Source organism: Palaemon carinicauda, chromosome 13, assembly GCF_036898095.1.
Source record: "Palaemon carinicauda isolate YSFRI2023 chromosome 13, ASM3689809v2, whole genome shotgun sequence".
NCBI lineage: Eukaryota > Metazoa > Arthropoda > Malacostraca > Decapoda > Palaemonidae > Palaemon > Palaemon carinicauda.
Window position 1 is genome coordinate 72,239,972 of NC_090737.1, and position 70,867 is coordinate 72,310,838.

At 42.7% G+C, this 70,867-nt stretch overlaps 4 protein-coding genes across 4 annotated transcripts; all 4 read right to left on the reverse strand.

Moving 5' to 3' along the window:
* Window positions 1-32,097: 32,097 nt before the first annotated feature.
* On the reverse strand, window positions 32,098-33,395 carry LOC137651653 (serine/threonine-protein kinase C-like). Its single transcript, XM_068384872.1, has 2 exons — window positions 32,961-33,395; window positions 32,098-32,295 (listed from the first exon to the last, which is right to left on the reverse strand). The coding sequence occupies exons 1-2, from the start codon at window positions 33,393-33,395 to the stop codon at window positions 32,098-32,100; spliced, it is 633 nt and encodes a 210-aa protein (XP_068240973.1).
* A 2,640-nt stretch (window positions 33,396-36,035) lies between these two features.
* LOC137651654 (uncharacterized) lies at window positions 36,036-37,871 on the reverse strand. Its single transcript, XM_068384873.1, has 4 exons — window positions 37,575-37,871; window positions 37,334-37,447; window positions 36,902-37,096; window positions 36,036-36,764 (listed from the first exon to the last, which is right to left on the reverse strand). Exons 1-4 carry the CDS (start codon window positions 37,869-37,871, stop codon window positions 36,036-36,038), a joined length of 1,335 nt encoding a protein of 444 aa, XP_068240974.1.
* A 114-nt stretch (window positions 37,872-37,985) lies between these two features.
* On the reverse strand, window positions 37,986-39,456 carry LOC137651655 (uncharacterized). Its single transcript, XM_068384874.1, has 4 exons — window positions 39,301-39,456; window positions 39,033-39,173; window positions 38,547-38,903; window positions 37,986-38,498 (listed from the first exon to the last, which is right to left on the reverse strand). The coding sequence occupies exons 1-4, from the start codon at window positions 39,454-39,456 to the stop codon at window positions 37,986-37,988; spliced, it is 1,167 nt and encodes a 388-aa protein (XP_068240975.1).
* On the reverse strand, window positions 39,456-41,827 carry LOC137651656 (uncharacterized). The gene is made up of 4 exons (XM_068384876.1): window positions 41,568-41,827; window positions 40,215-41,265; window positions 39,975-40,115; window positions 39,456-39,791 (listed from the first exon to the last, which is right to left on the reverse strand). Exons 1-4 carry the CDS (start codon window positions 41,825-41,827, stop codon window positions 39,456-39,458), a joined length of 1,788 nt encoding a protein of 595 aa, XP_068240977.1.
* Between the last annotated feature and the right edge of the window lie 29,040 nt (window positions 41,828-70,867).

Below are 70,867 nucleotides of genomic sequence, written 5' to 3' on the forward strand. Positions count from 1 at the left end.
CTGGTGCACGTGTTGTAGGTGGGAAGGGAGATCCTTGTCAGAAAGGAGGATATCATCTACAACTTTCACACAGTTGGGAACACCTTGTAGTGCCATATCTCCACGGAGGCAGTATGCATCACCTGTTGCTGAAAATCCCATTGGGCCACGACAGTGCTGGAATCTTCCGTACGGAGTTATAAATGTAGTCAGGTGGCGGTCCTCTTCTGCCAACTCCATTTGCCAATAGCCATGCAGGGCATCTGCTGTGGTGAAGTACTTCGCAGTAGGAGAGATATTGCGGACAGCATCATGGGGCGTTGGTGATGGGTGTGTAGGGCGGGCTACTTGAGAATTTAGATGGGTGTGATCCACAGTGATGCGCACACCATTGTCCTTGGGTACCAAGACCATGGGATGGCACCATTCAGAGGGTTCGTCGCCTGCTGGTCTGATGATTCCTTGTTGCACCAAGGAGTCAAGTTCTTCTTTCACTTGATCTCTGAGAGCAAACGGAATGGGCCTGGGCGTATGGACAGCGAAGGGTGTAGCGCCAGGTTTCAGGTGAATCCTCATTGGAGAGCCTGTCATTTTCTTTAGTGGCTGGGTTTGTAGATCCTTCTTGGATATGAGGACGTCGCTGAAGTGCCGAAGAAAATAGTCCTTAATAGCTGCAGGTGACGTCATAGCGGAGGCAGGAAACTGAGCGCACCTGTTGACATGTGTTACCTTGAGGATAGGCTTCGGGAAGTCCGGTGACACTATGGCAAGGGCTTGGCAATGTTCACGAGAGAGGAGGGGAGTCTGGATATCCTCATGAACATGTATGGTTGCTGAGCAAGACTTGTTGCAAAGACGAAGTTTTGCCTGGAAGTATCCTACAGCCGGTGTCATGGGGGATCCATCTGCTGTCACAACGTCTGTCATGGGTGGAGGTTCAAGGCTTGTCCGAGGTATGCCGAGTGCATCCAAATGTATGGTGCCAATCACTGTGATGTCTGCTCCTGTATCGGGGATGAGCTGGATATGTGATGATATATCGCCAAATGACAGAGAGACAGTGACTGGTGTGGGGGACTCACTACCTGAGTTATCACCCACGAAACGGCAGCTGGTGTTTGAATTAGTAGTAGGAGGTGAAGCTGTATATCCAGTCTGACTTTTCTTGGTAGACATGCACATCTTCTCAAAATGTCCCTGTTTCTTGCAGCTATTGCACTGAGCTTCCTTAGCAGGGCATTTCTGAGTGCGGGGCCAATGACCTGTTCGTCCACAGTTATTGCACGATGCACCAGTGGCTGGGCATTGTCCAGAATCGTGTTTGCGAGAGCAATATTGACAAGGGTCACTGTTATGAGACTGGTGAGAGCGTTGATCAGGAGATCGATGAGAAGTCCTCTTCTGTAGACGCTGGTTTTTCTTGTACGTAGATACTGCGTTGACTTGGCTAGGGGAAGATGCAATGGCTGATGCAGTTGCACGTGTAGATTCGTAGGAGCGGCAGCATGTCACAAACTCTGCGAGGGTAGATGAGGGTTGGAGGGGGATAAGGCGTTGTATTAACTCTTCGTCTCTCACACCCATCAAAATTACCATCTGCAATTGCCGTTCAGTGCAAGAGGTGGGGTTGCCAGTGCATAAGTCCACTTCATCAGCGAGATCCTTGAGGCGTGCGTAGTAGTCTGCAAATGATTCTCCGACAGCTTGTTTACAGGACAACAATTCCCTGCGTCGTAAGGCTTCATTTCTAAGGCTACGAAAGTGCTTCTGCAGTGTATCCAACACCTCTGTAAGGGAAAGTGATGTGTTGGGAGGGATGCCCAGTGTATGCGTAAGCAGGCGCTGGACGTCCAGGGAGATGCAGGTTCTCAGGTGAATCAGCTGGGAAGTTTGATGTAATCTATCAAGTCCAACTAATGCTGCATAATCCTCAAAACGCAGTCTCCATTGGCGAAACGCTTGATATGTTGCATCTTGTTGCAAGTGAGGTGGGGGATGGATCGTAGGCTTGCTAGACGTCGTAGGTGTATGCACTGAGAAGTCAGGGATTGGGGGAACAGCTGTAACAGGAGGTGCAATTATGGGGTTAGGTTGCTGGGGTTGCGATGCCGCAATCTGTCCTGATAGCAAGGAGAAAAGGGACATGAACCGCTGGTTGTCTTCCTGTCTTGATTGTTCCATCTGTAGTCTGAAGGTCTGCTCCTCTTGTCGTCGCCGGTCTTGTTCTTGCAGGCTGGAAGTCTGTAGAAAATGGATGAGATGAAGTATATCATTATTGTGGTCTCCTGACCAATTGGGAGTCAGGGGAGGAGGGAGAGTGCTGGTATCTTCATCAGCAGTGGGGAGGTGCAAAGGTACTTCGTCCGTCGTCAGACCCTCCGTTTGATCCTCTGCCTGATCCTCCGTCTGATCCTCTGTCTGATCCAATAAATCAATTAGCTGTTCCTCTTGCTCAGCCATATTGAGTTTGGTGTCGTAAGAAAGCTTGAAATCTGTAGAGATCCAGAAAAATATCCAAATCGCTGTATGTGAGCGAAAGAAATCCCTTCGGAGAGTTAAAAATTACAATGTTTGTCAGTGAGCTTGTGAAATAAGCAGCAGTTGGGTGCGATGAGCGAGTGTGTGTTGCGATCCGAGGGGAGGCAGGTGGGGTGAGTGAGCGTGCCTCTGGGCGAGAGCCTCGGGCCTCAGTCACCATCGATGCATGAAAGAGGGAGGACGTGTGGTGGGGCTGCTGAGAAAATGGTGCCAGAATTCAAATGTCCTAAAAAAATATTGGCAAGGACACTAACATAATGCAACACAGCACTGTAACACACTGACACTCTAACCCTGCACTGCACAAACACTGTATCGTTCATAAGAGACACTGTAGTGAAAATCTTGAGTCACTGTAAGGGATCCAATGTGCGAGACGAGAAGTAAACAGCAATGGCGGTCGTCTACTTGGAATCCATAACGTCCGGTTACTCACTGCGCCATGTGTGTGGTACTGCCACATACATCCATGTGATAAATGTAATGGAGGGTGACAATTTAAACCAGTAGGTTCTTTAAAATCCCGTATAATAGAGACAAACGGACATAAATGTGACAAGCAGCGGAGAACAGGCCCATGCTTGTCGATACAGTGACCACTGAACAATGACTGACTACTATATGCACATGGCAGAAAGAAAAGCAGTGTTGACACATCTAATTACATTGTTGCCACGATGCATAATGAAAAAGTGGTCTTACAGTATATGTAATGGGAAAAGATAAATGGAAATAAATATCATTCTTCTACGAAATAATAATAAAGCAAATGTAATGTTCATAACTGTACGTAATGTAAATAATATATGGCATAATATTAGATATCTATACAGGAATGAGGTTTCACGGCGTGCGCACCTTGAACTCCTCATGGAAGAAACTGTGGCCAGCTGTTGTAGCAGAACGAGACTTTGAAGGTTTCGATCCCTCAACCGAAGACGAGACCGTTGATGATCCTGCCCCTGAGGGTGATGTTGAGGAAATAATTTCAATCGTGAGGTCCATGGGGCTTGTTGTCGATGAGGCTGACGTCCATAACCTTATCAAGGAGCACAGGGACGAGCTTACGACTGAAGACTTAAAGGAGTTGGAGGAAATGCAGTTGACCATCATTCAAGAAGAGCACAGCTCTAGTGGTGGCGAGGACGGGGGTGAGACTGAAGAAACGACATCGTCAGAAATAAGGGAAGCTATCGGTTGGTATGAAAACCTTACGAGTTTCATTGAAAAGAAACACCCAGAAAAACTTCACACAAGTCGTCTTATGCAGATTGTTAATGATAGGCTAAGTGTATGAGTCATTTTAGTAATATGTTGAGGAATCGTCAGAAACAGGCTTCTTTGGATGGATATTTCTCCAAAAGAGAAGTGTAAGAAAGCAAAGACGATAATAGTGATTCTATCAAAAAAGCTAAAAAAGAGTACTGTAATTTTTTAAGTTCTAAAAAAAAATCATAAAAAAAAATTTCAAAAGACAAAAATAATAAAAAAAAAACATTTTTAATTTTAAGTGTTTAATAGTAAGAATAAATTTATTATTAAGTGTACATAACATAATTAGCATTGATACGTTTTTATATCTACCGTCTCCTCCCCCTCTGCCTCCACCTACTACCAGCTCAAGTCACGTCACTCCAAAGGTAAATAAGATTTAATTTTTCCTTTACAGTACTGTACAGTATATAATTTTTATTTATCCTGTACATGTTATTTAATTATATACTGTACAGTACATGTATATTATATATAAGTATACTGTAGTACAGTGCTTACTATGCTACTGTATTGTATTTTGTTACATACTAATTTTCAATGTTTTTACCAGGGGTTTTTCACGCATTAGCTATTCCATTACCAGCCATACGACATTTTCACCATACGATACCAACTCCGGAACGGATTAATGTCGTATGGCGGGGGCCTACTATATATATATATATATATATATATATATATATATATATATATATATATATATATATATATATATATATATATATTGAAGAAGACCACTTTTACAGAGGGCATTGAACATATTCTCAAAATTCTACATCACCAGTTGCTGTAAGTTATTATCATTGAAATAAATAAATACTCTTAATCAGAATAGTTGGAATAGATATCACTGTGATAAAAAAATACTTGCTCTTATACTATATCCTACATTCATAATTTCCCAAAGAGATTTCCTGTAGAAAGGGTTTCACCACGAGAAAACCATTTATCTTGTCCTGTATTGTGATTAAGCAAAAATCCCCAGTCCATCACATTACTAACCTACTTGTATTATAGGGGTTATTGCAATATTCTGTCGGGTTAATTCTGCTGAAACGATGGGGGAATTCATGAAAACATTCCATAATAATGTACAGTACACCAGAAAGGTGGGTTAATAGATATTCCAGCATAGATTGAAACCTCTAGAGATGCTTATCGTTCTCAAAGATAACTTACAGAAAACGAGGCTCAGAGGAATCTGTCATTATTATTATTATTATTATTATTAATTGCAAAGCTACAACCCTAGTTGGAAAAGCAGGATGCTATAAGCCCACGGGCTCCAACAGGGAAAATAGCCCAGTGAGGAAAGGAAACAAGGGAAAATAAAATATTTCAAAAGCAGTAACAACATTCAAATAAATATTTCCTAAATAAACTATAAATACTTTAACAAAACAAGAGGAAGAGAAATTAGATAGAATAGTGTGCTCGAGTGTACCCTCAAGCCACAGAACTCTAACCCAAGACAGTGGAAGACCATGGTACAGAGGCTGTGACACTAACCAAGACTAGAGAACAATGGTTTGATTTTGGAGTGGCCTTCTTCTAGAAGAGCTGCTTACCATAGCTAAAGAGTCTCTTCTACCCTTACCAAGAGGAGAGTAGCCACTGAACAATTACAGTGCAGTAGTTAACCTCTTGGGTGAAGAAGAATTGTTTGATAATCACTGTGTTGTCAGTTATATCAGGACAGAGGAGAATATGTAAAGAATAGGCAAGACTATTCGGTGTATGTGTAGGCAAAGGGAAAGAATCGTAACCAGAGAGAAGGATTCAATGTAGTACTGTCTGGCCAGTCAAAGGACCCTATAACTCTCGCGCGGTAGTATCTCAACGGGCGGCTGGTGCCCTGGCCAACCTACTACCTAGGATGGCATGCCCATGATGTAGGAGGATGGAGTCAAATGGTCAGGAGGATAAGGGGTGCGTAGAATATTATGAGGACAAAAATTAAATTGGAAATGAAAAAAAGATAACCACGTAGCTTTAAGAATAGACAGGAAACATCGTCAGATTGCCTTTTAAGCCCTCCAAATGCAGGAGCAGGTGCACAATGTTCTCAAATGAATGGTTTAAAAAAGAAATTCAGACTCGAGAAGTATGTTCAAGCATAACTTTGATTGATTTATAGTTCTCTACCGTTGTTACATCAAACATCATTGCCACACACGAGAGAGAGAGAGAGAGAGAGAGAGAGAGAGAGAGAGAGAGAGAGAGAGAGAGAGAGAGAGAGAGAGAGAGAGAGATAAGTGAACTGATTTTGCTACAGCAATGCATATATACAGTAGATATTCGATATGAAGTCATGGTCATATGTTTTCTTTAGACTTTATACTTCCTCATTTGTGATACGTTTGGAGAGGCAATAAGTAAGGGAAAATATATTTTTCTTATAAGATATCTCTATTCCAACGAAATCATTGTATTCAAAACATTTCATAGAAGTTTAGGATAATGCTACAATTTTTAGATAATTTTTATTTTATCAGTAGACCTCTCCCATGCCCCTTAAAAATTAATGCCTTCAAGTCAAAAAAGTAGAGAATGTGCATATTGTAATAAATAAATTGAAGTAAGACTTAAAGGTTCAAGGATCTTCTTCATAAACTAAGTCATAGGCCACACCTTCTAGGGATTATTTTGTTCTAAGAGCATTAGTTACGAAATTTTTGTAGTAAGTATAAAAACTGCCGTAAGTAGAGTCTAATTTTATGTATAAAATGAACTCGTTTGGTTTGTAATTCCTTAAATTTATATATATTTTTAGACTGAACGAAAGTAACTCGCCCATTCATTTTTCCAACCAATATTTAAAAAAAAGATTGCATATAATTATGATGATCTTTTGAATCACAGTCTAAAGTAAATACGACAAAATGATTGCGTACTTAAAGACCTGTCAAACAACTGGAATCATAGTTTAGAAAGTGTTGTAATATCTTTTGCACTAATACAAAACCTATGTAATTTATTTTTAAAAAGTGATTTCTGTGTAGACTGCTTTTGTTACCTTCAGGATATTTCTTTTTCTCTCTAGTCCTTTATTATTGTTGATAGTAAGGATATACTCTAAGTCATGATTAAAAAAAAAAAAAAAAATGAGATTATCAATCAGGTCTCTCCTTGAATTGTTTTACTCCTTAAACACACACGCGTAGCCTACACACACGCGCACAAACACCTATACAGGCACATGTCCGCTCTTACGCACACAGTATATATATATATATATATATATATATATATATATATATATATATATATATATATATATATATATATATATATATATATATGTGTGTGTAACTGGTAAGATTCTCAAGGAAAAAGGGGGCCGTAAGAAGACTTCGGATATAAACATATATATATATATATATATATATATATATATATATATATATATATATATATATATATATATATATATAGAGGTAGAACAAATGACTCTACCTAACCATTTTTGCATGAAATTTTTTTCTTATTTTATTGTGTTCTGGCGTTGCTATCTTCCACAAAATTATCGTTTTCCGATTACCACCACCCTACATGCTCCAACAGTACTGGAAGTTCCCCAGGTAAGAATCAGGGTTTTGGGTGTGATAAACTGAAAACTAACGCTGTATGAAGATAACAGCAGAACACACACACACACACACACACACACACACACACAAATTATGCAATAATAACAGTGACTTTGGCAGATACACCTCTCTAGAATACCATTTTCTCAAAAACACGGTTTTTTAAATATTTGACACGCTCTGATCATAAGCATCATGATTTGCCGTCCCTCTAATTGTTTTGCCCCGCAGTGGCTCGCTTTGCTTACAAATCAACATTATATCACTGCTCCTATGTTCTGGCAAGCAGAACATGGATTTGATATGTGCATGCCAGCTCCGTGGGACACCATTAAAGTGTCATAATTACCTATGATTTATATTGAGGTCGATAATGCTCACGGTGTAAAAGAAAGTCTGTTTAGGGAAACTACAAATTACTTGAATTTTTATTGTTATTGGGACGTGCCGAGAGAAGGTTGTGACTCAAAGACAGGATGAAAGCAACTGAGTAACTTTATTATAGAACACCCGCCTTTATATACAAAAACTCAATGCAACATGAAATTTCCTGTTCAACCGGTTAACAGTTAACGGTGAGAAAAACAGGCATGTTTATTCAGGTTCTTTTTAGTGCGAGGGGAGAGCGAAGATTCAAACATAATATGTACACAAAATGAAATGTCGTTACTATGTACGATCGTGTGACACACGGTTGGTACATAATGATCGATCTAAACCTTGGTTACAGTACTGCAAATAATTGATTTTTATGATGACTTGTGAGAGTTAGGAACTTTTGAGTGACCTGATCGTTCGACCCCTATACATGAGTCCCGAACTTCAGGCATATTGAAAGCTATCCAGCAGAACTCAAAATTGGGAGGTGGATGGTTAAATGCACTATTTGATAAAAAAATGAACCAGCCGTAGAATCTAGAGATCATTACAATTTTTGAGATAACTATGGAAATTTTGCGTATTTTGAAATATGCATCCCTAGAAATAAGGGACCACAAAGTGACAGATGTAATTTGCAATAGCCCAACTTGGAGTGATGTCAATGTCCAAACTTGCTGTCTGAGTATCTAGATCATGGTCTATACTGTTGCGGGATTCTCCTTAGCTTGAAGCTTCCTTATGCCTACCTTTACCGAAGTAGCTCTGTCGTGATGTTAAGGTTTATAGAATAGTTTTTGTATCTGGAACACAATGGGATGGAAATTTGAAGAAGGATTTATTTTTTATTTTTTATATATATATATATTTTTTTTCATGTGTGGCTTACAGAGTAACCTGTACCTAATGATTTGTATTCATATGGGCGTCCAACATGTGAGTGGCATATTTTTCTCAAATCCTTTTTTAGTCCAGTTAGTGTAGGACTGAAGTGTAAAGCGACACTAGTTTTCTTTCCTTTACATTACAGATTTTGATTTAAAATTGTACTTTAAAATATTCATGTATTGGTCAACCTACTTTTTTCATTTTGGAAATAAATTCCTTTATAATTTTTTTTCTTGCTTCAATATATTTCCTTCCACACTGTGTCCTGTCCCCATCCTAGAGTTAATTTGAATTTTTTTTCCTCCTAATGTTCTTAAAGTTTACTTAATCTTGAAAAGAGCATATCTAAAGAAGAAGAGCTATTTATTATAGATTGAAGATTTTCCCCAGAATTAAATCAACGGTCATACTGCCTGTTTATTCAGCAAGCTCAAGGCAAGAAAATATAATGGAAAGTTCAGCAGTTCTAGCTGGGTCCCCTTGCCCAGCATAAAATCAAGGGGTGGTACCCAATGGTCAGTTCGTTCTTGATTGTTTACTTTTTGCCCAGATCTCTGGGTATTCCACCATATTTCATTGTGTAGTGAAAAGCTGGGGTATGGTCGGCATTCAGACACTGGGCAGACTGGGTGCTACCAAAGTCTAGAGATATATATGTAGATCTTGGGTGCTACATCTGGCCGCAGTCCACAAACCACTACAATGGAACAAACCACTTCCTTGAGAACTAGCATTGGTCTACAGATCGGGTAACAATTTTTACTCCATGATCAAAAGGAAATCACTAAATACACGGGCCCTGTGACCACCTTGTAAGGTCTCTCATAACATCCCATGGTCCTCTAACTTCGAGAGCACAGTAGATTACGACTAAATGCAAGGGTTTAAAAGGACCAGTCTCTAAATAAACCTTAGAGATGCTGGTATTTTCAGGAGGGAGGGGGTGATAATCACTTGGTTTTTCTTATTCAAAGTTTCATGTGTGCATATCAACTATATTTCATTTTAAGATAGGGTATATAAAACACTTGTTAATAGATATGTCTCACTATAATTTACCGTTGAAATAATTACAAACAGCATAATAAAGGACACACACGGGAAAAGTAATTAAGTTACACTTTAGCTAAGTTCTACGTTCTGCGAAGGGTCGGTTATTTCTGGGTCTCCTGTCTTTGTGGGTTGGCGGGTTCCCTTCACGCTGAATTTTTTGGGAGGTCTGTCTAGGTAGAAACAGCGCGGGTTCCTCTACAGCTTGATTGGGCAAACAGTTGCCAGGATGATGATCTTCTATTTTGAATTCGGCAGAGTGAGGTTGCGAGACCTGTCCAGGTATCTTCTTATTGGCTATGACAAACAAGATGGCATCGTGAATGAGTGAACGCAATTTGGTAGAAATGCCAGGACAATGCTGTCCTAAGATTCAAGCTACATGATTAGTGGGTAAGAGAGATAAAGGGTGTAGAAATGCAAGTATTGATAGAATGTTAATTTGTTTACCATAAGACAGAAACGGTTAGGCAGATGGCTAATCTACTCGAGGGCAGGTTACTGGGTTAATGGGCTTGGTTTTATTGTTTGGAGGAGATTCATATCTCGAAGAGGGTAGGACTTTCATTTATGTGTCAGTAAGAGACATTAATATTGGACCATTTAACGATGAACGTTGGGTTTTAGAGGGAAGCTGATTAATCTCAATGGATACGATTCAATGGTTTATAAAAATGTCAGCTGAATGATAAGTAGGGATATGCCAGGGGCTAAACTCCTGGTCGAACTAGGTAAAATTTACGTTAAGATTAGTAAAAGGTAAATTTACGGAACAATGGGCACCGCAAGTTCTAAGCTGTAGTAATCTCTCTCAGAATTTTAAGGGTTGGGAATGGATCACGAAAGCAATCTATATGACCACAAGGGTTGGATTAATCAGTCAATTAACAATACAGACATTGATATCAAAGAGTAAAATTAATAAAAAGAGAAAGATTGAAAAATTATGCATTTTCATACTAGACATGGATGAGTGGTACTAAAGGTTACAGAGTTGTAAGGATCTTACATACAATACAGGTAAGACAACGAATTGTAAGTAGCAAGAATGGTTAGTTCATCTCAAGGCAAAATTCATGATATGCAATTCGGCACAAAACAGGTAATATTTATAATGAGTAAAAATATTTGTTAGTAGAACACTTAACGTAAGATTAGTAAGCATGCCTATATTTATGGACAGTTTTGAGCATTCAAGATTAATTAATTCAATACTTATCAGATGAGAAAGCATAGCCACATATTATGTCTAGATTTCTTTGGAACCCCCGTAGGATTTCAAACATAAATCACGGCCCTCTAATGGAAAAATTTTGAAAAGTGCCCAGAGAACCTAAATATACCCACCTAACCTAACATATGAGGGTGGTAAAACTCGTTTCTAGACTAGCTTTACCTACTACCTACCTTCCTTACCTGCATACCTATCTCCTTCCCTCCCATACTTACCTACCTACCACCATTACTTACCTAATAATGAAAAGTTAAAAGACACAACACACTAAAAACCCACCCCATATTTTATTACCTTAGCCTCGATAGGTACGACGGGTTGTATACGACCTCGAGAATATGTCAGAAAGTAAATTTTTTTACCATTAAACATCACCTCTACTAGCTGCTGGTGTATCAACCTACAAGATGCATTTTCTTCCAGCTTTCTCCCTTGTGTTACTTCTGAGCTTCCTCGGGGTCGAGCTTGATCCGATGATTCCTAAATAAGGTAAGTTGTCAAAAAGCAGTTATTACATTTTGTTTTATTGTGCAATAGTGTGTAAAATTGTATGAATCAGGCTTGTTTGAGAGTGTGTGAGAATGGTATGTAAAGTGTATGGGTGTGGTTGATGCTGCTAAAGATGCATACTATATTGCCATGTCTATTTCTTCGAATGCTAATTCTGATTTTTTTACATTTTTCAGATCTTTTGCATTTTATTTCCATTTCAAATAATGTTTAGACTTGTGCAAAGTCAGGTTGTTGAAGAGTGTGTGAGAATAGTGTGCAGAGCATATGAGAGAGGTTGATGCTAGCAAAGATTCCTTATATTGCCATGTGGTTAATTTTTGTTCAAATCCTAATTATGTATTTTTTTTTTTTTATTTGCTTCAGATCAAGGTCAAGTGTTAGTATTCTCTTGAATGTGATGAAATCAGCTTAACCCTAATGGAGTTATAGAGTAATGTTGATGATAATCTAAAGGTTGCTGACATCTCTGATGACAAAGAGTTGGCTCTAGCAGCACTGGAGACGAGGAGAGAGATGTACTTGAGTTTGGAGTTGTTCTCTTTATTAACGTGAGGGTGAGGGGGAAGAAATGGGAAGATGGAGTTTGTGCATCTATATCTGGTGTTGTTGATGCACCCACATCGGCCTTGCCATCCAATTCACATGACCCACTTCCAGCTGAGGAGCGTCTTATCCCAGTGAAGAGGTACAGGGAGAGGAGTGGGAAACTCCATCCAGCTCGAGGAACCCCAATAAGACATATAGAGCAGGAAATGGTTCAAAGGCATGATAGTACACACTGGCAAAGATCCTAATCTCCCTTTCTCCCTAACGTTTATGTCCCACGTTGAACCCGGGTCTCCTGGATCTGACACACTGGGTGTGAGGAAAGTGTTTGACATTTTCTCTTTCTTCCTGGGTGATGGAATCCTCGGCGAGATTGCTGAACATTCCAACGTTTGTCTTCCCCTTCTGAGGGAGAAATGCCACAAGAAGAGCAATGTTGCCCTCAAGGACACAGACTTGAGGGAATTGAAGGGATTCATTGGAATTTAGATAACGTCCTCTGTCAGGAGTGGCACTCCGGATCGCACTTGGTTGTTGACAAAAAGCTTGTACTGTTTAGAGGTCAGTGGCCCTTCAAGATGTATATCCCCATCAAGCCTGCTAAGTAAGTACTCATATCTTTATTCTATTTTTGTTCATATTATTGTTCCTTTGTAAAATATATTTGTTCTTAATTAAATTATAATTGTTACTTTGTATTTATATATTTTTTATATAGCCAAAAGGAATATGAAATTATAATTTTTCCTTTGTATTTATATGTTTGTTCTTATGTAGAATGAAATAAATTGAAATAGAATATGCATATCAATTATAGATTTACGTGTAAATTACAGACACACACACACATATATATATATATATATATGTGTGTAATTTATATATGTATATATATATATATATATATATATATATATATATATATATATATATATATATATATATATATATATATATATGCAGAAGAACCGCAGGGAAAATGAAAATACAAAATATACGTTTAAGTCCTGACTAGTTTCGTGATACATCTTCAGAGGACTGATTTATTGAGAGAGGTTTCTTTACATTTTATAGGGAAAGTAAACATACGAACATACATGTAGAGATTTAGAGAACAATGACACTCCCTTACCAGCTACCTGGGCTTGGGTCAGGTGTTAAGTGGGCGGAGACCCAAGCTCATTAGACACCTGCCAAAAAGGGTCATTTCTGGTGGCGGGTAAATTCTTGTTTTTTGACTTTCAGTACAGTTTATTTATATGAAAACACGGTAGCCTTATCTATATAAATACATAAGCAAAACATACACATACATACATATATACATACATACATATACACACATACATATATATACACATACATATATATACACATACATATATATACACATACACACATATACATACATATATATGTATATATACATTTACATACATACAACATTAATATTATAAACATATAATCATGTATATATCAATACTTATATCTAGCATAACACTATATAGTGCCAATGTACTTATGCATACTATATAAAATAATTTTACCCTTTAATGAATGGTAGCTTAGGTCTAAATATTAATTTAGCAGCGACGTTAATTATTCACAATACATTCAATTCTACATTAAGTGGTTAATGTTTTATATATATAGCTTACAAATCTCTTTATATTTTTACGAATATATATATATATATATATATATATATGTATATATATATATATATATATATATATATATATATATATATATATATATATATATGTGTGTGTGTGTGTGTGTGTGTGTATGACAGAAAATGAATATGGGTAAAACTAAGTTAATGTTTAATGAAAATATAGAGAGACAAAGAATAAGGGTTATGGACGAACCTCTTGAGATTGTTAATAAATATGTGTACTTAGGATAGACAGTAAGTGGTTCACCAAGAACTTAAGGTTGGAATTAAAAGAAGGATAAGTATGGGAAGGAGAAAGTGCCACTCTCTATAAAAGTATTTAATCAAATGGTCTTACCAGAAACTTGTAGCCTTAGAACATAAGGTAGTTAAAACTCAAAGAGCTATAGAAAGAATAATGATGGAAATAATACTAACAGACAGAGAAAGAGCAACATGGATACGAGAGCAAACCAAAGTAGAGGATTTCTAACAACATGTAAGAAAAAGAAATGGAGATGGTCAGGACATACGGTGAGAATGACAGATAATAGATGGACATTAACTATAACAGAAGTTTGCATAAGAAGAAGGGGATGGAGGGAAGACGATGGATTGACGAACTAAGAAAATTTGGGAATATAGACTGGCATAGGAAGACCATAAATAGACACGAGTAGTCGGACATGTCTGAGGACTTTGTTCTGCAGTGGACTAGTTGTGGTTGATGTTGATGACGATGATGATGATGATGATGATATATATATATATATATATATATATATATATATATATATGTATATATATATATATATATATATATATATATATATATATATATATATATATGTATGTATGTATATATATATTTATGTTGTATATAATATTTGTTTGTCTGTGTATAATTTGGTTATATTTCCCTTTCACTGTTACTAATTCTATTTTTCCTTCCCGTAGGTATAGCATCAAGCTTGCGTTGGCGTATGATGCAGATTCTCATTGGATGTGCAACAATATTGCTTACTTGGGGAAGGACACAGTGAAGGTGGCAAGAGGATTGATTCTGGGAGAAGTTTTCACCACGGAATTTATGGCACCTTTTCACAGTGATGACTGACAACTTTTCCACGAGTCTTCCACTCGTATTGTCCGTCGAGGATGAAAGCATGTACTTATGTGACCTCTTTTGACAGAAGTCTCATAATCCTAAAGATGTTTCTGAGAAGGTTCTTCTTATGAAGGAATCAGTGGCCATGTTCAATTACCAACACAGTTTGACTCTTCAGTGTCATCTCTCAAGGAGGAGGAATGTGATGCTGTAGAATTCCCTACACTCCTATCCGTCCAAGTTAGAGAAGAGGAAGACGGACATCCAGATGTTCTATAACTGAATGAAAGGGGTTTTAGACAAATTTGATCACATGTGTGTTACATCCAATTGTGCTCGTAAGACGCAACACTGGCCACCGTGTCTCATTGATGGGATACTGAATATAATAATGGTCAAGTCATGTATTCTTTTCACGTCCATGCCTTTCGCATAGAGTATGCTATGCCTTTGATTTGTTTCTTCCCCAAGTGAAGTATTGGCATGACACACATGCAACCAGGTTGTGGAAGGGACTACGGCAACTCATGCAGGACACTTTCAAGACCAGTGACAGTTAATCTGGCCCTCCAAATACCTGTGGCCACATCAAGCTTCCAAAGAGGATACGGTGCTAAAGCTATCCAACCAAGGACGACCATAAGACAAGCACACTGTGTTTGAGATGTCGCACACCTATGTCTGCAGAATCAAACTGACTTATGCCAAAAGTGCATGTACACTTGAGGTTATAGTTGATAAGAAACTATCTTTTTCTTACTTAATTGTTTGCATAAACACTATTATCTTATCTTTAATCACAAAATATTTTCAAATTTCACCATTTTCTTATGTTAATACCGTTTAGAATAATTAATCTTTTTTATTAATTTCAATGTTATCGTTGATATAAACTTTCATACCATCCAGGCATTGAGCAAAGATTTTTTATGCAAATCCAGGAATACTTATATAAGTAAATAACTCGTTGAAATTGAAATGCCCTTCCTTCATTCCAGGTAGCAGATTTGGCTGTATGTTTGGGGCCATTTTGTAGTCATATCAGACAAGTAAGAAGGCATATCTCTAAGTATTCCTATTCATTATAGAATTTGTGAAATTTTGTATGTGTTCATGTATAAATATATTATGCATGAATAGATACAACAATTTTTCAATGAGATTATAATGAAACTCGGCCGTAAAAAAGAAAAATTATATTTGGCCCCTCTTAGTGCATATTTTGTAATTCATTTCCGTTATCTGATAACATGGCTTTATTCAATAAATTAGCTACTGACTATTTCATTTAGTGACCAAAAATTTAGAAATTTTGGATAAAAAGTTTTAAAACAATCTATTCTATTTCCGTTCAGAAAATTCGATGTAATGGCCTAGCAACCTGCCCTCCTCCCACTATGGATCTCAGGAAATGTTGTCCAAGCTTCCAAGAATATTTTTATAATTTTTTTTTATTTATCTTTAGATTTAGACTTTTTATTATTAATGGAAGAAAAGATTTTTATTTGTTTTTTTTTTGGTAAAACTTTTTTGATTTGCAGATAGGTTTTGTTACTTGCTCAGTAGTACTAGATTAGTTAAGTATGAATTTTTTCTAGAAATAAAAACTATATACATTATGACAAACCATACACAAGGACACGATGATACCTTTAAAAGGTGGCAAAATAGCAATACTTATCGGAGTCTTATGTTTCCGAATAACTGGTAAAAAAGGAACAGCGGTTGGGGATGCCCAACTAGGTCCTGATTGGGTGTTTTGTCATTGGGCACTGGTTGGGTGTTATGGCCACTGGGTCCTGGTTCGGTATTATGTCATTGGCCCCTGGTTAGGTGGTATGGGCACTGGATCCTGGTTGGGTGTTATGTCATTGGGCCCTGGTTGAGTGTTATGGCCACTGGGTCCTGGTTGGGTATTATGTCATTCGACCCTGGTTGGGCGGTATGGCCATTGGGTCCTGGTGGGGTGTTATGACATTGGGCACTGGTTGGATGGTATGGCCACTGGGTCCTGGTGGGGTGTTATGTCATTGGGCACTGGTTGGGTGGTATGGCCACTGGGTCCTGGTTGGGTATTATGTCATTGGGCCCTGGTTAGGTGGTATGGCCACTGGGTTCTGGTTGGGTGCCATGTCATTGGGCCTTGGTTTAGTGTTATGGCCACTGGGTCCTGGTTGGGTATTATGTCATTCAGCCCTGGTTGGGTGGTATGGCCATTGGGTCCTGGTGGGGTGTTATGTCATTATGTTATGTCATTGGGTGGTATGGCCACTGGGTCCTGGTTGGGTATTATTTCATTCGGCCCTGGTTGGGTGGTATGGCTGCTGAGTCCTAGTGGGGTGTTATGGCCACTGGGCCCCGGTTGGGTACTATGTCATTCAGCCCTGGTTGGGTGGTATGGCCGTTGGGTCCTGGTCGGGTGTTATGTCATTGGGCACTGGTTGGGTGTTATAACCACTGGGTCCTGGTTAGGTATTATGTCATTCGGCCCTGTTTGGGTGGTATGACCACTAGGTCCTGGTGGGGTGTTATGACATTGGGCACTGGTTGGGTGGTATGGCCACTGGGTCCTGGTTGGGTGTTATGTCATTTGGCCCTGTTTGGGTGGTATGGCCACTGGGTCTTGGTGGGGTGTTATGTCATTGGGCACTGGTTGGCTGGTATGGCCACTGGGTCCTGGTTGGGTGGTATGGCCACTGGGTCTTGGTTGGGTGTTATGTAATTGGGCACTGGTTGGGTGGTATGGCCACTGGGTCCTGGTTTGGTATTATGTCGTTCGGCCCTGGTTGGGTGGTATAACCATTGGGTCCTGGTTGGGTGGTATGACCACTGGGTCTTGGTTGGGTGTTATGTCATTGGGCACTGGGTGGGTGGTATGGCCACTGGGTTCTGGCGGAGTTATGTCATTGCGCACTGGTTGGGTGGTATGGCCACTGGGTCCTGGTTGGGTATTATGTCATTTGGCCCTGTTTGGGTGGTATGGCCACTGGGTTCTGGTGGGTCGTTATGTCATTAGGCACTGGTTGGGTGGTATGGCCACTGGGTCCTGGTTGGTTATTATGTCATTGTCCCTGTTTGGGTGGTATGGCCACTGGGTCCCGGTTGGATATTATGTCATTCAGCCCTGTTTGGGTGGTATGGCCACTGGGTTCTGGTGGGTCGTTATGTCATTGAGCACTGGTTGGGTGGTATGGCCACTGGGTCCTGGTTGGGTATTATGTCATTTGGCACTATTTGGGTGATATGGCCACTGGGTCCTGGTGGGGTGTTGTCATTGGGTGCTGGTTGTGTGGTATGGCCACTGGGTCCTGGTGGGATATTATGTCATTAGGCTCTGGTTGGGTGTTATGTCATTGGGTGGCATGGCCACTGGGTCCTGGTTGGGTGGTATGACCACTAGGTCCTGGTTAGGTACTATGTCATTGGGCCCTGGTTGGGTGGTATGGCCACTGGGTTCTGGTGGGGTGTTATGTCATTGGGCTCTGGGGTGGTGGTATGACTACTGGGTTCTGGTTGGGTGGTATGGCCACTGGGTCTTAGGTGGTTGTTATATCATTCGGCCCTGGTTGGGTAGTATGGCGACAGGGTCCTGGTTGGGTGTTATGTTATTGGGCACTGGTTGGGTGGTATGGCCACTGGGTCCTGGTTGGGTATTATGTCATTCAGCCCTGGTTGGGTTGTATGACCACTGGGACCTGGTGGAGTGTTATGGCATTGGGCTCTGATTGGGTGGTATGACCACTGGGTCCTGGTTGGGTGGTATGACCACTGGGTCCTGGTTAGGTATTATATCATTGGGCCCTTGTTGGGGGGTATGGCCACTAGGTCCTGGTGGGGTGTTATGTCATTGGGCCCTGGATGGGTGGTATGACCACTGGGTCCTGGTTGGATATTATGTCATTCAGCCCTGTTTGGGTGGTATGGCCACTGGGTTCTGGTGGGTCGTTATGTCATTGGGCAATCTCCAATGCTGTACAGAAATCCCTTGATTGTGGTCGGGAAGTTCGTATGATTGGCCTTGATTTTAGTGCTGCCTTTGACCGTGTTAATCATGAGGCCCTTGTTTTCAAACTGAAACAGTTGGGAGTGGGTGGGTCGTTTCTTAGCATTATTACTAATTTTTTAAGTAATAGATCTCAAAGAGTTGTTGTTGATGGGCACCATAGTGATTATAGGAATGTGATATCTGGTGTTCCACAGGGTAGTGTTCTTGGCCCATTACTTTTCATACTATATACACATGACATGTGGTTTGGCCTAGAAAACAAGCATATTGCATATGCAGATGATGCTACTCTCTTTGCATCAATTCCATCCCCTGAATGTAGATCTAGGGTTGGTGAATCCCTTAATAGAGATTTAGCTAGAATTAGTGCATGGTGCAAATTATGGGGTATGAAGTTGAATCCTAACAAAACTCAAAGTATGATTGTAAGTAGGTCAAGGACGGTGGTTCCTCAACATCCGGATCTCAGTATTGATAATGTTTCTTTAAATATGTATGACTCTTTCAAAATTTTAGGTGTGATTCTCGACAGTAAATTTACTTTTGAGAAACATATAAGGTCTGTGTCTTCTTCAATTTCACAAAAAATAGGCTTATTGAGAAAGTCTTTCAAGATTTTCGGTGATCAATCTATTCTGAAGAAGTGTTTTAATTCTTTCATTCTACCTTGTTTTGAGTATTGTTCTCCTGTCTGGTCTTCAGCTGCTGATTCTCATCTTAATTTGTTGGACAGAAACTTACGGTCTATTAAATTTCTTATTCCTGATCTAGATATTAATCTCTGGCACCGTCGTTCAATTAGTTCATTATGTATGTTGCATAAGATTTTTCACAACTCTGACCATCCTTTACATTCACATCTCCCCGGACAATTCTATCCTGTTCGTAATACTAGGCAGGCAGTTAATTCTAATAGCCAGGCCTTCTCCATCACGAGGCTCAATACTACGCAGTACTCTAGAAGTTTTATTCCAGCTGTGACCAAGTTGTGGAATGATCTTCCTAATCGGGTGGTTGAATCAGTAGAACTTCAAAAGTTCAAAGTTGGAGCAAATGCTTTTTTGTTGACCAGGCGGACGTAGTCTTTTTATAGTTTATTTATGACATATTTGTTTTTGATGTTGTTGATAGTTTATTATATGACATGTCTGTTTTGACGTTGTTTCTTATTTTAGAATGATTTATTGTTAATTTGTTCTCTTCATTTATTTATTTCCTTATTTCCTTTCCTCACTGGGCTATTTTTCCCTGTTGGAGCCCCTGGGCTTATAGCATCTTGCTTTTCCAACTAGGGTTGTAGCTTGGATAGTAATAATAATAATAATAATATGGCCACTGGGTCCTGGTTGGGTATTATGTCATTCGGCACTAATTGGGTGATATGGCCACTGGGTCCTGGTGGGGTGTTGTCATTGGGTGCTGGTTGTGTGGTATGGCCACTGGGTCCTGGTGGGATGTTATGTCATTAGGCTCTGGTTGGGTGTTATGTCATTGGGTGGCATGGCCACTGGGTCCAGGTTGGGTGGTATGATCACTAGGTCCTGGTTAGGTACTATGTCATTGGGCCCTGGTTGGGTGGTATGGCCACTGGGTCCTGGTTGGGTATTATGTCATTGGGCCCTGGATGGGTGGTATGGCCACTGGGTCCCGGTTGGATATTATGTCATTCAGCCCTTTTTGGGTGGTATGGCCACTGGGTTCTGGGGGGTCGTTATGTCATTGGGCACTGGTTGGGTGGTATAGCCACTGGGTCCTGGTTGGGTATTATGTCATTGGGCCCTGGATGGGTGGTAGGGCCACTGGGTCCCGGTTGGATATTATGTCATTCAGCCCTGTTTGGGTGGTATGGCCACTGGGTTCTGGTGGGTCGTTATGTCATTGGGCACTGGTTGGGTGGTATGGCCACTGGGTCCTGGTTGGGTATTATGTCATTCGGCACTATTTGGGTGATATGGCCACTGGGTCCTGGTGGGGTGTTGTCATTGGGTGCTGGTTGTGTGGTATGGCCACTGGGTCCTGGTGGGATGTTTTGTCATTAGGCTCTGGTTGGGTGTTATGTCATTGGGTGGCATGGCCACTGGGTCCTGGTTGGGTGGTATGACCACTAGGTCCTGGTTAGGTACTATGTCATTGGGCCCTGGTTGGGTGGTATGGCCACTGGGTTCTGGTGGGGTGTTATGTCATTGGGCTCTGGGGTGGTGGTATGACTACTGGGTTCTAGTTGGGTGGTATGGCCACTGGGTCTTAGGTGGTTGTTATATCATTCGGCCCTGGTTGGGTAGTATGGCGACAGGGTCCTTATTGGGTGTTATGTTATTAGGCACTGGTTGGGTGGTATGGCCACTGGGTCCTGGTTGGGTATTATGTCATTCGGCCCTGGTTGGGTGGTATGACCACTGGGACCTGGTGGAGTGTTATGGCATTGGGCTCTGATTGGGTGGTATGACCACTGGGTCCTGGTTGGGTGGTATGACCACTGGGTCCTGGTTAGGTATAATATCATTGGGCCCTTGTTGGGGGGTATTTGCCACTAGGTCTTGGTGGGGTGTTATGTCATTGGGCCCTGGATGGGTGGTATGACCACTGGGTACTGGTTGGGTGGTATGGCGACTGGGTCCTGGTTGGGTATTATGTCATTGGGCCCTGGTTGGGTGGTATGGCCACTGGGTTCTGATGAGGTGTTATGTCATTAGGCTCTGGTTGGGTGGTATGGCCACTGGGTCTTGGTTGGGTGGTATGACCACTGGGTCTTGGTTGGGTGTTATGTCATTGGGCCCTGGTTGGGTGGTATGGTCACTAAGTACTAGGTGGGTGTTATGTCACTGGGCCCTGGTTGGGTGGTATGGCCACTGGGTCCTGGTTGGGTGTTATGTCATTTGGCCCTGTTTGGGTGGTATGGCCACTGGGTTCTGGTGGGTCGTTATGTCATTAGGCACTGGTTGGGTGGTATGGCCACTGGGTCCTGGTTGGGTATTATGTCATTGGCCCTGTTTAGGTGGTATGGCCACTGGGTCCCGGTTGGATATTATGTCATTCAGCCCTGTTTGGGTGGTATGGCCACTGGGTTCTGGTGGGTCGTTATGTCATTGGGCACTGGTTGGGTGGTATGGCCACTGGGTCCTGGTTGGGTATTATGTCATTCGGCACTATTTGGCTTATATGGCCACTGGGTCCTGGTGGGGTGTTGTCATTGGGTGCTGGTTGTGTGGTATGGCCACTGGGTCCTGGTGGGATATTATGTCATTAGGCTCTGGTTGGGTGTTAAGTCATTGGGTGGCATGGCCACTGGGTCCTGGTTGGGTGGTATGACCACTAGGTCCTGGTTAGGTACTATGTCATTGGGCCCTGGTTGGGTGGTATGGCCACTGGGTTCTGGTGGGGTGTTATGTCATGGGGCTCTGGGGTGGTGGTATGACTACTGGGTTCTGGTTGGGTGGTATGGCCACTGGGTCTTAGGTGGTTGTTATATCATTCGGCCCTGGTTGGGTAGTATGGCGACAGGGTCCTGGTTGGGTGTTATGTTATTGGGCACTGGTTGGGTGGTATGGCCACTGGGTCCTGGTTGGGTATTATGTCATTCGGCCCTGGTTGGGTGGTATGACTACTGGGACCTGGTGAAGTGTTATGGTATTGGGCTCTGAGTGGGTGGTATGACCACTGGGTCCTGGCTGGGTGGTATGACCACTGGGTCCTGATTAGGTATTATATCATTGGGCCCTTGTTGGGGGTATGGCCAATAGGTCCTGGTGGGGTGTTATGTCATTGGGCCCTGGATGGGTGGTATGACCACTGGGTCCCGGTTGGATATTGTGTCATTCAGCCCTGTTTGGGTGGTATGGCCACCGGGTTCTGGTGGGTCCTTTTGTCATTGGGCACTTGTTGGGTGGTATGGCCACTGGGTCCTGGTTGGGTATTATGTCATTGGGCCCTGGATGGATGGTATGGCCACTGGGTCCTGGTTGTATATTATGTCATTCAGCCCTGTTTGGGTGGTATGGCCACTGTGTTCTGGTGGGTCGTTGTGTCATTGGGCACTGGTTGGGTGGTATGGCCACTGGGTCTTGGTTGGGTATTATGTCATTCGGCACTATTTGGGTGATATGGCCACTGGGTCCTGGTGGGGTGTTGTCATTGGGTGCTGGTTGTGTGGTATGGCCACTGGGTCCTGGTGTGATGTTATGTCATTAGGCTCTGTTTGGGTGTTATGTCATTGGGTGGCATGTCCACTGGGTCCTGGTTGGGTGGTATGACCACTAGGTCCTGGTTAGGTACTATGTCATTGGGCCCTGGTTGGGATGTATGGCCACTGGGTCCTGGTTGGGTGTTATGTTATTGGGCACTGGTTGGGTGGTATGGCCACTGGGTCCTGGTTGGGTATTATGTCATTCGGCACTATTTGGGTGATATGGCCACTGGGTCCTGGTGGGGTGTTGTCATTGGGTGCTGGTTGTGTGGTATGGCCACTGGATCCTGGTGGGATGTTATGTCATTAGGCTCTGGTTGGGTGTTATGTCATTGGGTGGCATGGCCACTGGGTCCTGGTTGGGTGGTATGACCACTAGGTCCTGGTTAGGTACTATGTCATTGGGCCCTGGTTGGGTGGTATGGCCACTGGGTTCTGGTGGGGTGTTATGTCATTGGGCTCTGGGGTGGTGGTATGACTACTGGGTTCTGGTTGGGTGGTATGGCCACTGGGTCTTAGGTGGTTGCTATATCATTCGGCCCTGGTTGGGTAGTATGGCGACAGGGTCCTGGTTGGGTGTTATGTTATTGGGCACTGGTTGGGTGGTATGGCCACTGGGTCCTGGTTGGGTACTATGTCATTCGGCCCTGGTTGGGTGGTATGACCACTGTGACCTGATGGAGTGTTATGGCATTGGGCTCTGATTGGGTGGTATGACCACTGGGTCCTGGTTGGGTGGTATGACCACTGGGTCCTGGTTAGGTATTATATCATTGGGCCCTTGTTGGGGGGTATGGCCACCAGGTCCTGGTGGGGTGTTATGTCATTGGGCCCTGGATGGGTGGTATGACCACTGGGTCCTGGTTGGGTGGTATGGCCACTGGGTCCGGGTTGGGTATTATGTCATTGGGCCCTGGTTGGGTGGTATGGCCACTGGGTTCTGATGAGGTGTTATGTCATTAGGCTCTGGTTGGGTGGTATGGCCACTGGGTCTTGGTTGGGTGGTATGACCACTGGGTCTTGGTTAGGTGTTACGTCATTGGGCCCTGGTTGGGTGGTATGGTCACTAAGTCCTAGTTGGGTGTTATGTCACTGGGCCCTGGTTGGTTGGTATGGTCACTGGGTCCTGGTTGGGTGTTATGTCATTGGGCCCTGGTTGGGTGGTATGGCCACTGTGTCCTGGTGGGGTGTTATGTCATTGGTCTCTGATTGGGTGGTGTTATGATCCTTGTCGGGCCATGGTGCAAGTTTTTATTGCATGATAAGGAGGTCAGTGTTAAAAAAAATACCCAGTGGTAAATTGGTTAGCAGAAACGAAAACACTTGGGAAAATGTAACAATATTTAATAACAACAAAATTTAAACAGTCACCCTTTTGACTCCCTAACAATCAGAATTGATAATTAACGACTACCAATTAACAACTAACAACTAACAATTAACAATTAAAAATTAACAATTAACAAAATTCCCCAACGGGAAACACTACTGTGACTCAAAGACAGGATTAAAACAACTGAGTAATTTTATTCCAGACACTCGCCTTTATATACAAAAACTCAATGCAACAGGAAATTTCTTGTTCAACCGACACCGTACCGGTTAAACAGTTAACGTTGAGAAAAACGAACACATTATTTCAGGTTCAATGCAACAGGAAATTTCCTGTTCAACTGATACCACACTGGTTAACAGTTAACGGTGAGAAAAACATACATATTATTTCAGGTTATTTCTAGTGCGAGGGGAGAGCGAAGATACAAGCATAATATATACACAAAATGAAATGTCGTTACTATGTACGATCGTGTGATACACGGTTGGTACTTGGCTTCCTCCCCTAAAAATGACATACTGTACATGTTAAATAGGGAGCCCTGATCTAGAGAGGCGATTTGTAGGCTGGTTATCTGGCAGGAGATAAGCAGGTTTTAGACAATCTTTCTTTGCCACAAATGTTTAGTAGGAATGCTTTCGGACTGCGTCGGATCACAAGGAAAGGGCCCGTGTAAGGGGGCGTTAGCGGTGGCTTGCTAGTGTCGTTGCGCAGGAAGACATGCGTTGGAGAGTGCAAGTCTGTCGGTATGTGATGCTTCGTTGGTGGGCTTGTAAGTCTGGCAGCATGGAGTAAATTTTCCCACGACGTGACGTATGTGCTGGAGATTAGGTTGTAGAAGGAAAAAATTTGGCAGGGACGACCAACGGGTCGCCATACACCATTTCAGCTGCCGAGATGTCGAGGGTGTCTTTAGCAGTGGTCCTTATTCCCAGGAGGATCCAGGGAAGCTGAGTAAACCAGTTGGAATCCTTGCAGCGGGACATCAAAGCTGCTTTGAGGGTCGGATGAAAACGTTCAACCATTCCATTGGCAGCGGGGTTGTAGGCTGTTGTCTGATGTAGGGTGATGCCCAGGAGATTCGCTAATGACGTCCACAATTGAGAGGTCAAAGTGGTACTCCTGTCAGAAGTAATATGCTCAGGGATACCAAATCTTGCAATCCATCCTGAGAGTAAGGCAGATGTACATGGTGCGGACGTTGCAGTTTCCATGGGAATGGCTTCAGGCCAACGATTAGAGCGGTCGATGATGGTAAACAGGTAATGATGTCTTTGTGATGTGGGTAGGGGGCCTACAACGTCGACGTGAATGTGTGCGAAACGACGCTGAGGTTGAGGCAAGATTCCTACTCCTGAATCCGTGTGTCGATGTACTTTGGAAGTTTGGCAGGAAGTACAGGCATGGACCCAATCCTTGGCATCCTTAGAAATGCCGTGCCAAATGAACTTCATCTTCAGCAGCTGTGCAGTAGAACGGCACGAGGGATGTGAAAGGCAGTGAATGAAATTGAACACCTGCCGGCGCATGGGAGCAGGAATCCAAGGTCGCGGTGTACCAGCACTGACGTCACAGAGGAGGGTGGTGTTGGAGTCTTCGAGGGGGAAGTCTTCCCAACGGAGGGACATGCAGGCTGACCTAAATGCTTGATACTCTGGATCCTGTCGTTGGGCTTCAGCCAAGGCGTTGTAATCGCATCCCAATTGAACGGCAGCCAACGTGTTTCTTGACAGGGCATCGGCAACGGGATTCATTTTCCAAGGGACATATTGAAGGGTGCAATTGTATTCAGCCACAGCGGAGAGATGTTGGTGTTGACGGGCGGACCAGGCCTCAGACTGTCAAGTGAAGGCGTGCACCAGAGGCATGTGGTCTGTGCGAATGACAAAGGGTGTACCTTCTAAGAAATGGCGAAAGTGACGGACAGCCAAGTGCACCGCCAGCAATTCGCGATCGAAGGTAGAATAACCCGATCCTAACTTGGACAGTTTTCTGCTGAAGAATGCCACTGGCCGGGGCGAGCTGTTGACCACCTGCTCGAGTACTGCACCAATAGCGACGTCGCTGGCATCGGTGGAGAGAAAGAGAGAGGGGCATGTGGGAAGGGAAAAGTGAGAGCAGCAGCCGTTGATAGGGCCTTCTTTGCATTGCAGAAGGCCACTTCTTGAAGAAGACCCCACTTCAGGTCCTTTGGCTTGCTCTTGAGGGAGGCGTAGAGGGGAGCAAGAGTGGCGGCAATGGCTGGCAGAAAACGGTGATAATAGTTGATCATGCCCAAGAATTCCTGCAGAGCTTTGACGGTCGAGGGTGCGGGGAAATCCTGCATGGCTGCTACCTTCTCAGGGAGGGGACGGACTCCTTCAGGAGTGATGCGGTGCCTTAAGAACGACACTTCGTTGGCGCCAAAGGTACACTTGTCGTACTGGACTACAAGGCCATTTTGTTGCAGGTGGTCGAGCACAATGCGCAGGTGACAGAGGTGTTCCTCTTTTGAGGAGGAGAACACATGTATGTCGGCCACATAACATACACAGAAGGGGAGGTCCCCTAAGATGCCATTCATGCGATGTTGAAACTTGGCCCCAGCATTACGAAGGCCAAAACAGGAGTAATTGAAGGTGTATGTACCAAACGGAGTGGTGATGGCGGTCTTGGGGATGTCTTTTGGGTTCATAGGAATCGGATAATACCCTTTCAGGAGGTCGAGCGTAGAGAAAACCTTCGCTTTGTGCAGGTAGGAGGTCACGTCAGCAATGTTTGGGAGGGGGTAGTGATCCGGTTCTGTTTGCATGTTCAGGCGCCTGTAATCCCCGCATGGACGGAGGGAGCCGTCTTTCTTCAGAACGATGTGTAAGGGTGACGACCATGAGCTGGAGGCCTTTTGGCTAAGGCCCATTTCCTCCGATTCGGCGAACGTCTGTTGGGCGGCTGCCAATCGTTCCGGTGTCAGACGTCTGAATTTTGCGAAGACTTGGGTCCCGTCCTCTTGATATGGTGATAAATACCGTGCTTGGCAGGAGCCGTGGACGTTTGGCGAAGTTTTGGACAGAAAACGTCCGGGTACGACGTGAGGAGGTGGGCGTAGGCATCCGTGGGTGCGCTGATGTGGAGAGCGAGGTTAGAGGGGGTGGGTTGAAGAGGTGTCAACAAGTACGAGTCTGCGTTGACCAATCGTCGGTGGGCGACATCGACCAGAAGGAGGAAATGAGAGAGGAAATCCGCATCGAGGATTGGCAATGTGACGTCAGCAACGAGAAACTTCCAATTAAATTTACCGTTTCCAAACGATAATGTGAGGTTCTCGTAACCATAGGTGGGTATCGCAGATCCGTTGGCAGCTACCAAGCGGACGTTGGCAGACTTAGATAAGCTACGTCGTGTCCTGAAGAGTTCCCTTGGCAAAAGAGAACGAAAAGCACCCGTGTATCCAAAAATCGCACGCCCGTTCCTACATCATGTAAAACGAAAAGTTTAGAAACACGGGAGGCCACCGCCACGAGCGATGGCCTACTTACACGTTTTTTGGCCACTGACAATCCTTGGCACATTTCTTCTCGGTTGCCCCGAATCTGGTGTGGTAGTAACAAAACTGCGGGGGATGTGAGGCAGTAAGTGGCTGTAGAAGTCGTTGGTTGGGGCGTGAGCGAGTGGTGGTTGGTGGGTGGCTTTGTCGCCGTTTCGGCACATCACGGGGTAGGCGTGTATGTCCTACGGCATTCACGTTAGCCTCGGTTGACGTTGAATAGGCATCCTCTTCGTCAGGAGTGGAGGCGTTGTTGGAGGTCTTGAAGTGGCTCTCCATAAGGGCGTCGGCTTTTGTCATCAAGTCTTTTATGAGTAACCTATTGACATCGGGTATGGCAGCGCGTACAGGTTCGAGTAAACGGCGTATCCAAAGGGCACGAAGTAGGTTCACCTGACGAGGAGAGCCATCTGTGGCAGGTTGCAGGCGAGCGATACTGGTCATTTCCCTGAGGGCAAGCGGAGCCCTTTGGTCCCCCAATGGTTGTTGAGAGAGCTGAAAAAGCTTTGCTATATGGGCGGCTGGCGACGGGGAGTACTGCTGCAGAAGGTATGTTTTGAGGTCGTCATACGCTATTGGGGTGTCTCCTTGTTCACAAAGCCAGTCGGATATTTCCGGGAAGGTGTCCTCGGGTTTTGCCGCGAGAACATAATCCGCTTTGGAGGTTGAGCGAGTCACGCCCTTGATGCAAAACTGGACTTCTGCGTGCTGAAACCAAGCAAACGCCTCTTCGCTGGCGAATGACGAAAGTTTCAATGGGGCAGCCGCAGTGCCATCTTCCGTAGAGTCCGCCATAGTATCAATGACGGAGGGGCGAGGGGGGTGGGGGGTGGAAGGCGGGAGGAGCAAGTTGACATCCGGGGTCACTAATGTGACGAGCCGAGAGAAGGTTGTGACTCAAAGACAGGATGAAAGCAACTGAGTAACTTTATTACAGACACTCGCCTTTACATACAAAAACTCAATGCAATAGGAAATTTCTTGTTCAACCGACACCATACCGGTTAACAGTTAACGGTGAGAAAAACAGACACATTATTTCAGGTTCAATGCAACAGGAAATTTCCTGTTCAACTGATACCACACTGGTTAACAGTTAACGGTGAGAAAAACATACATGTAATTTCAGGTTCTTTTTAGTACGAGGGGAGAGCAAAGATACAAGCATAATATATACACAAAATGAAATGTCGTTACTATGTACGATCGTGTGACAGACGGTTGGTACACCAGAATCTCAACAAGAGAGAGTCGAACATTTAAATAATTAACCACACACACAAGAAAAAAAAATATGCATTCTCACACTCTTTGGGGCTGGATGAAATCACCCCTTGCTCCCACTAAGGTAGCGGCTTCACTAACACTCGGCTATCGTAGGGAGTTCAGCTCAGCAGGACTCCTCATCAAAGGGAGGGAAATGGAGTCCCAACCCCAAAAAAAGGTAAACAATATTTCCTACTTGGCAACTGCCTCCGTACATGTCACTACGAGCTCCAAAGCTCCCGCAACTGCCTATGTTGAGGATGCGTTGACATCGGTGTCTGTCCCGCGTCCACCTTGAAGCCGGGATTCCTACGTTGGCGCTGCAAACCGCAGAAGAGAACACACAGGAATTGCAAATCACCGCAGGTGGCAGAAATGCACCTGCTAAAAGCCGTCGAACATTGGCGTCGCAATCCTCCGAAAAGCTCACAAAAGCCAGCTGCTGCAGTAGGTCCGGGGAGCGTCGAGCTCGAACTGTGTCTTTAAGCAATCTAGTTCCTTGCATGTAAACAGAGGTGTCTCTTCTCACCAAGGCTCGAAAAACACAGAAGAGAAATGAGCGTTAAACTAGACACTTATAAATCTTTAAGCGAGAGGGGAGAAGGTTGAAACAGCACTTAAAAAAAAAAAAAAAAAAAAAAAAAATTGAATTTACAATTGATGCCTTATTAACTAAATTTTATGCTAATTTTATATAAAACAAAAATGCAGTAACAAGGCTGACGTAAACAAAAGCAAAATTACGTTAATACTTAATAGGTGGTATGACCACTGGGTCTTGGTTGGGTGTTATGTCATTGGGCCCTGGTTGGGTAGCATGGCCACTGGGTCCTGGTGGAATGTTATGTCATTGGGCTCTGATTGGGTGGTATAACCATTGGGTCCTGGTTGGGTGGTATGACCATTGGGTCCTGGTTAGGTATTATGTCATTAGGCCCTGGTTGGGTTGTATGGCCACTAGGTCCTTGTGGGGTGTTATGTCATTGAGCCCTGGTTAGGTGGTATGACTACTGGGTCCTGGTTGGGTGGTATGGCCACTAGGTCTTGGTGGGGTGTTATGTCATTGGCACTGGTTGGGTGGTATGGGCACTGGGTCCTGGTTGGGTATTATGTCATTGCGCTCTGGTTGGGTGGTATGGCCACTTGGTCCTGGTTGGGTGGTATGATTACTGGGTCTTGGTTGGGTGTTATGTCATTGAGCCCTGGTTGGGTGGTATGGTCACTGAGTCCTAGTTGGGTGTTTTGTCATTGGGCCCTGGTTGGGTGGTATGGCCACTGGGTCCTAGTGTGGTGTTAATTCATTGGACTCTGATTGGGTGGTATGACCACTGGGTCCTGGTTGGGTGGTATAACCACTGGGTCCTGGTTAGGTATTATGTCATTGGGCACTGGTTGGGTGGCATGGCCACTGGGTCCTGGTGGGTTGTTATGTCAATGGTCCCTGTTGGATGGTATGACCACTGGGTCCTGGTTGGGTGATATTACCACTGGGTCCTGGTTGGGTATTATGTCATTGGGCCCTGGTTGGGTGGTTTGGCCACTGGGTCTTAGTTGAGTTTTATGTCATTAGGCTCTGGTTGGGTGGTATGACGTAAACAAAAGCTACATAATAGGTGGTATGACCACTGGGTCCTTGTTGGGTGGTATGACCACTGGGTCTTGGTTGGGTGTTATGTCATTGGGCACTGGTTGGGTGGTATGGTCACTGGGTCCTGGTGGGGTGTTATGTTATTAGGCTCTGATTGGGTGGTATGACCACTGGGTCCTGGTTGGGTGATATTACCACTGGGTCCTGGTTGGGTGGTATGGCCACTGGGTCTTAGTTGAGTTTTATGTCATTAGGCTCTGGTTGGGTGGTATGACGTAAACAAAAGCTACATAATAGGTGGTATGACCACTGGGTCCTTGTTGGGTGGTATGACCACTGGGTCTTGGTTGGGTGTTATGTCATTGGGCCCTGGTTGGGTGGCATGTCCACTGGGTCCTGGTTGGGTGGTATAACCACTGGGTCCTGGTTGGGTATTATGTCATTGGGCACTGGTTGGGGGATATGGCCACTAGGTCCTGGTGGGGTGTTATGTCATTGGGCCCTGGTTGGGTGGTAAGACTACTGGGTCCTGGTTGGGTGGTATGGCCACTAGGTCTTGGTGGGGTGCTATGTCATTGGGCACTGGTTGGGTGGTATGGGCACTGTGTCCTGGTTGGATATTATGTCATTGGGCCCTGGTTGGGTGGTATGGCCACTGGGTCCTGGTGGGGTGTTATATCATTAGGCTCTGGTTGGGTGGTATGACGTAAACAAAAGCTATATAATAGGTGGTATGACCACTGGGTCCTTGTTGGGTGGTATGACCACTGGGTCTTGGTTGGGTGTTATGTCATTGGGCACTGGTTGGGTGGTATGGTCACTGGGTCCTGGTGGGGTGTTATGTTATTAGGCTCTGATTGGGTGGTATGACCACTGGGTCCTGGTTGGGTGGTATAACCACGGGTCCTGGTTGGGTATTATGTCATTGGGCACTGGTTGGGGGGTATGGCCACTAGGTCCTGGTGGAGTGCTATGTCATTGGGCCCTAGATGGGTGGTATGATCACTGGCTCCTAGATTGGTGGTATGGCCACTGGGTCTTTGTTAGGAGGTAATACCACAAGGTCCCGGTTGGGTGGAATGGCCACTGAGTCTTGGTTGGGTGGTATTGCCTCTGGTTCCTGGTTAGGTGGTATGACCATAGTTTCCTGGTTTAGTGGTATTACATCTTAGTCCTGGTTGGGCGATATGGCCTCTAGGTCCTGGTTGGATGGTATGATCACTAGGTCGTGGTTGGGTGGTATGGCCACTATAGTCCATTTCTTTTAGCGAGGCATATTTGCACCGACTCACAACGGGGCCCTTGTAGCTCGGAAAAGTTTCCTAATCGTTGATTGGTTAGAATTATCTTGTCCAACCAATCAGCGATCAGGAAGCTTTTCTGAGCTAAAAGGGCACCGCTACGAGTCGGTGCAAATATGCCTCGCTAAAAGAAATGGACTATAGGTCCTGGTTGAGTGGTATGGCCACTGAGTACTGGTTACTTGGTATGACCACTGGGTTCTGGTTGGGTGGTAGGGCCACTTGGTCCTTGTTTGGGAGTATGGCCACAAGGTCCTGGTTGGGTGATATGACCACTTGATCCTGGTTGGGTGGTATGACTACTGGAACCTGGTTGGGTGGTATGACCACTGGGTCCTAGTGGAGTTTTATGTCATTAGGCTCTGGTTGGGTGGTAAGACCACTGGGTCCTGGTTGGGTGTTATGTCATTGGGCAGTGGTTGGGTGGTATGGTCACTGGGTCCTGGTTGGCTATTATGGGTCTAAGGCCTGGTTGGGTGGTATGACCACTGGGTCCTGATTGGGTGTTATATCATTGGGCCTGGTTGGGTGGTATGGCCAATGGGTCCTGGTGGGGTGTTAAGTCATTGGGCCCTTGTTGGGCGGTAATGCCACTGGGTCCTGGTTAGGTGTTATATCATTGGGTCCTGGTTGGGTGGTATGACCGCTGGGTCCTGGTGGGGTGTTAAGTCATTGGCCTGGTTGGGTGGTAATGCCACTGGGTCCTGGTTGGGTATTATGTCATTGGGCCTTGGTTGGGTGGTATGACCATTGGGTGCTGGGGGATGTTATGTTATTGGGCTTTGGTTGGGTGGTATGACCACTAGGTCCTAGTTCGTGGGTCCTGGTTGGGTGTTATGTCCTTGGTCCCTGGTTGGTTGGTATGGCCACTGGGTCCTGGTTGGGTGTTATGTCATTGAGTTCTGGTTGGGTGGTATGATCACTAGCTCCTAGATTGGTGGTATGGCCACTGAGTCCTGGTTCAGTGGTATGGCCACTGGGTCTTTGTTAGGAGGTATTACCACAAGGTCCCGGTTGGGTGGTATGGCCACTGAGTCTTGGTTGGATGGTATGATCACTAGGTTGTGGTTGGGTGGTATGGCCACTAGGTCCTGGTTGGGTGGTATGGCCACTGAGTACTGGTTACTTGGTATAACCACTGGGTCCTGGTTGGGTGGTAGGGCCACTTGGTTCTTGTTTGGTGGTATGGCCACTAGGTCCTGGTTGGGTGGTATGACCACTTGATCCTGGTTGGGTGGTATGACTACTGGATCCTGGTTGGGTGGTATGACCAGTGGGTCTTGGTTGGGTGGTATGAACACTGGGTCCTTCTTGGGTGGTATGGACACTGGTTCCTGGTTGGGTGGTATGACCACTGGTTCCTGGTTGGGTGGTGTGGGCACTCGGTCCTGGTTGAGTGATATGGCCACTAGGTCCTGGTTGGGTGGTATGACCATTGGGTCTTGGTTATATGGTGTGGCCACTAGGTCCTAGTTGATTGGTATGTCCACTGGGTCCTGGTTGGGTGGTATGACCACTGGGTCCTGGTTGGGCAGTATGGTCACTGGGTCCTGGTTGGGTGGTGGGACCATTGAGTCCTGGTTAGGTGGTATGGCAACTGGGTTTTGGTTAGGTAATATGACATTAGGGCCTGGTTGGGTGGTATGGCCATAGGGTCCTGCTTGGGTTGTATGGCCACAGGGTCCTGCTTGGGTAGTATGGCCACTGGGTCCTGGTTGGGTGGTATTACATCTTAGTCGTAGTTGGGTGGTATGGGTACTGGGTCCTGGTTGGGTGGTATAGCCACTAGGTCCTGGTTGGGTGGAAAGGGCACTCTGTCCTGGTAGGGTGGTATGGCCACTTGGTCCTGGTTGGGAGGTATAACCACTGGGTCTTGGTTGGGTGGTATGACCACTGGACCTGGGTTGGGTTGTATGGTCATTGTGTCCTGGTTGGGTGGTATGATCACTGGGTCTTTGTTGGGTGGTATGGCCACTTGGTGCTGTTTGGTGGTATGACCACTGGGTCCTAATTTGGTGACATGGTCAGTAGGTCCTGGTTAGGTGGTATGACTAATTGGTCCTGGTTGGGTGGTATAACCACTTACTCCTGGTTTGGTGGTATGGCCACTGGGTCCTGGTTGGGTGTTATGATCACTGGGTTCTGGTTTGGTGGTATAACCAATTGGTCCTGTTTGGGTGGCATGGCAAGTGGGTCTTGGTGGAGTGGTATGATCAATGGGTCCTCGATGGCTGGTATGGCCACTGGGTCCTGGTTCGGTGGTATGACCACTCAGTCCTGGTTGGGTGGTGTGGCCACTGGGTCCTGGTTGGGTGGTATGACCTCTAGGTCTCGGGTATGTCTTATGGCCACTGGGTCCTTGTTACGATCTTAAAATTGTTACAGGTTCTTTTAATAAGCAGAAGAAATGTCAACAACAACCAACATTGAAACATAGTAAATAATTATAATAAGAAACTCACGGAAAAACACAATACGCTTATTCACAAACTTGCAAAGAGAATTAACATTACTTCTTTGGTTACTTTAACTGACAAATCAAATCAATCAAAACATCAACAGAAAAGGGGAATGGTCAGTAAGGTAGGAATATTTAAGACATAGTTTTTTGCAGCTGCTGAGAAGATACTGGTACGGAGACTTCAGGCTTGACAACGTTGTAGAAGGGTGGCTGAAGTTCAAATGAAACTGGTAAAACTGGTAGAATGACCGGATTCGAAGACGTCACAAATTTTGTGTGGCATCAAGAAGTGACATCAGAGGTCTTCTTCCAAGAACTCTATGATACTGTTGAAGTAAGGCTTGAGAACATAGTAGAAGGGCAGCAGAAGTTCAGATGAAACTGGCATGATGACCGGATTCGAAGACGTCACAAAAGGGGTGGCATCAAGAAGGGACATCAGAGGTCTTTTCCCAGGAATTCGATGATACTGTTGAACTAAGGAAGGCTGTTGGCAGTGTTGGCTACTTATTGTCACAAGCAGGAAGGGCTGGCTGCTTCAATTTGTTTCTTCTTTTCGGCCATAACAGGAATTTTTAGAGATAGGCTTTTGTTGTCTGAAGGGAAGGGTAGACTCTGGCTCTATCAGACATCTGTTCTTCTATGTTTCTTATCTCGTTAGGACTTGGATGTTATCTGCTTCAGACATAGTTCCTCTCTTGTCTTATGTCCTGTCCTATCTCTCTTAAACAATCTCTTCTTGAAGTTTTTATACCCATGTATGGGCGGAGTTAATTACAGTAGGCAGTGGTCATCTCCACAGAAGGCGTTCTTTTTAACAATTCTGCATCTCTATTGGCTTCCTCAAAAATGCCTACTTCGATCACACCATGGAAGCTTCTAGAAGAAATTTCTGATGCAATCTGGATCATGTGTTAAGTCATAACAAAAAGGCAGCATGTGTCCTTCCATGATGACATATATCCTAAACAAGGATTTCCCTCAGGCTTGCTTTGTCAAAATATGCTGACTCCACTAATTAAGACGATGACATCTTGGTCAAAACAGGACAAGACCCCTTATCACGGCAGTCGCTCTCGGCGAGGCTTGGTTTACTTCCAAAAGGCTGATGACCATGAAGTGATTACCCAAACAGGCCCATAGTCAAATCTTGTCTCGCCTCGCTGCTCACACGGGTAATAAATATTTTTGTCTTTTATAATAGCCTTTTAAAAGTATTATATCTCCTCATGACAGTTCTGGTTGGGTGGTATGATCACTGGGTCCTAGTTGGGTGGTGAGACCACTGGCTCCTGGTTGGGTTGTATGGCCACTGTGTTCTGGTTGGGTGGTATGGCCCCTGGGTCCTTGTTAGGTAGTATAACCAATGGGTCATGGTGCGGTGGTATGTCTACTGATCCCTGTTGGGTGGTATGGCAACTGGGTTCTTGTTGGGTAGTATGGCCCCTGGGTCCTGGTTGGGTGGTAAGACCACTGGGTCCTGGTTGGGTTGTATGGCTATTGGGTCCTGGTTTGGTGGTATGAACAATGGGTCTTGGTTGGGTGGTATGACTAAAGCGTCTTGGTTAGGTGGTATGGCTACTAGGTTCTGGTTGGGTGGTATAACCTCTAGGTCCTAGTTGGGTGGTATGGCCACCAGGTTCTGGTTGGGTGGTATGATCACTGGGGTCTTGTTGGGTGGTAAGACCACTGGGTCCTGGTATGGTGGTATAGCCACTGTGTTCTGGGTGGTTGGTATGGCCACTTGTTCCTGGTTGGGTGGTATGACCACCGGGTCGTGGTGCGGTGGTATGGATACTGGGCCCTGGTTGCGTGGTATGACCATTGGATCCTGGTTGGGTGGCATGACCACTGAGACCTTTTTGGGTGGTATGGCTACTGGGTTCTTGATGGGTGGTATGACCACTGGCTCCTGGTTTGGTGGTATGGATACTGAGTCCTGGTAGGGTGGTTTGACCACTGGGTCCTTGTTGGGTGGTGAGACCACTGGCTCCTGGTTGGGTGGTATGGCCACTGTGTCCTGGTTGGGTGGTATGGCCCCTGGGTCTTTGTTAGGTAGTATAACCACCGGGTCATGGTGCGGTGGTATGTCTACTGATCCCTGTTGGGTGGTATGGCAACTGGGTTCTTGTTGGGTAGTATGGCCCCTGGGTCCTGGTTGGGTGGTAAGACCACTGGGTCCTGGTTGGGTTGTATGGCTATTGGGTCCTGGTTTGGTGGTATGAACAATGGGTCTTGGTTGGGTGGTATGACAACTGGGTCCGGGTTTGGTGGCATGGCAACTGGTTCGTGGTTTGATGGTATGACCACTGGGTCCTTGATGGGTGGTATGGCTAAAGTGTCTCTGTTAGGTGGTATGGCAACTGGGTCCTGGTTGGGTGGTATAACCTCTAGGTCCAATGGGTTCTGGTTGGGTGGAATGATCACTGAGGTCTTGTTGGGTGGTAAGACTACTGGGTCCTAGTATGGTGATATGACCACTATGTTCTGGGTGGATGGTATGGCCATTTGTTCCTGGTTGGGTGGTATGACCACCAGGTCGTGGAGCGGTGGTATGACCACTGGGACCTTTTTGGGTGGTATGGCCACTGGGTTCTTGATGGGTGGTATGACCACTGGCTCCTGGTTTGGTGGTATGGTTACTGGGTCCTGGTTGTGTGATTTGACCACTGGGTCCTAGTTGGGTGGTTTGGCCACTTGGTCCTGGTTAGGTGGTATGATCACTGGGTCCTGGTTGGGTTTTATGGCTATTGGGTCCTAGTTTGGTGGTGTGACCAATGGGTCTTGGTTGTGTGGTATGGCCACTTGGTCCGAGTTTCGTGGTATGACAACTGGGTCCTTGATGGGTGGTATAGCCAAAGGGTCTTGGTTGGGTGGTATGGCCACTGGGTCCTGGTTTTATGGTATGACCACTGGGTCCTTGATGGGTGGTATGGCCAAAGGGTCTTGGTTGGGTGGTATGGCCACTGGGCCCTGGTTAGGTGGTATAACCTCTAGGTCCTGGTTGGGTGGTATGGCCACTGGGTTCTGGTTGGGAGGTATGATCACTGGGGCCTTGTTGGTGGTAAGATCACTGGGTCTTGTACGGTAGTATGGCCACTGTGTTCTGGGTGGGTGGCATGGCCACTTGGTTCCAGTTGGGTGGTATGACCACCGGGTCGTGGTGCGGTGGTATGGCCACTGGGACCTGGTTGGTTGGTATGACCACTAGATCCTTGTTGGGTGGCATGACCACTGGCTCCTGGTTAAGTGGCATTACCACTGGGTCTTGGTTGGGTGGTTTGACCACTGGGTTCTGATTGGGTGGTATGACCACTGGGTCATGGTTGGGTGGTGTGGCCACTGGATCCTGGTTTGGTGGTCTGACCGCTGGGTCCTGGTTGTGTGGTATGGCCACTGGGTCCGGGTTGGGTGGTATAACCACTGGGTCCTGGTTGGTTGGTATAACCATTTGGTCCTGGTTGTGTGGTATGGCCACTGGGCCCTGGTTTGGTGGTATGACTACTCGGTCCTGGTTGGTTGTTAGGGCCACTTGGTCCTTGTTGGTTGGTATGGCAACAGGATCCTAGTTGGATGGTATGACCATTGGGTCCCTGTTGTGTAGTATGGCCACTGGGTCCTGGTTTGGTGGTATGACCACTGGATCCTGGTTGGGTGGTATGACTAAAGTGTCTTGGTTAGGTGGTATGGCTACTAGGTTCTGGTTGGGTGGTATAACCTCTAGGTCCTTGTTGGGTGGTATGGCCACCAGGTTCTGGTTGGGTGGTATGATCACTGGGACCTTGTTGGGTGGTAAGACCACTGGGTCCTGGTATGGTGGTATAGCTACTGTGTTCTGGGTGGTTGGTATGGCCACTTGTTCCTGGTTGGGTGGTATGACCACCGGGTCGTGGTGCGGTGGTATGGACACTGGGCCCTGGTTGCGCGGTATGACCATTGGATCCTGGTTGGGTGGCATGACCACTGGGACCTTTTTGGGTGGTATGGCCACTGGGTTCTTGATGGGTGGTATGACCACTGGCTCCTGGTTTGGTGGTATGGATACTGAGTCCTGGTAGGGTGGTTTGACCACTGGGTCCTAGTTGGGTGGAAGGGCCACTTGGTCGTGGTTAGGTGGTATGATCACTGTGTCCTTGTTGGGTTTTATGGCTATTGGGCCCTGGTTTGGTGGTATGACCAATGGGTCTTGGTTGTGTGGTATGGCCACTAGGTCCGAGTTTGGTGGTATGACCACTGGGTCCTTGATGGGTGGTATGGCCAATGATTCTTGATTGGGTGGTATGGCCACTGGGTCCTGGTTTGATGGTATGACCACTGGGTCCTTGATGGGTGGTATGGCCAAAGGGTCTTGGTTGGGTAGTATAGCCACTGGGTCCTGGTTTGATGGTATGACCACTGGGTCCTTGATGGGTGGTATGACCACTGGCTCCTGGTTTGGTGGTATAGCTACTGGGTCCTGGTTGGGTGGTATGGCTACTTGGTCCTGGTTAGGTGGTATGATCACTGGGTCCTGGTTAGGTTTTATGGCTATTGGGTCCTAGTTTGGTGGTATGACCAATGGGTCTTGGTTGTGTGGTATGGCCAATGGGTCCGAGTTTGTTGGTATGACTACTGGGTACTTGATGGGTGGTATAGCCAAAGGGTCTTGGTTGGGTGGTATGGCCACTGGGTCCTGGTTTGATGGTATGACCACTGGGTCCTTGATGGGTGGTATGGCCAAATGGTCTTTGTTGGGTGGTATAGCCACTGAGTCCTGGTTATGTGGTATAACCTATAGGTCCTGGTTGGGTGGTATGGCCACTAAGTTCTGGTTGGGAGGTATGATGACTGGGGCCTTGTTGGTGGTAAGATCATTGCGTCTTGTATGGTAGTATGGCCACTGTGTTCTGGGTGGGTGGCATGGCCACTTGGTTCTGATTGGGTGGTATGACCACCGGGTCCTGGTGCGGTGGTATGGCCACTGGGCCCTGGTTGGGTGGTATGACCTCTGGATCCTTGTTGGGTGGCATGACCACTTGCTCCTGGTTAAGTGGCATTACCACTGGGTCCTGGTCGGGTGGTTTGACCATTGGGTTCTGATTGGTGGTATGACCACTGGGTCATGGTTGGGTGGTGTGGCCACTGGGTCCTGGTTTGGTGGTATGACCACGGGGTCCTGGTTGTATGGTATGGCCACTGGGTCCGAGTTGGGTGGTATAACCACTGGGTCCGGGTTGGTTGTTATGACCATTTGGTCCTGGTTGTGTGGTATGGCCACTGGGACCTGGTTTGGTGTTATGACTACTCGGTCCTGGTTGGGTGGTATGACCACTGGGTCCTGGTTGGGTGGTATGGCCACTTGGTCCTTGTTGGTTGGTATGGCAACAGGATCCTAGCTCGATGGTATGACCATTGGGTCCCTGTTGAATGGTATGGCCACTGGGTCCTGGTTTGGTGGTATGACCACTGGGTCCTGGTTGGGTGGTATGACTAAAGCATCTTGGTTAGGTGGTATGGCTACTGGGTCCTGGTTGGGTGGTATAACCTCTAGGTCCTAGTTGGGTGGTATGGCCACCAGGTTCTGGTTGGGTGGTATGATCACTGGGGTCTTGTTGGGTGGTAAGACCACTGGGTCCTGGTATGGTGGTATAGCCACTGTGTTCTGGGTGGTTGGTATGGCCACTTGTTCCTGGTTGGGTGGTTTGACCACTGGGTCCTAGTTGGGTGGTAGGGCCACTTGGTCCTGGTTAGGTGGTATGATCACTGGGTCCTGGTTAGGTTTTATGGCTATTCGGTCCTAGTTTGGTGGTATGACCAATTGGTCTTGGTTGTGTGGTATGGCCACTTGGTCCGAGTTTGGTGGTATGACCACTGGGTCCTTGATGGGTGGTATAGCCAAAGGGTCTTGGTTGGGTGGTATGGCCACTGGGTCCTGGTTAGGTGGTATAACTTCTAGGTCCTGGTTGGGTGGTATGGCCACTAGGTTCTGGGTGGGAGGTATGATCACTGGGGCCTTGTTGGTGGTAAGATCACTGGGTCTTGTATGGTAGTATGGCCACTGTGTTCTGAATGGGTGGCATGGCCACTTGGTCCTGGGTAGGTAGTATGACCACTGGGTCGTATTGCGGTGGTATGGCCACTGGGCCCTGTTTGGGTAGTATGACCACTGGATCCTTGTTGGGTGATGACCACTGGCTCCTGGTAAAGTGGCATTACCACTAGGTCCTGGTTGGGTGGTTTGACCACTGGATTCTGATTGGGTGGTATGACCACTGGGTCCTGGTTGGGTGGTGTGACCACTGGGTCCTGGTTTGATGGTATGACCGCTGGGTCCTGGTTGGATGGTGTGGTCACTGGGTCCGGGTTGGGTGGTATAACCACTGGGTCCTTGTTGGATGGTATGACTATTTGGTCCTGGGTGTGTGGTATGGCCACTGGGTCCTGGTTTGGTGGTATGACTACTCGGTCCTTGTTGGGTGGTATAACCACTGGGTCCTGGTTGGGTGGTATGGCCACTTGGTCTTTGTTGGTTGGTATGGCAACAGGATCCTAGTTGGATGGTATGACCATTGGGTCCCCGTTGTGTGGTATGGCTACTGGGTACTGGTTGGGTGGTTTGGCCACTGGGTCTGGGTTGGGTGGTATAACAACTGGGTCCTGGTTGGGTGGTATGTCCATTTGATCCCCGTTGTATGGTATGGCTACTGGGTCCTGGTTTGGTAGTATGACTACCTGGTCCTGGTTGGGTGGTATGACCACTGGGTCCTGGTTGGGTGGTATGGCTACCTGGTCCTTGTTGGTTGGTATGGCAATAGGATCCTAGTTGGATGGTATGACCATTGGGTCCCCATTGTGTGGTATGGCCACTGGGTCCTGGTTAGGTGGTAGAGCAACTGGGTCCTGGTTGGGTGGCATGGCCACTGGGTCCTGTTTGGGTGGTATGACAAATGGGTCCTGGTTGGGTGGTATGGCAACTGTGTCCAGGTTGGGTGGTATGACCACTGGGTCCTGGTTGAGTGGTATGGCCACTTGGTCCTTGTTGGTTGGTATGGCAACAAGATCCTAGTTGGATGGTATGACCATTGGGTCCCCGTTGTGTGGTATGGCCACTGGGTCTTGGTTGGGTGGTAGGGCAACTGGGTCCTGGTTGAGTAAAATGACCACTTACTTCTGGTTGGGTGGTATGACCACTGGGTCCTGTTTGGGTGGTATGACAAATGGGTCCTGGTTTTGTGGTATGGCCAGTTGGTCCTGGTTGGGTGGTATGGCCACTGTGTCCTGGTTGGGTGGTATGCCCACTGGGTTCTGGTTGGGTGGTATAGCCACTTGGTCCTGGTTGGATGGTATGACAAATTTATCCTGGATTGATGTTATGGCTACTGGTTCCTGGTTGGGTGGTATGGCCACTTGGTCCTGGTTGGGTGGCATGGCCACTGGGTTCTGGATGTGTGGTATGACCACTGGGTCCTAGTTGGGTTTTATAGATTGTAGTTAGGTATATATCATCAGCACCAATAAAGAAAGTGAAGCAACTCTCTGTAATTAAGCACTTGATTGATAATGTTCCCTATGAAAAATCCTCTTAATTTTTTCATTTCATTTGTGAGATATTTTTTTCTTTTTTTATAAATTTCTCTTATAGTATTATTTAATTTTGATATATAATGCGACTGTTTTGGTTTTTTTAGCTGATACTTATTTACCAGGAACTATCTGGAAATTATGTAATTAATTTAACGAGAAAATAAAACAGAGTTGGACTGAGAAGTGTGTTTTGTTTGGATCCCTCCATTTTTCTTTCCTTGTAAAGTCTTCTGTCTTTGTTCGCTCTCATTGTTGCTGTCTGAGTGGAGCGAATATATGGTGCCCAGACCCCTGACATCACTTTGGATACTGGTGCTGATTCCCATCTTCGTTTAGTAACACAGAATAAAGGAAGTTAAATTAAGGAAAAGCTGTGCTGCCACTCATGGATGGGCCACCAGATCTTCAAACTCATTGAAGTCATTGTTGGATGTTCGGGACGTGACCAAAGTGGAGTTGCAAGACGCCGTTGACGAATTTAACAGACGTCTGGCCACCTTGGAACTGGAAATTAGTGATTCAACAGAACTGGAAGAGGACATTGACTACGCAGATCAGTTTCGGCGAGAAGTTAGAGCTCTAGGATAAGGCTACTCAAAGGTTAGTTGACATGGCTAAAGATGAAAGTCCCCCTAGGCCTAGTGGAAGTGGATCTGCTTTTTGTTAATATTCATGCAATATTAATGTGAGATTGCCAAAACTAGAGTTACATAAATTCAGTGGTGTTTTAACTGCATGGCAATCATTCTGGAATAGGTTAGTTGCTCCTGTAGATGACAGCGATATTCCTGCTATAAGTAAATTCTGTCATTTGCAATCACTGTTAGAAGGAGAAGCAAGAGCAGTGGTTCAGGGATTATCCCAGATGAGTGTTAATTACCCTACTGCTTGTAACATGTTAAAGGAGAGGGAGAGGTTTGGTAAACCAGAATGTATAGTTTTTGTGCATATTCAGGTTCTATTAGGTGTTGCATTACCTGCTAAGGTTTCTGCTGGTAGCTCCAAGTATATATCCTCCTTGCGGAAATTGCAAGAAGAACTTTTAACCCATGTACATAGCTTAGAAGCTTTTAGGAGTAGATGGTAAACAGTATGGGGTATATATGACACCATTTATTTTGTCGCGGCTACCCAGGGACATCCCTTTGGAATGGTCTAGGGAAGGTTCTGATCATGAAAGTGATCTTTCCTGGTTATTGAAATTTTTACAGAGGGAAATAGAGCATCGAGAGCGGTCAGACACATTTAAAGATATTCATGCAGTAAAGTCAGATGATCGTTTTGTTGAATCAGAAAGAAGAGGTAAATTTCAAGGTAAATTTCAGAGTTCAGCATCAGCCCTTCAAACTTCTTCCGAAGTAGGTGTAGGCCTGTATAGGCGTAGGCCTCAGTGTAAGCTCTGTAATAAAGGTAAAAAAAAGTGAAAACTGTAATTCTATTTTGAAGTTTTCTCTGACTGACCGGGAAGAAGCTATTAGGTCTATTAAGTTGTGTTTCAGATGTTTGGGAAAGGGTTACTTTTCAATGTGTGAAATGTAAAGGAAGGCATAATGTTTTGTGTTGCACTGACATTAAATCTGATGCAGTTGAGAGGAGTTCTACTTGTCAAGACGTACGCATGAGTGGTTCTTCTGTTATTATTCCTACCGAAAAGGTCACTCATTGTGGTGTAACTCATTGTGAATCTAATCCAAATAATATCTTGTCTAAAACATGTAGTGTGTTGCAGACGACAAAGGTCAAGTTTTGGGGTAAGAAGGGTATGTGCCAAGCTATTGTACTCTTTGATACTGGGTCAGACAGATCTTATGTTTCTGGTAAATTTGTGAAGAGAGGCCAACCTAAATGGGTTACTAATGAATTTATATCATATTCATCATTTGGAGGTGGTAAGGCTTCCAAAGGTAATCAATGTAATGTATATGATTTGAATTTGATTGATATTAAAGGGGAGAGTCATTCCTTATTTGCATCTGAAATACCCAATATATGTGCACCTTTGTCCCGGCATAGTGTCCCTGCTGTAAATATTAAGCATTTTTCTTCTCTACAGTTGGCAGATGATTATATGCATAGCTGTTATGTCAATATTGAGTAAATTTTTGGAAACAGTAAAATTTGATAATGATAGGTATGAGGTAGCTTTACCTTGGAAAAGTGTTTTGATAAACAAAAGTTGCAAAACAATGAAAAACTGGCTAGGAAAAGGTTGAATAATTTGAATATAGAACTTAATAAAAACCCTGATCTAAGAAGAAGATATGATGAGGTTTTTAAAGAGTATGAGAGAGATGGAATTATTAAAGAAGTTCCTGCCTCTGAAGTGGTTACATCTTATTCTGTATATTATTTACCTCATCGACGTGATGTGCGTGAAGGTAGCAGTTCTACCAAGGTTAGTCCTGTGTTTGATGCCTCTGCAGTGGGTTATAATGGTATTTCCCTAAAGGACTGTCTTGAATGTGGACCTGCTCTGAATACTTATCTTGTTGGAGTATTGCTAAGATTTAGAAGATTAAAGGTACCCTTGACCGCTGATATTACTAAGGCTTTCCTGCAGATCAAGATTTGGAGAGAGGACCAAGATGTACATAGATTCTTATGGAACTGTGATGATACTGTACATGTTATGAGATTTATTCGTATTCACTTTGGTAATAAGAGCAGCCCATTTTTATTAAATGCTACCATTAAACATAATTTTAAAAACTATCCTTATTCTGACGTTGTAAATGAATTGTATAGTAACTTAAATGTTGATGACTGGTTGTCAAGTGCTGTCAGTGATGCTGAAGTATGTGACAAGTTCAGTGAAGCAAGCAAAATTATGGCTGAAGTTGGTATGTCATTGTCTAAGAGGAATTCAAATAGTAAAGGTTTAAGGGATAGATTCCATGAAATATTTGAGTTATCTGGGAGAGATGAATATGTAAAAAATCTTGGTATGCAATGGGTTTCTGAAGAGGATTGTTTTACTTTTAATCAATATATTATTGAGTCTCAGTTTGAAGTGGTATCTACTAAGAGGAACGATCTAAGTGTCATAGCCAGATACATTGACCCTCTTGGCTTAATAAGTCCATTTCTTATGGTTGCTAAAATCTTTTTTTTCAGGATATATGGAGTCTTGGGCTTAATTGGGATGAAGTATTGCTTAAAGAGTTGAATTTGAAATTTCAAAACTGGTTGAAGGGATTTAAGGAACTATACCTTATGAAGATTCTACGAAATTATTTTCTAAACCTACAATGGAAGGGCATAAAGGGATTAGAACTTCATTCCTTTGGGGATGCATCTGAAAGGGGCTTTGGGGCCTGTGTGTATATAAGAGTTCTATTGAGAGATTATCTGTTTCAGGTTTCTCTTGTACTGAGTAGAGGTAAAGTAGCCCCTATCAAGAAAGTTTCATTGCCTCGTTTAGAGTTGTTAGGTGCATTACTTTGTGCACGTTTATTAGTATTTGTCAGGTCTGCGCTATGTCTTTTGGATGATGTGTCATTATTATAGGAAAGATTCGACCGTTGCTTTTTGGGGGATAAAGGAAGACTTTCGTAGCAAATAGGGTTTCTGAAATTCAGACGTTAACATTGCCTAGTGTTTGGCATTATAGTCCAGGTAAGGAAAACCCTGCTGATCTCATCTGTAGAGGGATATCTGCAGAAAAACTTGTTCTTTCTGATATTTGATTTTTTTGGTCCATCTTGGCTTAAGGGGACCATAACTTTACAGTGTGAACAGGTTAAGGGATCGTTGAATGATGATGAAAATTGTAATAAGACTGCGGTTGCTTGTTTAGCAGCAGAACCCTTTCCCTAAGTTTTTGAATTTTCCAGATGGAGTAGATTTCCTAAAGCTCTCAATATTATGGCTTGGACTTTGAGATTTATTAAGAATTGAGAACCTCAGTCTACCAAATACTTTGGACCATTGACTTATGATGAGTTAACTATGCCTAAAACTAAATTGTTTCAATATGTACAAAGGGAAGCATATCCTCAGGATATCCTAGCTTTTACTCAAGTTAAACAGCTTAACAAAGGAAGTCCTCTGAATAAGTTAGACCCCTTTTTGAATAGTGGAGGTCTTTTGAGAATCAAGGGTAGTTTAGAATACTGTGATCTGTCTTATGAAAGCGAGCATCCTATTATTCTTCTTCCAAGTCATATAGTGAAGATTTTGGTTCACTTCCAACATGTCCTTTTAAAACATGCTGGTGTATCTACTCTTATGTCTACTTTGAGAAATAGTTATTGGATTGTTAGACTACGGAGGTTAGCTATGGCTGTATGTAAAGAATATGTGGGAAGATTCGAAGGCCTGCAGTCAGCCTGTAGCTCCTCTTCCTGAACTAAGAGTCAAATCTGCTCCTCCCTTTATTGTAACTGGTTTAGATTATGCCGGCCCTTTGTTTTGCACCATGTCCTCCAAGAAGTTGTATATTATACTCTTTACGTGTGCTGTTGTACGTTTTGTACATTTAGAGCTTACCGATTCTCTATCTCTAGCAGATTGTGTTCTTGCCGTACACAAATTTACACCAAGGCGTGGTATTCCTTCAATATTTTATTCTGATAATGCAAAAACGTATGCTAGTGCTTCTCATGTCTTGCAGTAACTTTACGGCCCACTAGCTCCTCTGTGGAATTTTATTGTGGGAAGGTTGGTTGGAGCGTTTGATATGGTCCGTTAAGTCTGCTTTGAAGAAAACTTTAGGTACGAGATGCTTATCTACACTGTTATGAAAAAAAAACCCCGTAATTTTAATCGGAAATTTTCGGTAAAAGTATACTGCTCCTAACCGTATTTCAGTAATATACAGGCGACCGTAATCTTATCTTATTTTTCTAATATCTTACAGGTTGGTGACCGTAATATCACTCCTTTACCTCAATATATCCGTTTTTAAAACGGAAAAAAAATCCCGGAATAAATGTTGCCAGACTTTTACCGTTTTTTTCAATGCAATTCTTTAACAGCGTAGATGTGAATTAGAAACTACACTGCATGAAGTCGAAGCATGTATTAACTCAAGACCTTTAACCTTTGTGGGTGCAAACCTGACATTTCTAATCCCTTGACTCCTTCACATTTCTTATTGGTCGTACTACTGGTTTTAAACCTGATAATGTTGACGAACATTTTTCTTGTGTATCTTCCAGAGATTTTATATGCGAGAACTCAACCGCCAAAGGCAGTTGGATATGTTATGGGAAAAATGGAGTTCAGAGTATATAAGAAATTTGCCCTGGAACATTAAAGGTTTTGAGTCTAAATGTAATTAAAAGAAAGGTTCTATGGTGTTGGTTAGTGAGGATAATGTTCCTAGGTTATCATGGCCACTTGGAGTTATTGTAAAGATGTGTTCTGGTAAAGATAGTCTCATAAAAAGTATTTATGTTAAAACTTCTAAGGGTGTTATCAATAGACCTATAAAAAAATACATGCTCTTGAGATTTCAAGTATATCTGATTATCATGTATTTTACAGTGATACTCATGATAATTCTTTGTCTGTACCTATTTCTGTAAATTCTAGTGAGGGTGCTGATAAAGGCGAATTTAGTGCTGAGCGACCTGTTGTTGAACCTGTATTGTCATATACAAGTAGTGGTCGTGCTGTAAAGACACCAGTGAAATTAAATGGGTGATTCTGTACCTTATATGCATTTAATCTTTATGCACATAGGAGTCTTGGTAAATATTCATACGGTGGGGAGGATGTTGGATATGAATAAACCTCTTAATTTATTAATATTATTTTGCGAGATATTAGTCTATAATTTTTCCTTATTGCATTATTTAATTTGGACATATAACATGATTGCTTAGGTTTTTGTAACTGACACTTATTTACCAAGAGCTATTATTATTATTATTATTATTATTATTATTATTATTATTATTATTATTATTATTTAGATTCGAATTTACTAAAACCATTAAAATCCTTAATTTTAATAATTACAATATTGATAATTTCTAACAAAAAATAATAATTCTAATAATGAATAGTTTTAATAATTTCAGCAATAATGATTTTATCAAAACTATAATGATTATGAAAATTATTAGAATCAATATTATTAAATTTCTTAATAATTTTAATAATAATAATAATAGTAATTTTATTATTTTGATTTTTTTTCATTTTAAAGATAATAATAATAATAATAATAATAATAATAATAATAATAATAATAATAATAATAATAATTCTATATTCTTAAATAATAACAATTTTGATCATTTTGATAATTATCATATTCAATTTTTAAAATTATTAGTAATAAAATTTTAACGATAATTATTATTAAAATCTTTAAAACTATTAGTATTGTTATTAAAATTATTTAAATTTTAATAATTTCAATAATAATACTTATATGGATTTTAATAATAGTAATAATTAATACAATCATTTTGATAATTATAATAATTGTAAAAATTACTATAATTTTTATCATCAGTAATTAATGATAATTTTAATGAAAATTATTAAAATTATCAAAATTATTTCAATCGTAATAAATTTTATAATTGTAATATTTATAATTCTAATAGTTTTCATTATATTCCTTTCCATTTATCATTGAAATTAGTAAAATTATATGAATAATTTATTAACAATAGGGAGACATGACGAGATTAATTTGATTGATATACCTGAAGGTAATGAAGACCTATATGAATGAATTCAGTGAGTTTGAAGCTGAAGCTATCATTAAAAAAACGTAAGAGATGGAAATCCCCTGGATACGAAGGGAATAGCTGCTGAAATGATATTGGCCAAAAATGACGTGACTCACAAAATACTTACAAGATTATTTTGTATAGTGTGGCATGAAGAGGCAAAACCCAATGAATGGAAGCTAGGAGTGTTGGTGAAAATGGCAATAAAAAAGATCTGACTGATTGCAATAATTACAGAGGCATCGCAACGTCAATAGTTATGAAAATTTACAATATGCTCATTCTAAAGAGACTAGAGAGAAAGATTGATGAAAAGCTGAGAGATCAACAAGCAGGGTTTGGCAGAGGTAGAAGTTGTACTGACCATATTATTATTTTAACCAATGTCTAGAATATAGAAATCCAATTTTGATGGCATTTGAGGACTACGAAAAAGCTTTTGATAGTGTGCACCGGTCAACTCCTCCGTTACTATGGAGTTCCTCTTAAATATGCAAATTTAATTAAGTCTGTTCATGGGTATAGCAAGTGTAAAGTTAATGTTAATGGAGTCCTATCAAATGAATTTCCAGTGAACTGTGGAGTACTCCAAGGGAATGTGTTGTAAACTGTTGTTTATCCCCCTCATGGAATGTGTAAGGCATAGAACAGTTGGGGATGGTAGAGAAGGAATGAACTGGATTGTCAACAGGAGTTTAGCTGACCAAGGATATGCTGATGATGCTGTCCTTATTAGCAGAACACCACTGGACTTGCAAAGCTTGCTTACCAGAATGCATGACATATCGCATGAGATTGGGCTCAAGATAAATAGAAGAAAGACAGAGATGATAAGAAAGGAATATGCAATGGAAGAGGAAATATCATTGGAAGGAGAAAGGATTAATGAGGTGGAATCATTTAAATATTTAGGAACTATGATCTTTAATACAGGGTCTTTAGAATTGGAGTTTAATGAAAGATTGAAAAAAGCAAAGAGACAATGGCTAGGTTAAGTAAAGTTTGGAAATCAAAATCAGTCTATATATTAGTTTAGTGAGATCTGTGTTATTCTATGGACATGAGTCATGGTATACTAATGAAACAATCTCCAACAGATTTATAGATTAGAGATCAAAACCCCTAGAAGAATATTAGGAGTTAAATAGCTGGACAGGATTAGAAATAAAACAATAAGAGATTACTAGAGCACCATATGTGGATGAGATCATGGTGAGTGGTAGATGGGAATGGTTTGGGCATGCTCTTTGGACTCCCCAAGAAAGATTAGTTCACCAAACTTTCAATTGGGCTCCACAAGGCACTAGAAGAGTTGGAGGATCAAGGCCTACTTGGCTGAGGACTATGAAGTATGAAGTTGGAGATGATGAATGGAGAAGTCTTGATTTAAAAGCTCTAGATAGAGACTACTGGCGAAATTTAACCGAACCCTTTGCTTCAATAGGCATAGGAGGAGATAATGATGATGATGATGATGAATAATTTCAATAATAATGGTGATAATTTGAATAATTTTGATGATAATAATATCGATAATTCTAATAGTAGTTTTGAAAATTATGAAAGTTATTATTAATGAAATAGCAATTATTATTATTATTATTATTATTATTATTATTATTATTATTTGGTTGGTCAGTCTACAGAGAATGGTCGTTTATAGTGTGGGGTTCCAGGTTGCATCCAGTTCCCTTAGGAGTCCATCACTTTCCTCACTATATGTGCTGTTTCAAGTAACACAGATTTAGGAACCATTCCTAGGGCTATATCGGCTCCTACCTTCCTGAGAATTCTTTTCAATGACTTAGGTATGGTCCCAAATGCTCCTATGATTATATGCACCACTTCTACCTGCATTTTCCATAGGCTTCTTAGTTCAATTCGCAGGTCCTGATAATTTTCTATTTTTTCTCTCCCCTTATCTTCCACTATTGAGTCCCATAGTACTGCATCCATGAGTGATACTTTTATCATTGTCTTGTCAACCAGAGTAACGTCTGGTCGATGCGCTTCTGTCAAGGTCGGCCAGACGATGGTCACTTTCTTTTCGTTTCTTTCTATCCCTGTCACCTGCGCCACAGCTCTGCTCAGTCTCGGCCATTCTGGCTAGACGATGATATTATTTATTTGTATAAATTTTGTTAGTTAATACGTATTAGAATAAACGTTTTTTCTTTCAGTGTATTCAAACCATATCCTAATAATGAAGAAAGGAAATTATTTTCTATCAATGTCTTCAAACGATGTCCTAACATATTATAATGATGAGTGAAAAGTATATTAGTCTGCATTCGATATATCATGGACTTTTCTGATCAATTAAAGATTTATATGATGCCAGTATTATGTTTAAGACCAAGAGTATAATGATGGATACAAATACAAGATTATAACCTGGTATAGTTAGTTTGTATTAATAGTAATGACACATCAAAATACAAGAGGCATAGTCATAAATGCTATTCATGTGGGGATATGATTATACACACACACACATACACACACACGCACACACACATGTATATATATATATATATATATATATATATATATACATATATATAAATATATATACATATATAGATGTAAATATATATTTATATATATGTATATATATTATTATGTATATCTATATAAATATATATGTGTAAATATATATATATATATATATATATATATATATATATATATATATACATATATATATATATATATATATATGTATATATATATATATATATATATATATATATATATATATTTAAAATACTTACAGAACTGGAGAATAAATGCTACATAATAAGTGTATTTTTTTCCTTTCTTGCCTTCCGTTGAATTTGTTTTTCAACTTCTTTCTGAATCTAATGCCGTTGTTGTGGTAACGTATCCTGAAAAATTAAGATTTGGCAAACAAATTCTACACTTCAGGTATCTCTATTTCAAGTTCTCTTTGCTTGTGAATGGAGTCAAATACCTCTCTAAGTTTAGTTGATTGCAGAAAAGAACTCTTAGAGGGAAAATGCAAATAACCGCTACTTTTTAATTCAATCTACGATTTGTGTGAAGTACTAGTTTCATGATTGCGCAAATGGGGGCATTTGATGGAAATTTTTTAAACTACAGTATATATGATTCAGTGCTTCTATTTCTATAACGGTTTTGACCGTTTTTCACGTTTTTATCATCAATTGGCAGGTCTTGCGTTGGAAATTCCAAATCATTTATACAATCAGGCACCAAATCCTTAAACCAAAGTTTTGTCAGACACATTTCTAACGCCATCTTTATATCTTTGGTTTGCTTTTTTTTATGCGCAAATATATTAGTCAACATATCCTGATTGTTAAACTAGAACTCGAGTTATCTTTTTCATTCATGATTTCAACATGTTTGGCCATTTCAACATGAGGTTATCATACACACACACACACACACACATATATATATATATATATATATATATATATATATATATATATATACTGTATATATATATACTGTATATATATATATATATATATATATATATATATATATATATATGTATATATATATATATATATATATATATATATATATATATATATATATATATATATATGTGTGTGTGTGTGTGTGTGTGTGTGCTGTGTGTGAGCAAATTTATTTAAAAATACAAATAAGAAGATTACTATAATTAAAAAATATAACGATTTGGAAGATGAAGGGATGGCAGAGCCTAGTTTTTCAATGTTCTCTTGTTCGTATTTGGTTCACAATTAAAAGATGTGACTTCATATCGTCTGCATAATAGTCGGCGGCAGTGATCTGAACAGATGACAGCAATTTTATGGTTTATTGTGCCTGCACAACGGCATGCATTCTTCTGCTTGCCAATTACCTCATCGACGTAAATAAAAAATATTTAACAGAATCTGATTCAGGTCAAAGTGAGTGAGGCTAGGTGCAGTTGACAAGCCAGGTCGGTGAGTCATCGTTAATATCCTGTCTTGCCGACCTTCTTTTAGTGGGTCCTGATGTCACGCTGTCCGTCTTTATACTGCAGTCCCACAGTAGATTAGCCTGATCCTTTTCTACCATAGCTTGAGGTTGATGTTTGTACCATTTGTTGCTGCATTTTATTTCATATTTTCTGCAGAGACTCCAATGGAGAGCTAGCTACTGTATCATGTCCTTTCTTATATTGATTCTGAGCAAGAGCTGAACATTCACTGGGGATGTGGTTGATAGCTTCTTTTGTCATACATTTCCTCCACATTGACGAGATGGTATTTCTGTCTATAGCTCGTTGAATATATCTTGTTCTTAAGTCCTGATCTTACGCTGCCATTATTATCCCTTCAGTTTCTTTCTTGCGTTCTCCTCTCCGTAGCCACTGTCATGTTTCCTTACTGGCCAGTTCTTGAGTTTACCTGTGGAATTGTCCATGTATTGGTTTTATTTTCCACTATTCTTGTCTCTTTTTTCCTGTATGGGTCCTCATACTCCTTTATTAGGTTTTCTTCCCATGCACTCTAAGTTTAGCCATTCATCTTCACTGGTCTTAAGGTACTGTTCTAGCGCTCTACTTTCGATGTTGACACAATCTTCTAAACTGATGAGTCCTTTTCCTCCTTCCCTTCGGGGCATGTAGTCTATCAATATTCACTCTTGGGTGCAATGCTTTGTGCATGTTCATTATATTTCTATTTTTTGTATCTATGTAGCATAGGTTTGACTTTTTCCACTCCGCTATTCCAGCACTGTACCTGATAACTGGCACTGCCCAAGTGTTTATAGCCTTTACCATATTTCCAGAGTTGAGCTTTGACTTCAATATAGCTTTGATTCATGCCATGTATTATTATTGTTATTATTATTATTATTATTATTATTATTATTATTATTATTATTATTATTATTATTATTACCCACGAACGAAATTGACCTGGTAAATACTTGTTAGTTTGCCAGGCTATTGTGATGCTCGTTGTGTCCCTTGGGAACAGGTTAAAATGAAAATTTTTGAAGTTCCAATAGGTTTTTCAGCCAATAACGTCCAATTTTTTTATTTTTGGAGGGCAACTTTCTTTCTGGAATACCTTTAAAATTCAATCTTTTTTATCAGTCAGTTTGATCTTGTGTCAAGGTTAACACCAAGTAAAGAATATGTCGAAATTATTCGGTAGGTTTTCCAAACCCTAATATTTATTTTTTCTATGTCTGAGAAGTATGTTTCATATTTGGGAGGCAGCTTGCAGCTCCATGCCCATCAAGTTGACTTTAGTATAATGACATTAGTTTTCTTAGATATATGGTAAAGTTCATGAAAATCATAGTTTTGAAGCCTGCAAGGTAAGGTTTTCATATTTGGAAAATACCCGCTCTAAAGACTGATTTAAAAAAAAAAACTGCCCCTGTTGCATTTTGCTTTGGGTTAATTCTAAAAAGGGCTTTACGTCTTCAAGCTGATATTAGTTAAAATTTATCGAAATCATTATTATAGAATTACTAATAGAATCACATAAACCAATTTAGCTATGGTTAGACGTCTAAAGTATGGCACTAGGACATTTGTCCGACGGACTTCAGGACGAAGGACATTACGCCGACGGACCTCAGACTGAATGGAGTTTTGGCCGAAGAAGTCAGTAACAGCTAGGAAATTCAATTAAAAAATAAGTATTTAAAGATTGTGCGCAATTGCTCTCAGAAAATCTAGTTTTTCATAAACCTCATATTTCTCAATGATAGATATGAGCCTTGTATTCGAGATCTGATACTACTTATTTGAAGAATTCAGTGCCACTCCAGGATTGACTATCTCGATTGTTAACTTGCAGTCTGATTGCTCTTTCCATATCTTTGAAATTAAACGGCGAACTGAAGGGTGGACGACTGCCATTTTCTGTTCAAACGCTCTGTGCCACCCTTCCAAAGAGTTTGTAGTCCATGGAAGGTCAATGCCACCCGTTGAGATACTGCCGCTAGAGAGTTATTGGGTCTTTTGACTGGTCAGACAGTACTGCATTGGATCCTTCTCTGGTTGACGTTCATTTTCCCTTTGCATACACTTACACCGAATAGTCTGGCCTATTCTTTACATATTTTCCTCTGTCCTCATACATCTGACGACACTCAGATTGCCCAATAATTCTTCTTCACTTAAGGGGTTAACTACTTCACTGTAGTTGTTCAGTGGCTACTTTCCTCTTGGTAAAGGTAGAAGAGACTCTTCAGCTATGGTAAGCAGCTCATCTAGGAGAAGGACACTCCAAAATCAAACCATTGTTTTTCTAGTCTTGGCTAGTGCCATAGCCTTTGTACTATGGCCTTCCACTGTCTTGGATTAGAGTTCTCTTGCTTGAGGGTACACTATTCTATAATATTTCTTTTCCTCTTTCTTTTTAAGTCTTTATATTTTACATATGAATTTATTTTATAACTGTTTTCTTTAATTGTTATTTCTTCTAGTTTACTTATTTCCTTATTTCCTATCCTCACTGGGCTATTTTACCTGTTGGAGCCCTTGGGCTTAAAGCACCCTTCTTTTCCAACTAGGGTTGTAGCTTAGCAAGTAATAATAATAATAATGATAATAATAATATTATTATTATTCTTATTATTATTATTATTATTATTATTATTATTATTGACGTGAGTGTGGCTGTGGATTCTCATTGGCGAAGCCACTCGCCGGGAGCGGCTGTAGCACAGTCAGACTGCCTTTCCACTCACTCATGCGTGATGAGTCGCCATCTTATTCTCTGATGGCTGGGCTCTGATTGGTGAAGTGCTCGCCGAGTGGTATCCAAAGTAGGCAGGTTGTCCCAAGATGGAATAAGATAAGGTGAGTTAAGCCAGGTTGACACTTACGCACTTTTTTGTTGTGACGTGTTGCGACGTGGGGTTGTACCACATTGTTGGTGAAAATACCTTTTTTTGTCAACGTCGTGACATGAGTATGCGAGGTCTTGCGACATGTCACAAGGTTGTTTTGCGATGTCCTGCACGGTGCCATGAGGTGGGCGCGGTGTTTCCTTATAATGTGTCACAAGGTGAGGCTAAGTGTTTATGAGCTTTGGCGATGTAATGACGCAGTGTTGCGAGGTACCTTATGCAGTGTCGCGATGTACCTGCGAGGTGCCATGAGGTTTGCAAGATACCTTCAAGTATCACGAAGTGTTACATAAAAAGTACTCAATGTCTTTGGAAGTCACTACTTTACTGACCACCATAGAGTATGGATCATGAGTACTACACAAGACGGGAGGCAGACAACATGATTGCCAGTACTCCTATTGTAACTACTACCTATGTCCTCGAGAACTATCCCGAAGAACGACCAGAGGAAGCACTTAAAGTAGAAGAAAGAAGAAAAAGAGCAAGAAGAACGATGTGGTGCCGGGAATGGATGACGAGGAGATCCATACATGTAGATTATGACCAGCTTCTACAAGAACTACACTGAGAAGACTCTATGGGGTACAAGAACTTCGTTTGGATAGAACCTGGAATGTTTGCGAAGATGGTTGACTGTATTTGTCCAATGCTCACTAAGAAAGAGATGAGAATGAGAGATCCTCTAACAGTGGGATTGAAGTTGGTTGTCACCCTCCGCTTCCTAGCAAGTGGGGATTCCTATACAAGTTTGTAATTTAGTTTCAGAGTCTCCAAGAGTGCTATTTGCAGATTTGTGCCTGAAGTGTGCAAAGCCATTATTGACACCTACCAACATGAATTCCTGAAGTGCCTCAAAACTCCCGTAGAGTGGAAGCTAGTCGCCTAAGTATTCACAAATAAGTGAAAATACCATAATTGCGTTGGGGCCCTAGATGGAAAGCATGTCCCCATAAAGAAGCCCAGAAAAGGAGGATCACTATACTATGACTACAAGAAATTCCACACGATAATACTCATGGCCGTAGCAGATGCAAAGTACAAGTTTCTGTACGTCGACGTAGGTACTGAAGGAAAAGCTGGTGATGGAAGAACCTGGAGAAAGTATAACCTTCATCATGCCATCAAGCAAAACTCAGTGGGATTTCTTGAGGAATGCTGAATGATGACACTCAAATCCCCTTCCACATAATAGCAGATGATGCCTTCGCCCTTAAGACAACGCTGATGAAACCATATTCCCACACATCCCAGGCTCATCATGAGAAGATCTACAGCTACAGGTTGTCTCGCGCTCGTTGTGTGGTGGAGAATGCATTTGGTATTCTGCAAATGAGATTCCGAATCATCGGCACCAACATACAACATGAACCTAAAGTAGTGCAGCTGATAACCATGTGTGCATATATCTTGCACAATCTAATACTTGACCACTATCCCTTTGCTCCCAACGACGTCGACCGCGAAGATACTCAACATAACATACTGCCTGGAACTTGGAGGGAGGAACCGAATCTCATGGACCATCTAATGTGTCGAAAGGGATCAAACTATTCAAGACAATCAAAGGCAGTCCGAGATTACCTGGCCTACTACTAATTTTCAGAAGCAGGAGCAGTACCTTGGCAAGAGATACTTGTCTATCCCAGAGGACAACCAATGCAATAGATTCCTCAAATGTATATAAAATGTCTTTTCCTGAATTAAAATGTATTAAGTCCAAATTTGATATCTTTGTACATTTCAACTTTGGGATTTTAAATTGTATATCTAAAGTTTTGCTATTCTCCCTTTATTTCAATTTATTGCTTATCATTGATTTATGATTTTTTTAATAAATGTATAGTGTGTTTTCAAGTTTTTAATTTTTCATTTAAAATTAAGATTTATTTTTATGTTTGGTAATGCTATTTATTACACATTCCTTATAAAATAAAACTTTATGCTTTTTATTTTACATTTCAACATAGTGATTTTCATTGTACATTTCAACCTTGGGATTTTTTAAATGTATATCTAGAGTGTTTGCTATTCTTTGTTTATTTCAATTTACTTCTTTTCATTGAAATGCTTTATTAATAAATTTAATGTGTTTGCTAGTTTTCAAGTTTTTCATCTGTCATTCCATACTGATTTCTTTTTATATGTTTTTAAGCTATTTCTGTATTCAATCCTTAAATAATTAAACTGTGCTTTTCATTGCACATTTCAAGTGATTTTCATTGTATATTTTAATTTACTGATTTTCATTGGCATTGCAGGATGAGTTTGGTTAATATATTTCATGTTTATAAGGTCTCTTTTTCATTTTATTTTCAAATTTTAGGTCTTTTCAAGATATAATTTCTTCATCATCTACACAAAAATATCCATCATTTGCATAAAAATATATGTGATTACAAAAAGATTGATTGACATAAAATATTGTTATCTATAAAAAATGCAACATACTTCATATTTACAATACACATTTTAGATTTTTTAATCGTGGTTACTTTCTTCCATCGACACATTCTTTGGGGTGTCCAGGTTGGGAGATATGACCATCAGCTCCATTGTAGCAGACATAACATTTGGGGTCGAGATGCTCGAGATGCTTGGGGATGGCAGCGAGGGCAACATATCCAGGGCAGCAGAAAATCGGGAGGTAGTGCAGGTAGGTGCTGGAGATCGGAAGTTATATGATGGCGATGTAATACGTGGCGTCCAAACTTGCTGCTGTGGTGGGAGTGGTTGCAGATTTTGATGCTGTGGGACTGGCTGTTGCTGCGGGATGTAAAATGTTACTTGCTGTTGTTGGTATGGTTGTTGCACGAACTGTTGTTGCTGGCACTGTATTGGCTGGTAAGGTTGTTGCTGGCACTGTATTGGCTGGTAAGGTTGTTGCTGGAATGTTGCCTTCATTGTAGGAGAGGACACCACTACTGACTGGACTCCCTCTGGTTGTTGTTATCACTGTAGAGGTTGTGGTTGTGATGTCCCTATCAGAGTAGTTAGGATTTTCTCGGGATTTTGGATGGAAGATGTTCCTTCAGGCGGATCCTCCAGGGCTGCGACCATATCCAGCATTTCCTGAACAAAACCTTGAAGTTCATGGGGAATATTCTTCTCAGTCGTGAACACAGATACTTTGCCGAATCCTGGATCTCGGCCTCAGGTCCTTCAAACTCCTTCTTCTGCGTCAGCATATTGGCCTTCTGCAGGAGCTCCTTGATGGCATTTCCGGATCCCGTCTGCTCATCTGTTGCGGTTGAGGCTACTGTTTCTGATGGCTGGCTCATCCTCTTCAGGTTCCTTCTCCTAATGATTGATGCAGCAGGCAAACCAGATATCTCACTTGAAGTTCCGTCTACATTTATGTCTGAATTGGCCTTTTGCGAGGTAGGAGAGAACCTGTCACTCGATAGTGTGTTCTCGCTTGCTGTCTGTCCCCCGAGAAACTCCCAGGTGGTCATGACTTCTTCCTCTCGTGGTATGCTTCTCCTTGCTGGGGCATCACTCTTGCTCTCCTTCTTCTGTATTTTCCCGAAATCTGTCCTTTTCTTTTCTAACAACTTCCTCACTTGCAGGAAAGTACAATCGGGATAGGTTGCTGCAAGCTTGGTCCACAGGGTCTCCTTCAGTCTGGGATTGCACCACTGCTGTCCCGCTTACCGTAGAGAGGTGGTTGATTCTTAACAATTTAAGCAATCTTAGAAATTTAGGCATCTGTGAAGGGGTAGTCTGGTACATCCTCTTGCTGGGCCGATACCACTTTTTTTGTGGTTGCTGTAGTCTACTATATCCTGCTAAAGGTTCTTCTTCTACAACAGGATTAGTGAGGTCCGATATGTTCTGAGATATAAGTTCGTTGGATTTTTTTGGGGATTTATAAACTATACATTTTTAGAAAGCTAACATTACGAAGAATGCAAAAACCAATGTTGCCAGAATTTTCAAGGTCATTTTAGCGGCCATTTTGGATTTCTAATATGGCGACCACAAAATCTTATTTTTCTCTTATTTACTTATTAATTTTGTTTTAACTGTATGTGGTAAAATTTTATGCGTAAATTTATATCTGTAATCTATGAAGTATGCTTGAATAAATTCAGTATTTGTGTTTGTAATCAAATTGGTTTTAATGCGTATGTAAACTATGTTCGGCGATTGTGGCGTGTTGTTTTGTTGTGTATTGTTTTGTGTAGTTTTGTTCTGAGTGCTATGTTCTCAGTGGAATAAAGCCTTGCTGAAGGTTTTGTGATTCTTTTGTATACTACACTGTACTGATTATGATGAAATATGACCAAAAAAAAACAACTTTGATTTTTTTTTCTTTACAGGTCTAATTTGAGCTGCAATGAACACTGTGCCTCTTCTGAGCAAGCCATGTGAAGAAGTAAAGGATGGGGGATCCAATTAACTGGAGACTGTGTATTCTTTGTCAACGTGGTGACAAAAAAGAAGGTCCTTTGGTACTAAAACCACGACTAGGTTCTTATGTGACATGCTTGAATGCAGTCAGAGAAAGAGCCACTTGCAATGATGGACAGTATGTGGAAATCGAGCGAAGACTCAAAGATGTTACCAGAGATACATTGAGTGAGCAGGGTGCAATATGGCACCGAAGCTGTTATCAGGAGGCAACAAACAGGAGTCGGATTGAGAGGACCAGGGAACGCAATGAACAAGCTGTGAGTGCGGCTTCAGCCACCAAGAAGCGTGGGAGAAAAAGAAAGAGTGAAGAGATTGAACAGCCATCTGAGCGGCCGGCCAAGTTCACAAGATCCAAGACAGCTCCCCTGGAGAAGGATTTGTGCTTTTTCTGCCAAGAAGACACAGGAGAGCAGATCTTCAGGGTTTGTACGTCAGAGACAGGGAAACAACTAAGGTCAGCTGTGGAGAAGTCTGGGAATCCAGCCCTGGTAACAAGACTGAATACTTCTATCTCCCCTACAGATGCACATGCAATTGATGTTCAATACCACAAAGGATGCTGGAGAAGCAACGTGTTTCATTCCTTAAGAGAAGTGTCAGACCGAAGTGGTCCATACGTCCACCCACTTCAAGCAGCAAGCATGGTTGAAATAACAAACTTGGTTGAAGTGAAGACACGACAAAAGGCTGTAATCTCAATGGGAGACGTAGAGACAGTGTACAAGAACATGCTTGGGGATGTCATGGCACAGCATTGCCCCACCTTCAGTCGAAAATGGTTAAAAGAATATATTCTGACTGAACTCCCAGCTGTGACATCAGTACTGCAAAAAGATCGTAGGAAATCAGCAGTGCTATACAACCCAACAGCCTGTCAAGAAGATAATGTTCATTCAATGATAATAGATGCTGGCAGCATGGACAATATGAAAACAGTCTTCAAGGCAGCCCAGATCATTCGCCAGAGTATTGTCTACTTCAACAAGGAAAGTGTCACAGATAATGATGACATCCTGGTATCAAGTGAAACAACATGTATCCCAGCTGAATTTTACAGCCTGATGAGATAGGTTCTGACTGGGCCTGTGGAACATCTAGCAACTGAAGCAAGAACAGGGATCACAGACCGGTTAGCACTAACTATGAGCCAAAACATGATGTTTAGGTTGAAGACAGACAGGCAGGTCCAGTACAAGCCTTCAGGGTCAGGCACCTGTAGGCTGCACCGAACAAAAGAGAATCCCCAAGTGATCGGACTAGCGCTTTCACTTCACAGTGACACCAGGAGTAAAAAGTTGTTGGAGCTGCTCAACAGGCAAGGATTGTGCGTGTCTCATGGACGCACACTACAACTGGAGACTGCCCTGGCCAATGCTGTTGTGGAAAACACCAAGAATTTTGGGGGTCTCTATATACCTCCCTTCCTCAAGAAAGGTTCGTTTGTGTTCTTGGCAGCAGACAACATTGACTTCTCCGAGGACACCCCAGATGGCAAGTGTACTACACATGGTACCATAGTTGCGGTCTATCAAAAACGTGATGCACTTGGAGAGACAGTTGCTCCATCACTCAGTATCAAGCATACTAGTAGCCAAACAGTTCAGCCATACCATTTACAAATTGAACACTGCGAAAAGCCCAAGCCAGTGCAAAACAAGAGAGAGAAAGAGTTTGTGGTAAACGAGGAAGGAATCAACACTATACATCAAAGGAAGCAGATGTCCTGGATCATTGCCTGTGTATTATCAAGGTTAGCAGGAGGACCTTGTAAAATTCCTTGTTGGGCCGGATACAATTCTCTGACATCAAACAGCCTGCCACTGACGCAAATTGGAGCTCTGCCCCTCATGTCTGAAGTGGCCCATGAATGGTCAACCCTCCTCACTGTGCTGAAACAAGCAAATGCAATCAGGAAGTTTACAGTAGGAGATGATCACCCGACTGTCATCACCTTTGACATGGCACTCTACGAAAAAGTGGTACAATTGTTGGATGCTCGACCAGATCTGAAGAAGTCAACAGTACCAAGACTGGGAGAGCTCCATGCTGTCATGGCTGCTTTGAGAGCTTTGGGATCTTCAATTGAAAATTCAGGGATTGATGATGCTTGGATCGAGGCTGGCCTGTATGGTACTGCAACAACAAGGCAGATTCTGAGTTGCTCACACTACAAACGCTGCCTGACAGCTCATATCTACACATACATTGCCTTCTATGAATTAATCCTTGAGGAATTCTTCAACGAATACCCACAGCTCAAGGCTACATTTGACCAGGCAACAGAACAGGTCACATCAGCATGTTGCCACAAGGACAAATCAGTCAAAGAAGAATCTGTCAAACAAGCAAATAGTTCACTGCAGGATATCATAGCCAAAGAATCCTTTGAACAAGCATTCGAGACATGGAAGAAAACCAAGTGCAAAAATGTCATGTTCGCCTTCATCACCAACTACCTCTGCAGAGTAGAGGCTATCCTTCACTTCATTGCGGCTTCTCGAAATGCTGATTGGGAGTTGCACCTGGAAGCTGCAGAGTCACTGAGCAAGTTATTCTTTGCCTTCGACCGCATCAAGTACAAGAGACTTTGGCCACGCTATATTGCAGACATGAAAGATCTCAAGACAAACCACCCCAACACCTAGTCGGAACTTGCCAGTGGCAATGTGTCTGTCACCAGGAGTGCAATTCCATTTGTATCTGTAGGTGCTGACCATGCCTGTGAACACATCAACAGACAAATGAAGGTTCACTCTGGGTTGACTGGAATCTCAAACAATGCTAATGCAAGGCAGAGATTCTTCATGGCTGCTGCAGAACTGTCTTGCCTCTCAATTAAGTTCAAAGACCAGTTCAACACAACGGACACCACCAGAACTGAACATCCTGGGGTCACACAAAGCAGCATACAAAGGGACCACGCCGCTGTTGATAGCATCAAGGCTACAATACTGAGTCATGGGAACCCAGTCAGAGGTGAAGGCGATCAACTATACAACATAATTACTGGTGGATGCATACCACAGGAACATGTTCACGACATCCTACATGCAGACTCAATTGGGCAGAAGCTGTACGAGGACTTCGTTGCAGATAGAATAAATGGTGATGTCCGTCTGTGGGCCACTGTGAAGAAAGAGAAGTTAAAGACCTTCACCTCAAATAACAAAAAGTCAATCATCAAACTTCAAAACACAATTATAGAGCTCAAAGAAACCAAAGACCTGTACAGACGCCTGCTTGTCCTGTCAAGATCACGAGACATTGATCAAAAGAAAGCAATCGGTACCTATGAGTTCACTCAGGTGCCAAGAGCACTTTTTGCCAGCGATGGAGAAATTCTTCCATGCACTGACAAATCAAAGCTAATACACCGACTTGAGAAGCTTGTTGAGGAGAATGCCGAAACAGAGAACCTAGAAGCAGCAGGAGCAGAACAAGAGTCAGGCACCAGCCAGAAGCATCATCACAGGATCGCTCTTGTGGATGGCATGGTGATTCTCCATAACCATACGAAGAAACCACCAACTATGGAGACCGTAGGAGATCTTAGCAGGTGGTACTACGACAGAGTGATGGGTCTTGCATGTGACTACGATGAAATAATCGTAGTATTTGACACCTACAAGCCTGAGTCTCTGAAACAACGAACCAGAGAAAGAAGAAACCTGGGTCAGCTTCCAGTTGAGTACCAGATCAAAGATGAAACAAATATCAAGAACATTACAATGAACAAGTTCCTTTCACACTACAAGACGAAGAAACACCTTACGGAGTACCTAGCTGACAAGATCATCGAATATGCTGCGAGCTCCCCGAAGGTGGTCATTGTGTCCGCAGCAGGTAAATGAACTTACAATAAAGCTTGTTATTTTTAGCATACAATATCTAGTATATTTAACTATTTTCAACAAAACACTTACAGTGTGTTGTGTTTGTATTTCTTTATAGGAAGGACCAAAGCCAACATAAGGATGGAGTGAAGACAACAATCATGAAGAAGCAGACATACTGCTCATCCATCAAGCAGTCCTTGCGTCACGCCGCAGTTCACCCAACACGGAACTCGTGGTTTTTTCACCTGACACAGATGTGCTTGTCCTTCTGATAGGACATTATGATATTCTCCTGAACAGCACATCAATTACCATGAAATCTGGAGTACTGCAGATAGGTTCTATGTGGACATTTTTGGGTGCATCCCGTGCTAAAGCTCTTCCAGCGTTCCATGCATTTACTGGTACTGACAACACCAGCCGGTTTTCTGGAATCGGTAAAGTGACATGGCTGAACATTTTCCTTCAGGCACCAGAGGAGATCTGGAAAGCTCTGCAACAGCTCTCTGAACCAGATGAAGTCACAGAAGAACAGATTTCTATCCTGGAAAAATTTGTCTGTCATGCTTACAAGCCGAAGAAGTCGGACATCACGAACATCCCAGATCTCCGGTGGTACCTTTTCTGCAAGAATATGGCAGACAGTGAAAAGCTGCCACCTACCATTGGTGCACTTAAACAACATATACTGCGAGCAAAGATACAAGCCAGAGTGTGGGGTCAAGCTTCTGTTGCCCAACAGAGCCTACCAGAGCCTTTGGGTAACGGATACTGCAGAACCAAGGATGGACAACTGCAACCGCTTACAACAGAACTTCTGCCAGCACCAGAAGCCATTCTGGAAATGGTAAGATGTCTTTGCAAGACAAACTGCTCAACTAAAAGGTGCTCTTGTGCTGCAGTGAACCTTCCTTGCACTGAAATATGTCAGTGCACAAGTGACTGCCAAAATGACCAAGATTCAAAGGATGTTTCATCTAATCTCATTGACTCGGAGAGTGACGATGATGATGATACAGACGATGATTGAGAGACCATGATATATATTGCCTAAAGACAATAATACAGATTAATTGTGGCAGTTTTAGCTGCTGTTTATTTAATTCTTTCTATGATCACTCAATGCTTAAATGTATTACCTTGCATACTTCTGCTGCTACTTGAAATTGCAATTGTTGCGTGGAAACACCTGGTGCTTACCTCTGATTAGACTACTGTAATACTATCACTTAGTGTCACAAATTGTATGTAAATAATATTTAACACTTTAGAATGTATGGTGCTGATGTGTTTCTAGTTTCACATTGTATGTAGGTTATCAAAAATAATGCCAACATGGAACAAGTAGTTTTCGGTTTAGTAACACATTTATTACCATAATGTTCCTTAATAAAATGCCTAAAAATGGTAATTTCTGCTACTTCATGTTTTAAATCATATCTAAAGACTACATTTATATTATGACAAAGCAAATTAAAGAAAAAAATAGCCAAACTTAGCTGTGCTGAAGTCTCTCAATTGAAAATTGCATTTCAGAAGTCGGCCATTTTCAACATCCAAGATGGCCGCCAAGGTGACCTAATTAATTTTGGCAACATTGTTTATGAGATTCCTTGACTTGTAAGCATTCCAAAAATGTATAGTTTACAAAATCCCACAAAAATTCTAACGAAATTACACTAGTGACCTCACTAGATCGTCAGCAGACTCCGTCTCCTGTACCACCGGAGAAGGGGGCATCTCCGGTTCCTTGGGCTGGGGCTGAGGCTGCTGGAACTCCTTGGACTGCTTGGTGGTCTAGCGAGCCATTGTAGCGGTAGTAGTTATATTTCTGCCTTTGCTGGACTATGAATGATTGATGATGGGTCTAGCGACTCTTTATAGGCCACCCATGCACCGCTATCAACCAATCAGAGCTCGGTATTTTCAGTACCGCCTACGTTCAAACCAATCAGCGTTCAAAACGTCGTCAAAACGTCATCATCTCGGACAACCTCGTCAGACATTGAGGGCTGTGCGCAGCTGTTCGTTGAAGGGGTAAACACACCTCGCGAAAGGTCGCAAGGCGTTGTGGCTGGTGCGAAGTGGCACGAAATGGCATGAACACAGGCGACATCCTATGAGGTGTGTGTATGACGTCGCAAAACCTCTCTTGCGAGGTGGTGCGAGGTCAACCACCATTCGCAAGATGCCGCGACAAAATTTAAACATGTTTTAAAAACCTGGCGACGTCGTGACATTTTATAATTTTCTTGAGAGGTCACGAGCTGCCACGAACTGCTACGAGGTGTTTTGCGAAGTGGCAAGATCCAACGTCACAAAGCAACAAAAAAGTGCGTAGGTGTCAACCTGGTAGGTTTTGTTTTCAACACTCACACGCATGACGTCACCTAGAGAGTTCAGCAATCCAACACATAGGCAAGAAATATTCCTCGTTTTTTCACAGACGTTTATGTTTTCTTTTGCGAGGACATATTCATCATGCTTATATGTGGCATATATGGGTGCTCCAATTCTTATAAGACCAATATAACTGTTACTAGTGAAAAAAAATTAAATGTGACCGTTTCTCAAAAGATGCAGAGCTATGTAGAAAGTGGGTGAATATATGCAAAAGAAATGATCGTATCACTGAAATATTTGCACGAATTGTTCGTCACATTTCCAACTCAATGGTTTTGCCCGAACCCCTAGGCACAAATTGCTCAATTACTGCCCTAAGACTGTCCGAAATCTAAAAGAAGATGACATACCGACACAAAATCTTTATAATAATGTAGTTATTGTTGTGATTCAGGTTAGCCTATCACTATTGTCTCATCACTTTAGTTTCGTTTATTAGGCATATGTTGCATTTAGCATTTTGGTCAACTGAGAGAACTGTATATGAATAGGCTCACTTTAGAAAATTACGACAATATACATAGATATATCAATTATATTTCTCATACAAGTAAATCTTTAGATATTATCGGAAGATTGTTTCTGATGATCAAAGAGAGAGAGAGAGAGAGAGAGAGAGAGAGAGAGAGAGAGAGAGAGAGAGAGAGAGAGAGAGAGAGAGAGAGAGAGAGAGAGAGAGAGAGAGAGAGAGAGAGAGAGAGAGAGAGAATTAAAAAAAAAATTCGTGTGTATAAATACTATTATTTGAACTTTAGATAAGAATAAAAATGTTTGGTTGCTTCAAAATTTTTCAAAAGTTTTCTTCTAATAGACTATGGTTTTCAGATTTGAGATAAAATCATTACCTCAAAACCTATATAAAATCGTATCTCTATCAGTAAATGATCTTAAATTAGCTTACAAAATTAATATGAGTCACTTAAACGTGAGAGGTTATAAACGGCAATGTTGGAAAACAGCAGTTCAGTTACTCTCTTCCTCAGTGGCTAATTCCATAACAAAATGCAAATGTGTGAAAAAAAAAATGTGCAGTTATAAGATGTACGATGAGACTGCCTGCAGCGCCTAAGCACCACCCACATAAGTGATGTCATTGTCCACATCACGGGCTATCTGTATTTCCTTCCGCTGTGTATCAGTTGCAATGAAGACACGAAACCACGCTGGCTATCATTTCCTGATCCTGCCTAGCTTAAGATCTAACATGGCGCAGTGAATGAAAATAAAAAGAGGACCTACAGTAATAACTGTGGCACAGCATGGCACCACCGTCGAGACGACCCTCGTTTGCATCCCCTAGGGGCAGGATTGTAAGGACAGGAACCTCTGGAACCGGCATCAGGATATCGCCGGCTTCAATGCTGCAGGCTCACCACGTGTTACAAACCCAGCAACAAGCCATCCAGAATCTTCAGGCCGAGATAACAGCATTGTCACTCCAGGGTACCAATGTCCACCAACCAAGGATCCCTTCGTCTGCAGCTCCGGAAAAGTGCGAGGCTGAGGTGTCCCCTGCAGCCTTCAGGTCTTGGAGATGGTCAATGGAGTGTTGGTTGCAACTCTGTAAGTTGAAGCCTAACGAGGCAGTTCATTGTATAAGGCTGCATTGTGTTCCGATATTGCAACGTGCCTTCGATTCTAGGTATACTGACGCCCAGTGGAGTGCCCTGTCTACTGAAGGGGCATTCAATGCGGTTAAGCAAATGGTAGTGAAAGCTTCTAACCAAGCGGTGCAGTGGCTCGAGTTTTTTTATTTGGCCCAAGAGCCTAGTGAGTCCTTCAATTATTATTTTATCAAATGTACGCAAAAGGCTACTGACTGTGCATTCACATGTCCTAATTGCAATCATGATTTATCTGAATATATGCTTTTGCGCAAGCTCATGGTAGGCCTAAGTGATAAAGTGCTCAAAAGGCAAGTGTTTCAATCATGCAATGATATCCGTGATATCGATTCCCTCAGAGTCATGTGCAGTGCATTCGAGGCCGCCCGTAATGACGCCCTTCGTAATAAAACATGGCTTAGCAGCTCCCCTAGAGCAGCTGCTGTCGGTGGGTTCAAGGAGGAACACGAGGTGGAGGTGGCAGCCGCCCTTGCTAATTGTGACAGGAGTACCTTTGTAAAAGTACAATCGCGTCTTTGTGGTAATGGTGGTTCTCGTCATAACTCTGGGTATTCCTCATTTCCCGCAAGAAAAAGGACATGTTACGGGTGCGGTAAAACCGATCACCTGAAGAAGTGTTGTAGAGGGTGGAGTGCCAGGAATAACGTTAGTGGTCTGGCAGCGGCGTCGGACATAGCGGGTGCAGTGATTGCAGTTGTCGTGGCGGCAGATGCAAGGTTGCGGAATGGGCCGTCCCCGCAACCCATTATTCGTGTCGATGTATGCCTAACCAACTTGGGAGAGTGGTCTTGTGTTTGAGCGGTGCCGGACACTGGTGCCTAGGTTTGTGTTGCGGGACCCGCTATTCTTGCGACGTTGAACATAAAACCAGCTTTCTGAGGTTAAAGGGAGGATTGTGAGACTTTGCCAACCTGCATCTGAAGTGTTTAGGGTCGACCTCTTGCACCATAGAATACAAGGGGTGGCATACAACCCAAGAAGTATACTTTGTAAAGTCTTCCATTGATTTTTATTTATCCCTGGATGCTTGCAAGAAACTTGGTCTTGTGCCAGAAACGTTTCCTAACCACGGCCCCTTCACGGACTCTGCACCCTCAACAGCAAGTGTAACCCTTACATTAGCTGAAGCAACCGATCAACCTGTGAGACCGTCGGCCATCCCATTTCCCCCTAGTGAGGAGAATATTACCAGATTAGAAAACTGGTTATTAGCCCATTTTTCAAGTATGACTTTCAACACCGAGAGAGAACCCCTCCCGGTAATGGATAGGGAACCCCACCGTATCCACTTATTACCTGACGCAGTTCCTTATGCCTGCCACACACCTGCGTCAGTACCTAAGCACTGGGAAAAGGAGGTGAAAGCCCAGTTGGAGGAGGACGTCAATAGAGGGGTCTTATAAAGAGCTCCCCCTGGAGAGACCACAGAATGATGTCCACATATGGTGGTCGTGGCCAAGAAAATGGGGCAACCAAGACGTACGGTCGACTACCAAAAACTCAATGCAATTTGTAGAAGGGGACGCACCATACCCCTACGCACTTCGATATGGTATCCAGCATTCCCCTTTGCTCATACAAGACTATGGCTGATGCCTATTGGGGATTTCACCAGGTAGAACTGGACAAGGAAAGCATGCCCCTAACCACATTCATCACACCTTGGGGCAGGTACCAATATCGAATGGAACCAATGGGACATTGCTCTGCCTCTAATGCATATACACGCCATTTCGATGATGCCATTGAAGAAGTACCCAGGAAGTTTTGGCATGTGTATGACTTCCTCGCAGTCTGTGCCTACAAAGACATCACTTTGAAACCAGAAAAATTCAAGTTCTGCAAGAAAGAAGTGGAATTCGTCGGATTCGACGTCGGTTGGGGCTCCTACAAGGCTTCAAAAGATTATTTATCTGCTATCAAAAGTTTTTCTATGCCCCAAAAGCCCACAATATCCAACATCAGGTCATGGTATAGTTTTGTCAATCAGCTGGCCTCCTTCCTGACAACAGCGCCCATCATGACCCACTTTAGAGACCTGCTGAAGAAGCCCTCGGGCAAACAGGTCTATTGGGATGAGCACCTTCAGGAAAAGTTTCTTCAAGTGCAAGACATCGTCTGCAAGTTGGCCAAGGATAGCCTCACCTACTACGATAAGCTGCGGCTGACTGTTGCAGTCACTGACTGGAGTAAGGAGTGGGTGGGCTTCGTCATCCTCCAACAATATTGCAGTTGTACCTCCGTCGAAACCCTCTTCTGTTGTAGAGATGGTTGGAGAATAGGGCTTTGTGGCAGTCGGTTCCTCACGCCCGCCAAGTTGATAGAAATAATACACACTTTACAAAAATATATATATTCTATGAAATGATAATTAAAAAAAAATAATACCAAAAATAAACCACTCGAAATTTAAATCTAAACTGGACCTTAGGCTAAGACGAAATGACACTTTAAAGAAAATTATACAATCACTTGTTCCACTATAAATTAATTCATGAAAATGTTTAATTTTGACAATTAATGATAAAAGTTGACACTTTAACACTATAGTAAATAAAGAGTAATTACACTTACATATACATAACTGTTACTCTTATATCTTTTGAGCTCACACAAGGTTACCGAACAGTTAAGCAAAAAAAATACACTTCACTTTTTTAACCAAATCTCACAGGGCCAGTCCTAAAATCCAATTAATTTTTACAATATCACTGTGCTCACATATACGCGGCGCTTCTTACAACTTAAACCATAGAAATTCTAATGTTTGAACATACACTATTCACATTTGAGATAAAACACTATGTACATTTGAAAGGAAACACTATGCATGTTGTAGACGAAAAACGTAGTGTCTAGATAGTTGCTGAAGAGAGGACAGGTGGATGTTGGCTCTTCCAGAGGGTTAGGCTGGGCCTCTCTGTCCTAAGCATGGGTAGGTCCTATATATATCATTTTAATCCATTCTAGAAACTTCTAGTTAATCATTCTCATAGTGTGGGGGCAAGGTCCAGACAGCCTCTCATGACGTCAGGT

Bases quoted from the DNA above. Each gene is read 5' to 3' on its own strand.
- LOC137651655 (XM_068384874.1), bottom strand. From the start codon at position 39,456: ATGCCACTTAACCAGGAGCAAGTGGTCATGCCACCCAACAAGGATCCA. The intron at 39,174-39,300 runs GTGGCCATACTA...CCACATAACCAG, and splicing joins TGCCACCCACCCAGAACACA to GACTCAGTGGCTATACCACC. The intron at 38,499-38,546 runs GTGATCATACCA...CCACCCAACTAG, and splicing joins TAAAACCCAACAAGGACACA to GACCCAGTGGTCAAACCACC.
- LOC137651656 (XM_068384876.1), bottom strand. From the start codon at position 41,827: ATGCCACCCAACCAGGACCAAGTGGCCATACCACCCAACCAGGAACCA. The intron at 41,266-41,567 runs GTAAGTGGTCAT...ACCAGGACCCAG, and splicing joins GTCATACCACCCAACCAGAA to TGGCCATACCACACAATGGG. The intron at 40,116-40,214 runs GTCATACCACCA...CCACCCAACTAG, and splicing joins CACACAACCAAGACCAATTG to GACCCAGTGGTCAAACCACC.
- LOC137651654 (XM_068384873.1), bottom strand. From the start codon at position 37,871: ATGGTTATACCAACCAACCAGGACCCAGTGGTTATACCACCCAACCCG. The intron at 37,097-37,333 runs GTGGTCATACCA...CCACCCAACTAG, and splicing joins TACCACCCATCAAGGACCCA to GACCCAGTGGTCAAATCACA. The intron at 36,765-36,901 runs GTGGTCATATCA...ACCACCTAACAG, and splicing joins TACCATCCACCCAGAACATA to AGACACTTTAGCCATACCAC.
- LOC137651653 (XM_068384872.1), bottom strand. From the start codon at position 33,395: ATGGTCATACCACCCAACCAGGACCTAGTGGCCATATCACTCAACCAG. The intron at 32,296-32,960 runs GTAATACCTCCT...AAACTCCACTAG, and splicing joins CACCCAACCGGGACCTTGTG to GACCCAGTGGTCATACCACC.